Raw genomic sequence first — 72,089 nt, forward strand, 5'->3', positions numbered from 1 at the left:
ATCAGCTCTAAAGGTTGGAGCAAGGCTCTATGTTTATTGTGGAGTATATAGATCAATTTTATGAGTTGGATATGCATGTCGCTTCTATTTTGACTACCGAGTATGAAAGGGTTTAATTCTTTGTTTGGGGATTGAGGCTTCCTCTCTGTATGGATATGTTGAGTTTTGTTGCTACTAGTAGATCTTTTGATAGGGTTTCTAATCATGCTTAGGTTATGAAGGAGATGCCTCATGAAGCCCAAGGGGAAGCGATAAAATGCCATGGTATCGAAGTAATTTTAATTGAAGCCATAGTGTATCATGGTTTAAAGGCAGTGGTTCGCAGGGTAGGTACCCTTTGTATCATCCTTATCAATATCAGGGTTAGTCTAGTAGGCCCATTTATCTAATTCTTTAGATCATCAATAGAGGCCAGTCTAACCTCAGTGGTTATCCTATCCAAGTAGTGGTCAGCTTCCAAGGGGTTTGTCTTTAGGTTATTCTAGCCAGGGTGGTTATTTGGGATCATCCAGATATTCTAGTTTTAGGCAGTGCTTGGGGCATGTTTTGGTTATAGGCCTTTAGCTATTTCTTGAAAGAGTGCCCTATCGTGGATTAGTGGTTCCTTCAGCTTAGAGTGCGCCATCTATTAGGGAAGTTCTGCCCCAACTAGAAGTTGTGTGCATGGTCGTTAGGATGGTCCCACAGTACTCATGGAGGTCCTCAGGCAAGTAGGATAGGAGATCGCCCAAAGCCTAACCTAGTGGCGGGCATTCTTAATATGTCGTTCCTTCTAAACTCGAGGCTAAGTATTCGGATATTATTATCATAAGTATAATTTTAGTGTGTCATCTGTCGGGATATGCTTTATTTAGTCTGGGATCCATATATTCTTATGTATCTGCTTATTATGCCCCACATTTATGGTTGTCTTGAGATTCTTTATCTGTGCCATTATGTGTATCTAGTCTTGTAGGTGATTCTTTAGTAGTGGATAGGGTTTATAGATCATATGTTATGGCTATTCTTAAGTTTGATACTCAAACTGATCTTATTGTGTTAGACATAGTAGATTTTGATGTGACTTTAGGCATGGACAGGTTATCATATTGTCATACGATCTTGGATTATTTTTCCAAGATTGTTACCTAGTCGTGCTCGACTATCCTCGATTATGTGGAAGAGGTCGATTAGACATGAGCCGACAGGGATTATTTATTATGTTCAGGCTAGGAGACTTATTTCAAGGGGTTTCAAGTGTTATCTTACTAATATTTATGATGTCAGCATGAAGAGTCCCTCTCTTTACTATGCTCTTATAGTTTGTGAGTTTCTTGATGTTTTCCCTATTGAACTACTTGGTCTTCCTCCTGAGCGTGATGTTGAGTTTGTTATTGATCTTGATTTAGGAACCTAACCTATTTCCATGGAACTTTACTGTATGGCTTTTTCTGAGATTAAGAAGCTTAATTCTTGGCTTTAGGATCTTTTATGTAAGGGTTTTATTAGACCAGGTATGTCTTCTTGGAGAGCTCCTATCTTGTTCATGTAAAAAGAATAACAGTTCATTGGGTATTTATATTGGCTACAGGCATCTTAATAAGATAAAGGTGAAGAATAGGTAGCCTATGCCTTGTATATGATTTATTTGACAAGCTTTAAGGAGAAATGGTGTTTTCTAAGATTGACTTGAGGTACGATTTACCATCAATTAAAGATTCGAGCAGACTATATACTAAAGACAACTTATTCTTTGGGTTAATGAATGCCCCTACAAAATTCTTGGATTTAATGAACTGTGTGTTCAAGCCTTACTTAGATTTCTTCATAATTTTTTAATCGATAAAATTTTTGTGTATTCGAAAAGTAAGGAGGAACATGTGCATCATTTGAAGATTGTGCTCCAGATTTTGAGAGATCATAGGATTTTTTTCCAAATTCTTTAAGTGTGAGTTTTGGCTTTGAGTCAGTGACATTCCTAGGACATGTGGTACCTTAGGATGGGATTATGGTAGGTCTAGCAAATATTGAGGTTATTCCTTATTATGCCAAGCCTACATCTCCAGCTGAGGTTCATAACTTTATTGGTTTAGCCAATTAATATAGGTGGTTCACTAAGGGTTTGTTTACTATTGCAGTGCCGATGACTAAATACACTAGAAATAATATTCCTTTCAAATGGTTATAGAAGTTTGAGTCAATCTTTGGAACGCTCAAGGGATTCCTCACCTTTGCTCTTATATTAGGGCTTCCTATCTAGGTTAAAGGATTCACTGTGTATTGTGATCCTTTTAGTGTAGTTTTGTATTATGTATTGATGAAGCAGGTTTGAGTTATTTCTTATGTATTGAGGCAGCTAAAGATGCACCGGCATAACTACCCATTTTTAGTTGGTAATGGTAGTTTTTGTGCTTAAGATTTGGAGGTGTTGTCTTTATGGTTGGTATTATGAGATCTTCATGAATTATCATATTCTTTAACATCTTATAACCTAGAGAGAGCTTAACTCTGGGTAGAGTAGATGATTTGAGTTGCTTAAAGATTATAATATCTATATCTTATATCAATCGGGCAAGGCAAATATGGTAGCAGATGCCTTAAGCTAGAAGGCAGTGAGTATTGGTAGTTTGACTTCTATCTCAGTTTCTTAGAGGCTATTGGCATAGGACGTCTATTCCTAAGCTAACTTCTCAGTGCGACTTGATATTTCTGACCCTAGGAGAATTTTTGCTAGTTTTAAGGTAAGATCTACTTTATTTGAGTAGGTTCAGAGTCGTTAGTTTAAGGATATAAGACATTGCATCATCGGTGATCAGGTATGGAGTGGTGAGTCCAAGAGGGCTACCATTGTTTCTAAGAGTATTTTGAGATTGATGGTTGTATTATCATTCTGAGGGTTGGAGTGTTGATTCAAACTATGTTGCTTGAGGTTCATAGCATCAAATATTCTACTTACTCGGGTATAACTAAGATGCATAGAAATTTGAGGCAACATTATTGGTGGAGTAATATGAAGAGGGATGTGGCAGACTTTGTAACCCATTTCCTATGTTGTTAGTAATGAAGGACGAGCATCAGAGACCTGGTGTCTTGATTCAGAGATTGCCCATTCCTAATTAGAAGTGGGAGTGGATTACCATGGATTTTTTTAATTGTTTATGTAACACCCTAGTTTTTGGATCTTAGAAAATTTCCTTGATTTATGGTTCCTAGGAAAGGTACGACTTAGGGGAATGAGTCATACACTTAGGTACAGGTGGTATGGTCCAGTCGTATGCTAGCCAGTGTTGGTTGGTGGGATGGATGTATTTACTAGAATGGGTATGATTTGGGTGGTACAAGTCATATAGTTGGGCACGTATTGTTTGGTTACTTCACTTAACCTTGGGCTTGGTAACTTAATATGGATCTCAGTACGAATGACTCACCATGAGCTGTAAGCCAGTGTACGAGTCGTACCCAGAACTCATTTGCTAGTTAGTGTTTAGACCTCCTGCATTTTATTTTGCCAGGGGTACGGTTTATGGTTACTATTGGTACATTTGAATACGACTTAGGTTTAGGTATGTCATACCTTGGACAGTGTTGGGTCAAGGGGGAAAGCCTAGGGTACGAGAGGTGGGTACCACTCGTATAGGATAGGTACGACTGGTATGTGTTAGTTATTCCCTATGATGGGAATTTAATGCAGTTTAAGTGAGGGAAATATAGATATTTCCTCACTTATCCTAATAAGGTCCCACGACTTATATTGCAATTGGAAGGTTATTTTTCCTATCATTCTATTCTTAAACACTTGGAAAACACTCTTAAATCTTCTCTAGAGTTCTTGGGCAAAGAAAGCTAGGGTTTCATCTTAAGGAGTAAATTGGTGCTTGTCTTAGTGATTTCTCTCTATCATTATCTTGGTTTAAGGTATGTTCTCTTACCTCATTGTTAGTTCTAACTAAAGGATTGGTTTTATACAATGTTTTTATGATTTGAATATTGTATAATTTTTGGTTTTCAAATATGATTTGGGGTTTTTGGATATGAATGCTTGGATATGGTTTTCCCATATTTTTAATTATGCTCTTATATGCATTAATGGTGGTTTTGAATAATTGGTTGAATAGAAATTGTTCTTTGGTAATAGACTTGGTTGTGGAAATACTATTACCCCAAAGTGTTTGATAAAATGCCTATTACAATGTTTTCACTATAATATTGGTTTTTCAATGGAACTTATGCATGGTTTAAACCTGGTAATGGAACCCTAAATGATATGAATGGTTAAAATGGTTTAGAATTGATTGAAAAAGCCTTAGTGGCCATTGTTTTGCTTTAATTGGAAATCATATGGGGTACATGGGAATCCCCTAAGAAGTGGCTAAGGACAATACTTACAAGTTATAGTCTGTATGATGATACCAGTACTAATAGCCTTGGTTAACACTAATGGAATAATGGTTTGGTTGGAAAATTATTTTAATTAGGCTTAAGAGAGAAGTGTGTAGTAATGTCATTGAAGGTGGAGGTCCCAGGGGGATCGAAACTGGGAACTCATAATTGCTGATGTAAGGTTTGGTCCTAGTGACCATGTGCATGATGTCATACTTTATATTTTGGTGGATGTACTAGTAATCCTAGGTTTTATTCCTTGGTCATGCGGTTTCATACACGGGGGCCTTTTCAGTAGGGGTAGCTAAACCCATATAATCGGTGAGTAGTTTAGGACGGTAGTGCTACACAACCTAGGTAAGGGTTTTAATGTCATGCTAAACCTGGTCCCCTTTCCCAGCATGGTTATATATATATATGTATGGTTATGAGCATATGGATGATTTTTACTATGTTTTGTAAATGGCATTGTTTTAACCTTATCGTGAGTTTATGCTAGCGTTCACCCGCTAACCCATCTTTGGGCGCTGTATCCCAATGCGATGCAGGAACCGATTTTCTAATCTTCCTACTTAGCCTTCAAATCTTCAGGGACCGTTATTGGATTTAAGTAGTAAGCTTCCATCTTTTTGGAAGGCTCCATTTTATGTATATTATTTCATACTTTGACTTATTTATGGATATTAGTTTTGGCTATGGTTGGGGGCATGCCCCAATCAAATTTTTGTATTCTTTTGGTTAGAGGCTTTGTAGAACTACTATGGGTTGGAATGGGTGGGACCGATATTGATGTTAGCCTTAGCATTGGTGTTGGTATGGGGGCTGATACTTATTGACAATATTGTTGGTTGTTCCATACTCTATTATTTTGGGATTATATATTTAATTATTAATGGAACTTATTTGGTTATGGTTAGATCTATGGTTTTATTTTACTTGGTATGGTTTCACAGTTGGTAGGGAACGGTCGAACTTGATTTGGTCGGTCTCGGTAATAGACCTATCCCAGAGTCTATAATCTGGATAGTTAAACTATCTTGTAATATGTTTAAAATTTAGCCAACTCAGGGCAGGCGATAGGAGGTTAGGTTGGTAACGGGGCTGGTCTTTGGTCCCGGTCAGACATGGGATGATCATTACGATAAGGCCCCAGGTTGGGTCATATCAAGTTGGTTTTAGAGCTTTAGGCTCATGTCAATGGGGAGTCCACAAATCCATATTGTGTAGAGTCTCTTTAAGGGGTGTATAGCATGCCACACTCATAAGAAAGAGGCTTCAAGGCATTTAGGAATGTTTTACTTTCTTTGTGTTCTATTTTCAAGTTTAGAGTCTAAGTCCTGGAATTCTTCTCTAATCCTTGGTTGTTCACTTTTCAGATCATGCTTTGATGATCTGGAACACAAGGAAACTTTTCAATCCCATCTAGTGATATGAAAGCCAGTCGAGTGATAGGCTTCAGCAAGGTGGTGATAATTTCTAGGCACAGGGTGTACAATCTTAGGTGAGTGAGGGTCAGTTGGCTTCTTCATGCCTTCTTTGCCAGTTCTATGGTCATCTTTATTGGGGTTATTGTGATGAAGGAAGAGATAAGTGTTTTAAATATGGCCAGCCAATTCATATGCTCAATATTTATCTGGTTGGTAAGGGAGCTTCGGGAGCAGTCAAAGCTCTGGTTGCTTTATTTTCTACTCCTGTACCTAATGGTACAGTTTTAGATTTTGCTCCTGCTTCTGGTACTGACATTGGACATAATAGTTTATATACTCTTGTATCTCGGTAGGAATCTGAGGTATCACCTGATGTTGTTATTGGTATATTACAACTCTTTTCTAATGATGTGTATTGTCATTTGGATCTGGGGTCCTTTCTTTTCTATGTTACCCCAAATATAGCTGTATGTATTGGTTTTGATCTCGAGGTTATTTCACATCTTTTTTTTATTTATACCCTAGTAGGTAACTCAGTTATTGCTAAGAGAGCCTATAAGGGGTGTGGTATCTGTAGGTCGTAGGCAGACTTTGATGGATTTGTTTGAACTTGATATGGTGGATTTTAATGGATTGGTTACACTCTTGTTATGTGTTCTTGGGTTGTCAAACCTACAAGGTTTTCTTTAGGTTCACTGGTGAATCGGTTATAGAGTGGGAGGGTGGTTCCCTAGCTCTTAGGGGGAGGTTTATTTCATATCTTAGAGTTGGAAGTTAATCTCTAAAGGTTGTCCTTATCACTTAGTTTGGGTTAAAGATTCTAATTCAGAAGGTCCTTCTTTATAGTAAGTTCTGATGGTAAATAAGTTTCTCGAGGTCTTTTTGGATGATATTCTTGGTGTTTCTTCAGACAAGAAAATAAAGTTTGGTATTTATTTGGTTTCGAACTCTCATCTAATATCTATTCCTCTTTATAGAATGGCTCCAGCTGAGTTGAGGGAACTTAAGGATCTTCTGGATATGGGGTTTATTCATCCTAGTGTATCCCCGTGGAGTGCACCAGTGTTGTTCGTATGCAAGAAGGATGGTTCCCTTCGGATGTGCATTGACTATCGGCAGTTGAATAAGGTGACAATCAAGAACAAGTATCCTCTTCTAAGGATAAATGACTTCTTTGATCATTTGCAAGGTGCTAAGTTCTTTTCTAAGATAGATCTTCATTTTGGGTATTATCAACTTATGATTAGGGAGGAGGATATCCCTAAGATGACTTTTCATTCTTGGTATTGGAACTTCACGTTCTTGGTGATGTTATTTGGTTTGACTAATGCCCCGGCGGTATTTATGGACTTGATGAACAAGGTTTCAAGGTAGTTCTTGGATCTTTTTGTTATTATGTTTATTGATGACATTCTGGTTTATTCCAAAAGATAGATGGATTATGCTAATTACCTCCATATGGTATTGTAGACCTTGAAGGAATAATAGTTGTACGCCAAGTTCTTTATGTGTGAGTTTTAGTTGAATGCTGTGACCTTTCTTGGTCATATTATATCTAGCCAGGGGATTCTGATGGATCCACAAAAGGTGGTTGTGGTTAAAAGGTGGTCTAAACCCACAACTCAAACTGATATTCAGAACTTCTTGGGTTTGGATGGGTATTATCAGCGGTTTGTGGAGAGCTTTTTGATAATAGTTGCTCCTTTGACTAAGTTGACTCAGAAATAGGTGAAGTTTTCTAAGTCGGATGCTCCTGAGGGGAGTTTTGAGAAGTTGAAAAATAAGTTAACTTCGGCTCTGGTCTTGTCATTAGCTAAGGTCAATGAGGGGTTTGTGGTTTATTATGATATATTTAGGGTGGAGCTTGGTTGTGTTTTGATGCAGCATGGGAGGGTGATTGCTTTTGGTTCAAGGCAGTTGAAGGTACTTGAGAGAAATTATTCTACTCATGATTTGGATTTGTTGGCAGTGGTTTTTGCTTTGAAAATCTGGTGGCATTATCTGTATGGAGTGCAATATCTTTTCTGATTATAAGAGTCTACATTATGTGTTTTCTTTGAAGAAGATAAATCTCAGGCAAAGGAAATAGTTGGAGCTTCTCAAAGGCTTTGACATGAGTCTTCACTATCACCCATGAAAGGCTAACATGGTAGTTAATGCTCTTAGCAGGTTGATTATCCATGGGGAGTTTAGCTTATGTGGAGGAAAGAAAGCAGGAATTGGTGAAAGATATTTACCGCTTGGGTAATCTTAGAGTTTATTTTTTGCATTTTGAGGATGGTGGGGTGATAGTACAAAAAGTGGTTCGATCATCTCTTGGTGCAGAGATTAAGGAGAAGTAAGTGCTAGTTCCTATCTTGATGAAAATCAAGAGTACTGTGGGTATGCAGAAGTTAATGGTGTTTGAGATCAGTGGCGATGGTACTTTACGGTACTAAGGAAGGTTGTATATTCCTGATGTTGATGGGTTGCGACAAAGGATCTTGGATGAGGCTTATTAATCATGCTATGTTTTACATCCTAGATCGAAGAAGATGTATCATAATCTCAAGGAGATGTATTAGTGGAATGGTATGAAAAGGGACGTGGCATATTTTGTGGCCAAGTGCTTGGTGTGTCAATAAGTTAAAGTTGAGCACTTGAGACCTGGTGAGTTGTATCTAGAGATTGTTTTGCCTGAATAGAAATGGGAGGTGATCAATATGGATTTATTTAGCGGTATTCCTTGGTCTCAGAATCAATATGATTCTATTTGGGTCCTCATGGATAGAATGACAAAGTCTGCTCACTTCTTGCCAGTGAGGACTACCTTTTTGGCGGAGGATTATACAAAGTTATATCTTCAGAAGATTGTGAAGCCGCATGGGGTACCTATATTGATTATCTCTGATCGTGGTACGCAGTTTACATCTCATTTCTAGTGGTGTTTCAAGAAGTGATTGGGTATTCAGGTAAGTCTGAGTACTGCTTTTCTTCCTCAGATGGATGGGCAAGCAAAAAGGACTATTCAGACCTTGGAGGATATGCTTCGGGCATGTATGGTTGATTATTGTGGTAATTGGGTTGAGAATCTACCTTTGGTAGAGTTTGTTTACAATAAAAACTATCATTCTAGTATTGGTATGACCCCTTTTGAGGCATTGTATGGTAGGAAGTATAGATATCCTATTGGTTGATTCATGCTTGGTGACGCGAATATGTTAGGTTTGGATTTGGTCTATCAGGCTATGGAAAAGGTGAAGGTGATTCGGGATAGGCTTAAGGCTTCCAAAATATGCTAAAAGTCCTATACGGATGTATGGTGTAGAGACTTGTAGTTTGAGGTTGAGGATAAGGTGTTCCTCAAGGTATCTCCCATGAAGGGAGTAATGCGGTTTGGCCAAAAAGAAAAGCTCAGTCCCCCGTATATTGGTCCTTATGTGGTTTTATGGAGGGTTATAAATATTGCTTATGGTCCTTATGTAGTTTTATGGAGGGTTGGAAATGTTGCTTATGAATCGTAGTTGTCTCCTAGTTTGAACTCCATTCATCCAGTATTTCATGTCTCCATGTTGAGGAATTGTCTTGGTGACCCTTCTTTGATTGTTCCTTTGGAGGGGTTGGGTATCATGAACTCTCTGTCTTATGAAGATGTCTTAGTTTAGACCTTGGATAGGAAGGTTTGTCGGTTGCAAACCAAGGATGTGGCTTAAGTTAAGGTTCTATGGAGGAACTATAAGGTGGAAAAAGCTATATGGGAAACTGAGATGGACTTGAAGTCCAAGTATCTGCATCTGTTTTCTTCTCCTGTGATTCGTGCAAAAGGTATGTGTCTTAAAAACATCTTTATTTTCTGAATTTATTAAAGGAAAGATCAATATCTTTGCATCTTTGTTTTCAAACTTTGTTAAGATTGGAAATATATTTGATAATGCAAATAACTCGTGTGTGTGTGATTACCCCTATATTGTCCGTTATTTAGGTTTGAATGTTCTTAGTGGGGGATACTGAAACACCCTGGTTTCTATACCTTAGAAAATTTCCTTGATTTTTTGTTCCTTGTCAAGATACAACGTAGGGGAATGAGTCGTACACAAGGGTACGAGTGGTATGGTCCAGTCGTATGCTGATCAGTATTGGTTGGTTGGTTGGATGTAGTTATATAAATGGATATGATTTGGGTGGTATGAGTCGTATTGTTGGGTATTGGCTTTTTGGTTACTTCACTTAACATTGGACTTGGTAACTTAAGTTGGATTTGAGTACGAGTGACTCACCATGAGCCATAAGCCAGGGTACGAGTCGTACCTGGGACTCGTATGGTGCTCAGTGTTCAAACCTCTTGGATTCTATTCTGCCAGGGGTACAATTTATGGGTACTATTCACACACTTGAATATGACTTGGGTTTAGGTATGTTGTACCTTGAATATTATTGGATCCAAGGGGGAAATCCTAGGATACGAGAGGGGGGTACCACTTGTACAAGATAGGTATGACTCATTAGGATCAGTCGTACCCTATGACGGAAATTTAATGCAGTTTAAGTGATGGCAATCTGGACATCTCCCCACTTTTTCTAATAAGGTCCCACAGCTTATATTGGACTTGGAAGGTTATTTGCCCTATTATTCTATTCTTAAACACTTGGAAAACACTCTTAAAACCTCACTAGAGTTCTTGGGCAAAGGAAGCTAGGGTTTCATCTTAAGGAGTATATTGGGGCTTGTCTTGATGATTTCTCTCTATTATCAACTTGATTTAAGGCATGTTTTCTTCCTTCAATGTTAGTTCCAACTAAAGGCATGATTTTATTAAATGTTTTCATGATTTGAATGTTGTATGATTTTTGGTTTTGAAATATGATTTGGGGGTTTTGGTTATGAATGTTCTGTTATGCTTTTCCCATGTTTTTAATTTTTCTTTCAAATGCATTAATGGTGGTTTTGGATAATTGGCTGTATGGGAATAGTTCTTTGGTAATGGGCCTTGGTTTTAGAAATACTATCCCTCAAAAGTGTTTGATAAAATGCCTATAACAATGTTCTCACTATAATATAGGTTTTTCAATGAAATGTATGCATGGTTTAAACCTAGTAATGGAACCCTAAATGATATGAATGGTTTAAATGGTTTTGAACTGATTGAAAAGGCCTTGGTGTCCATGGTTTTGGTTTAATTGGAAATCATGTGGGGTACATGGGAATCCCCTAAGGATTGGCTAAGGACAATACTTGGAAGTTATAGTCGGTATGATGATACCACTACTAATAGCCTTAGTTAATAATAATGAAATAATGGTTTGGTTGGAAAATGATTTTAATTAGGTTTAAAGGAGGAGGGTGTAACAAAGCCGTGGAAGGTGGAGGTCCCGGGGGGATCAAAACTGGAAACTCATATTTGCCGATATGAGGTTTGGTCCTAATAACCATGTGCATGATGTCATACTCTATATTTTTGGAGATGTACTAGTTATCTTAGGTTTTCTTCCCTGGTGTTTCGGTTTCACGCACTGTGGTTCTTTCAGAAGGGAGCTCTGAACCCATATAGCCTGTGGGTGGTTTAGGATGGTAGAGCTACATAACCCACGTAACGGTTTTAATGGCATGCTAAATTCGGTCCCCTTTCTCGGCATGGTTATATATATGTATTGTTGCGTGCATATGAATGGTTTTTGCTTGGTTTGGTAAATGGAATTATTTTAACCTTATCCTAAGTTCATGCTAGTGATCACCCACTAACCCATCTTTAGGCACTGTATCCCCACACGATGCAGGAACCAACAATTCTACTCCTCTTACTTAGTATTCGAATATTAAGGGACAATTATTGGATTGAATTGGTGAGCTTCTATCTTTTCAAAAAGATCCATTTCATGGATGTTATTTCATACTTTGACTTATTTATGGATACTGGTTTTGGACATGGTTGGGGGCATTTCCTAACTAGATTTTGGTATTTTTTTGGTTAGTGATTTTCTGGAACTGCTATGGGTTAGAATGGGCGAGATCGTTATTGGTGTCAGCCTTAGCATTGGTATTGGTATTGGGGCTGATACCAATTGATGATATTGTTGGTTGTTCCATCCCCTTTTATTTTGGGATTATATATTTAATTATTAATGAAACTTATTTGGATATGATTTGATCTAAGGTTTGGTTTGACTTGGTATGGTTTCACGGTTGGTTGGGGACAGTTGGACTAAGTTGGTTCAGTCTCGATAATAGACCTATCCTAGAGTCTATAATTTGGATTGTTACACTAACTTGATATTTTTTCAAAATTCAGCCAACTCAGGGAAGGCGAATGGAGGTTGGGTTAGGTAGGGTGGTCTCCGATCCTGGTCGGATATGGGATGCCCATTATGACAAGGCCTTCGATCGGGTCGGGTCAGTTTGGATTTTACTTCTTGTGGCTCCGATAATATTTAGGTCGTTTTGGGTCGATTGACCAAATTAAGGCATTTAATTCCTAATCAGATGTCCTTCAGTGCCGAGAGATTAGCCTGTATATATGTTCATGATATAGTCTGTTTGAATGGTGTGCCTATATCTATCACTTTAGATTGGGGTTGGTGTTCACTTCTAGATTTTAAAGAGATTTTTAGGAGGAGATTGGTATACAGGTGGATCGTAGTACAACTTTTCACCCTCAGACTAACAAGCTATCGGAGCAGACTATTCTGGTTCTTGAGGATATGCTCTGAGCCTATGTTATGGATTTTGGAGGCCAGTGAGAGCATCACTTAGCTTTGGTATAGTTTGTATATAATAATAGGTACCATTCGAGTATTGAGATGGAGCCATTTGAGGATCTATATTGTAGATGGTGTCATTTTCAATTAGTTCATTTGAGACATCCGAGGTTACACTCCATGGTACTGACTTGAGTCAAGAGTCATTGGATAGAGTCAAGGTGATTCAGGATTGGTTAAGGGTATCTCATAGTAGGCAAAAGGCTTATGTAGACCGAAGAATTCATTCCTTGTAATTTGAGTTGGTGATCGAGTATTTCTTCATATATCTCGTATGAAGGGTATGATAAGGTTCAGAAGGAAGGGCAAGCTCAGCAATAAATATATTGGACCTTTTGACATCCTTCGTATAGTTGAAGAGGTGGATTATGAGTTAGACTTGCCCCCATATTTTGTTGTTGTTCATCCAATTTTTGATGTTTCTATGTTGTAGCAGTACATTCCAGATGCATCTCATGTGCTCAGATGGGAATCAGTTTAGTTGAATGAGCGGTTGACCTTCATGGAGGAGCCTGTGGTCATATTAGCCAGTGATGTAGGTGATTTTTCTCTAGAGAGGTTCCAATATTTAAGGTTATGTATAGCATTGCCTAGTAGAAGAGGCTAATTAGGAGATCGAGAGTGAGATGCATTCCTAGTTTCCTATCATGTTCGAGGCTTCAGGTACATCCTAACCCCTTACTTTTGCGAGTGAATGTTATTTTATTAGTTGATATTTAAATGACCTTCCAGGTTATTTTCTATGTTTACACTCATTTTCATTATTTAGAGATTTCCTATAGTTTCCCCAAGTAATTTATGATATGCTTGATCTGATAGTTTGGTTATTAGGTAGTTCGTTTGGTTTATAGAGACAATTTCCTATTTTGAAGTCTTTATTGGTTCAAATTGGCTACCTGGCAAAAACTGTCAAATGACCTCATATGCAAATTTTGACTATTCCAATAGCTTTGAATAGGCTAAGTGGACCTTCCTAAGGCTTCTGGTCTCATTTTGAGCTACCAACCAAATGTTAAGGAAAATAGCATGTGGGTATGGGACACACTTTTCAATGAAATAACCTTGGGTGGAAATTTTGACTACGCTATTGAGTCTGAAATGTAGAATTTGATAGGGTAGCATAGTTTATTTACATATACGTGATTCTAGAAGAATCTCTAGGGTTCGGTGAATACTAAAAATAATTCCAAGTCTCCAGATGGTGCACTCGCTTAAGCGTCCTTAGGGTCGCTTAAACAGAAGTTCGCTAAAGTGCCCAGCCGACCGCATAAGTAGTTAGGCTGTCTTATCTTATGTCCACTTAAGCCGAGCCTTTTTTACTAAAATGATGGCCGTTTAAGAAAAAAGGGGATCTCCTAAGCGAAAACATGCAAGCATCAGATGTCACTAAAACGACACTAGGTCGCTTAAGCGATGACCGTTTAAGCTGCCCAGTGTCCTCTAAAGTGACTCCTAGGAATCTTATAAATGCATCACTTATCCTAGTTTCTCCTATTTTCACACATTTCCAAGAGGGTAGAACCCTAAAATGTGTGAAAACTTGGGAAAATCATTGGTGGGTAATCTTGGAGCATTTGTGAAATTACATTATGCGTTTTTTCTCTGTATCCTTGGTAAGCTTTCATCAATTTCATGATTAAATCCTTCATCTTTTTTCAAAATACCTAAAACATTGGTGGGTTTATTGTAGCACCAATGGTGTTCGAAATTTACCTATTTTTTAGAGCAAGTGTTCCTTGAGCATGGAGGGATGCATTGATGGTTTTGAAAGTGTGATTCTGCAAGTGGGCCCCATGGAATTTATATACAATTTTGGACCTAAAGCATAAAAATGCAGTATGGGTATTGTTATTCTCGCTTTGATGAGTAGAATATGATTTTAATAGCATAGCATCTTGCGAAAGCTATTCCAAAAGGAAATTCATCAATCTTACGGATTTCACTAGGCATTCTTTGGCATCGAGGTAGGCTAGGTTTACTTTCCCAGTAAATTGATCTTAAACATAGTATACTTGTGATAATATGTTAGTTATAAGTTGGGAATTTAGTTTTGGAGGCGTAATTTGCATAAATTAGGCCTTTATCCCATTAAGTAACCGTAGATTTTGGCGTAACTGACTTAGTTGATCATGTTTAGGTATAATTCTCTATCTTAAGGCCAATTATAGTTTGTTTAAATATCTAAAAGTGGATTTAGATACCTTAACCTAGTCCAGCGTAAAATTTTCCTTAGAATGGATTTCAAGGAGTAGAAGTGGGCCCTTTCAGCCCACCTTTGGTAGCCTTTATTAGTGAATTATATCCTTTATTGTATATTTGGTAGATTGAAAATGGTAGTTATATGGTTATTATGCTATTTCGGTGATCAAGTGTTGATACGCGTTTTGGCTCAAGACCGACATTTGATTATAGTAGCTCTGGTTCAAGTCCTACAAATAATGATGATGATGTTGATGATATGAGTTCCGATTTGAGTTCGAAGTTGCGAGGTATTTATGGTATGTTATGACATGGATGGCATCATGATTATGGCAAGATATTCGGTAAATTAATGAAATTTTGGTTATTTACTTTTTAAATTGTACCTACTGGGCTTATGGGGCCCATTGGGTTATTTACTTTTTGCAGTTACATGCTTATGAAGGCCAGTTTTGTAGTTATAATTTTGTGATAATTATTCTTCCTATTTTTTTGTTCATTTACAATATTTGGACCGTTATTCCAAATTTTCTCTTTTATCTTGACTTAGTATATTTATCTGGCGTATTTATTGTACGTGTATTAAGATTAAGCTCAGTCGACCGCAAATGCCTATTGAGTACCCATGTTTTTGGTAATCATACTACACTTTTGTACCTTTTTTAGTGCAGATCCAAGTAATAGTAGCCACTTTTGATGACACGATCGTGCTGATTTGAGTCTGGAGATATGCTAAGCTCTCAGACTTGGAGTTTCCATCTTTCCTTCTAGTATTACTATTTAGTCTATTGTTATTCGAGACTGATTTGTATTTGACCATTACAGTACTTATGTTCCTTTTCACGAGTAGCTCATGTACCAACACTACTAGGTCATGGGATGTTATTACTATCTATATTTATCTTTAAGATTATTATTGGTATTTGAATTATTGTTGTAAGTCATTATTAGCAAATTCCCAGCTTTCATGCCTTTTTCCACCAAATTAGCCAATTACTTCTAGCTATGGGCTATGGTTTGGCTTACCTACAGGCGGGAATAAGTAGGTGCCACCATGACTCATAAATTAGGTGGTGAAAGATCATCCCTGAATAATCACTTTAGGAAAAAGTCTAACCTTACTTGGAAACAAATTCTCTCTCGAATAATAATGTAATATAATACTTCCTTGGATCACTAACTTACTAGATTTAAGGCAGATGCTATTACTACTCTACTCCTTTCCACAAATAATTATTCAGCATCATATGGCGTGCAATGCATTTTGAGAAATATTTCTGAAGCACCCAAGGGAATTTGGCCCTTGCCAATATACCTTAGACAAAAGGAATTCAAAATCACAATGGGTGAAAATATTCCTTCCCTAATTGAATGGGATTCCGCTAAAGCAGGAATATTCCCGCTATAGCAGGTTGCAAGTTGCTATAACGGGATGGATTAGTTTTAGAAGTTGAGAAATGGATTTCATGAAAATTTCTCACTTTCAGGCACCCCAAAACAAACCCCCATCTCTAATCGCCTCTCTACCATCACAAAAAATGAGGTAACTGTTGCTATAACCCCATCTCTTTATTTTATTAATTGCATAACTATAAAAATCCGTTTGAAATTTTATCAATGGGGTGGTTTGGGTTGGTTTTTGAAATTAAAAATTGTGGTTTGATTTGATTTAATTGTCGAAGAACAATTTCTTCCTTATGTTTACAACGCTCCTAGGGCGTTCTACGCATTAAAACTACAGGATTCATGGACAAATTAGGCTCAAAATAGTGTGGAATACTAAGGGTTGTTCTTGATTTTGTATTTAATAATTTGGGTATGTTTAGGAGTTTAAATGCCTCAATTTTTCCATATACTAGTCCTAGGGCACTTCCCTTGCACTTAATTGTGATTAAAATTCTAAAAAAGGGAAATTTTAGTAAGGGGCGCCATTAATGGTCCTCTGAAAATTCGGGGATGATGAAGGCCATAATCGTGGCCTCATCCCACTATGGAAAAAATATTCCCACTATATAGTAGGAGGCTGTAGGTAGTAGCCTCCCATCAATTTTTCAAACTTTGCCTTTTTTGAAGTTGAGACTCCATTGACACTCCTGTGGGTTCGAACTCACTTTCTAGTGATTTTTGAAGGATTACTATATCAATGGATGAAAATTAAGAAACTTCTCCCTCCACCTTTAAAAAATTCCTCGATGAGACCTATTGGGAATGATTTTGAGACTACTGGTGATATATCTTTTCTATAGGAGAGGGTTCCTTATGAGGGGTGTGGAAGAGAGTGAATGAAAGTTCTACAACCGACTCTAGGAGTTTGGTTGTATGCCACTTGTGGCTACTCCTTGAGAGGAGGTCAAGGGCTGAGTAAGGTGTTCTATGTCATACTCTAGATTGTGATTTGAGACGACCATATCCCTATTATCTACATTTGGGGAGTGTATGTCCCCATGGATACTTCTATAAACATTGGGGGTGCCGAATATCTCAAATGTCGAGTACATGACCGAGGTTCGAGACATGGATATAAAGTGGCTGATGGATACACTGGTAGCGATGATTAATAGGGACAAGGTCTACCGGCCTAATGTCGAGCGGAAAAGAGAACTTATTTCAAAGTTGATACTCGTAGGTGGCTGAACCTGGTGATACAAAGGATTTTTCCATTGGGTAACACATTTGACGTGACTTACTCTCAATCCTTGGTGGTGGACTGTGATATTTGGAGGATAGATATATGAGGAGGTACATATTTGTATAGAGGGAAAACACTTCTACCAAGTAATAAAAGGCCCTTTACCTTTCCGATTTGGTTAATAAGTTGTGCCGGCATATAGGGGTTCCTAGGGAGCATACTGATAGGAACTTAGATATAGAAATACCTTTCCAATACTTACGAGTAAAAGGTGCCTCATTCTAAAGGAAGAAGAAAAGGAAAGTGGGTGAGGATAAGAGTAGCTGGGCAGTAGAGGAGGAGGGAGAGGAGGATGATACCCCTTCTTCCCATCTCCAATAGTTGCCTAGATGAGGATCTGGATATCGTTAGGAGATTCATAGAGTAGGACCACTTGCCTCCCTAGAGTATAGACTCTTCTAGCTCCATAACCCCACGTCCCACTGCCTATTGTACTATGTCGAGCTTCTAGGTAAGCTCAATGGAGAGGAGATGAGGCGAAACTCCGAGGATTATATGTGTGCTTGAATGTGGAAGATCGTCAAGGTCATGTTAAAGCATGTTGTCCCTGAAAAGGAACTACCTTAGCTTAACTTGGAGATTATATCGGAGTTTTCCTTCCTAAGTAAATTAAGAGAAAATGACCCCAAACCTACAACCTATAATGATGATGGGGCATCCAACTAGGTCCTTAGTTCATCTCAGCTTATCATTCCTTTTTACTTTATTGATACTGGATTTGAGTTACCCCTATTTGGGATATGTAACAGAATATCTTCTTTTCTTTTTCTTTATTTGCATATGGATGCTTATTTTAAAAACTAGTGGTGAATGTGTGCTTCTTTCCTTGTTTTATGCAATTTCTATTGATTACATGGTATCTCATAGCTTAAACTGGCATCTTGTATAGGTTGCGAATGAAATGCAAAATAGGTGAAAGCATGGCAGGGATTCTATCCCAGCCCATACCTCCATATCGGTTGCACGGTGTTTACCACATCCCTATAATAGCTGGAAAGTTCCAGCTATAGCAGGATCATAGTAGTGGTGTAGTGCTCGTTATGGCAGTCCTACAATAGTATCCCAAAAATTTCAATTTTTTCTGCAATTCCCTTGACTCATCTTTCTTTCCAAAATACTAAGATTCAAAATCACACCACGATTTCAATCACAATCTTAAGATCAAACCCGACAAGTCAAAGTAACCAATAATTAAGCATGATGGCACTTTAATTGATGATTACAAACCATAACAAGGATTCCTTGCTTACAGCAATTTCAACTACTATGCAACAATAATCAATTTCCACTATTATTCAATAATCTTCATTTTATAGCCTTACCTACTTCAACCATTTGCAATAAGACTTTCATAATCATTTATCGATTTTATATGTATCAACACCCTTATTAGAACTTCGCATTCAGTTTCTAGTTCAAACCACATAACACATAATACATAATTTTTTAAGCAACCACAAATGACCATTAATACCACCTCACTCATCATGGATTTTGCATCCATTCAGACAGTTACATGTCACACAATTATCAATTCAAAATATTTCTTTCATTAACTAAGTCATTTCTTTACTCCTCTACTCAAGTCATTGACAACCACTAATTTATAATCCAGAAGTAATGCAGAGCCATTACAACTAGATACGAATTGGAACCTTCCCAGTTCTAATTCATTGTCACTGTCATTCCAAAAGGAGTTAGGGACATCTATTTGTCTCTTTGAGATGCCAATTGGAATTAAAAGAAACCAAATGAAATAAACCCATAAAAATAATTATACAAACCTCATGAGAAGAAATAAAGAAGTGAAACAATTTCTTTGAATGCCTCATACATTCCCAAAGATTCAATGTGGACATCAACCTATCAATCACAAGACTCTACCTAAAATTTTCTCCTGTACTGGGAGACCGATAACCTAGGCTCTAATACCAATCATCATGTCCTAACTAACTAGATAATGTGGGCACCTACTCTAATCTGCCTAGATTTAAGAACCTTTACCACCCAATTTTAAAATATGCAAAAGTCATAAAAGAGATCGTTACACTTATGATAATCATAGAATTGGTTACAATTCTTCAAATACAAGGAAATACTCAATCCGATTGATCATGTCTAGAAAGTTGTAAGAGCTACTATAGGAGAATTTAAAACATATATGACTTATCTTCCACCATAAAATACAAGGATAAAAGCGATTGGAGATCTTTACCATACCAGGCAAGAAACATAAATTGATCCTGCAACCAGACTATACCCTAGAAAATAGTATAGCAAGAGTAGATTCATACAACTAACATATACTGGTAAGCATCATCGATTAGCCCAAATCCGAACACATAAACACCACATATATATCCAAACAAAAATATACAACTTAAGAGTTCCTATTAGTCAAACAATATTCTCCCTATTAAATCTTCAACTCCTTTGTTCGGTGCACATATTAGCAAAAACTCCTTTATCCTTACGCCAATTGCACTAAACAATGAGTCAACTTCCATACAACATTCAACCCTAGGTATCATGTCCTAATACTTCCTTTAAATCTAATTAAGCACTAAAAATTAGTGAGCAATTAACCACAACTAAGTAAACAAGTACAATCATGAACACCTTAACAACTACCTTTACCTCAAGTATAAATACCATTTAGCCTTTCTCAAACAACTCTAAGGAATTCAGTTAAGTGTAAGTGAATATGGATAATATACCAATTCAAGACCATGAATACCAACATTACATAAGTCAACAAAGTCGTGACTCAACAACAGTATGTTACACCTTTCCTCAAATACCTAAGTAAGTAGAAATCAATAGAAGTTAAGGGATTTCTTTATACTTTAAGACCCAGACCACACAAGGATCTAATTTAGCAATCACAATAACAATATCAATAAAAATAATCACAAACCCATTCCACTTAAGGAACGATTAAATTAACTAATACCTTGTACACACATCCTAAGGATCTTATGGTCACAGACTAGCCATGACCTGCTGGGGGTGAGTTCTTGACCATGAACCAAACTTCTCAGACACTTGGTGTCTACCAACCTTATATCAATCAATCCCGTGATGATGTCCTTTTTGAATCATCTTACAATAATAAGTAAGTCCTATGAAGATTTCCTTTACCGGCTCATCTCATAATTAAGTAAGTCCCGTGAAGATGTCCTTTCTCATCTCACAATAATAGGTAAATCCTATGAAGATTTCCTTTATCATATCATCTTACAATAATAGGTAAATCTCATGTGGATCTCCTTTACCATCTGATCTCATAAAAATACCAGATACTGCAATAATCACAACCACAATGAGAGTCAAACAATCATACTTGTATAATTAACAAACCTTTAATGTAAGATCATTATAATTTATCAACACTTAGGATATTACTCAACAATTTATTCTCCTTAAACATGTATTGTAACAAGTATGCAAAGAAATTGATAACATGCACACGTAAGCTAAGTTGGGTTTTCAATTACATTTAACCATAACCTACTAAGTCATATACTACACCAATATTGCATATATTAATTGATGGCTTATCTAGGACTTCGAATATCTAAGACACACATCCACACTCTTGGTTCAAACCTTGGTATCTACAATCTTTAATCTTAGCCCTAAGTTATCTCTAAGTTCGCTTCTCCACCTAACATCCTCATTTCACTTACACCAAGTTATAATAATCTATATATCGATCTTCATTAAATTAATAGAACTTTCGAGCATAATACAATTATAATTAGCCCCAAATAATTTAGCATTAACAAAAATACTTATCAATTCATATCGATATCTCAGTTTTATGTACAACATCAAGTCATATTCAAACAAACCAAGAATTACTATTTTTATATATCTAAACACCATTCCTGGAAGACTAAACATGAAATCTCCAGTCAATCTATGTCATGCATATAATTTCTACCTTACTCAATTAAATGTAACCTACTAGGACATCAAGCAAAATCTATAGAGGCATGAACTAAAACTTGAGACTCTATGCTAGTGTTTTTTACCTGAAATTTGTATGAAAATGATGGGTTTTAGCCCATTTAAGTGTATTTCTCCTTCTCAATCGCTCTAAGTTCATGAAGCTAGGGGCTTTTAAAAATAATCTTGTCAAATTTGCAACTGGAGAGAAAAAAGAAATAAAGGAAAATGAGTGACCGATTTTGGTCTCCGACATCATGTTATAGTAGCCGGTAGGCTGCTACCATGGAGCTGCTATAACAGAAAAATTCTTGCTATATCGAGATGACATCAGCCCACCCCTATGTCATTGGACAAGGTGACTTTAGTAACGATGGAACATGTGGTTACACTTTGCCACCTAGAATTCTTACCCATCTTATGCCATGCTAGTAAATCAACCCTAATCAAGGTTCATTATACTTAACAATAATTCATGAGGTATAACCACATCATATCTACCTATTCTTCACTTAGCATGAAAAGATAACACATACCAACTATAATAACAACTCCACTCTATATTCAAGATTACTATTTTTATCCAACGAAATGCCTTACCTGTAGTCCTAAGCATGAAATCGCCCATCAATCTATATTATGCATACATTTTGTAACATAATTTTGAATGACTCAATTAAATCTAGCTTGCATAGGAACCAAGTAGCTACTATGGAGGCGTGAATGCAAACTTTTGATATCACGACCAAATTTCTTAAGTCATGATAACGCGTACTATAACCCACCAGTAGGGAAGCGAAACCTGTAGTTTGAACATCTAGTAACGGACTACCCAAATAACTAAAGGAAAGAATGAAAAAAAGACATATCCAAAAACAAATTACATAATATAGACCCCAAACCTGGTGGTATTAGTGCAAGAGCTTCTAAAGAAAAAGAATCCATAGTGAAGTGCAATGAATATACTGATACAACTTATCTCCAAATACAACATAGAGATTAGTCTAGTACATAAGAGAGAGATAAGTAATACTCTAAACATCAGGAGCGCACTCTAGGTCTCTGAACCATGAATGTTTCACATGATGCGGACTTTAAGGCGATAACCTGTACTATGATCTGCAGGCTGCTGAAGTGTAGTATGAGAACCAAATACCTGGTACTCAGTAGGGAACTGTTGACTGAGCTCCAACTATAAAGCAGATATGCATAGCATATAAATAGAATAAAAAACTACACTCGAATATCCAGCAACCACATAAGAAAACCAATGAGAATATAAGGATAAAATATCCTAATCATGTCCTAAAGACTAACATAATAAGGCTAAAGAAGTAATAATAATGTTCTATCCTATTCCAGCCATACTTAGGAATCTCAACACTATACCGTGTATCACTAGCCAATATACAAAATAAAAGCAAAAGGAAGATATAAATAAGTAAACAAGGACAAGGAATGAATATACTATCCGAGTCAATAAAAGAAAGGGATATAAGATAACACAACAGATACATATAGCTAAGTATGCATCTACATATATATATATATATATATGTATACTTAGCTATATATATCTATTGTGTTATTTTATATACATATACATATATATACATATACATATATATATATATGTATATATACATATATATATATACATATACATATATATATATATGTATATATATATAACGAGGTCTACTTTTAGTACAACCTAAATCATTAGACTAGCTATTTAAGACCTCTTAACTATAGCAGGAACTAGTGCTAGAATACTCAGGGTTCTAGTCCACATATCCAATCATTAGATGATCATGCAAAATAATATAATCGTAAGATAGAAGAGGCTAGAATCATACATTGAATATCGATACCGAATTAATGACCAATCTATCATAAACAAGCCAAAACAATGATCATAACAATGATAATAACAATGATAATGACAATATTGATAACAACGTGAGTAACCCGCTAGTTTGGACAACCAAATACCTAACCGATCCATCATTTAGCCCCGCCGCCCCAGGCTTAGAAGGTTCAAATAATATATAATAGACCACAAGTAATAGTCATCACCCATATCTATGCAACCACCTATATAGGCTGATAGATATAGACGTATACTTATGATAGGAAATGCATATGCAAGAATGAATACAAGGTACATAATCAATATCAAAAAGTCATAATCATATCCATATCCATCATAACCATCATCATCATAATCATCCTCCATCCTAACCAGGTATATAGTTACCATACATAGGGCTAACCAAACTTGAACTGATAGATTTACCCAAAAATTATATCATCACTACAACATCTTCCTCTATCCTATATCAGAGAGATGTATATGTTGAGATAATAGGTGCACAGACTCAATCCGTGGCTAAAAAAAGTGTAAATCCATAAATCCATAGCTCAAAGTGAATTTTGGGACTAAACCATTATAAAAGTGTAGAAAGGGTCGGAATCTCTCACGACCAAAGTAATTAGTAGTATCAAATCATAGTCCAAAATCTGTCTTGGTCAAGTTTTTAAAACATCATAATTAATCTCTTTTATATATAAGTTATTCATTAAGACAAACATTTATTATTATGAAAAAATCCATTTTTAAAGCAGAAAGTGGGTTTTAACCCTTATTTAGTAACAACAGTAATAAGATTATAACCTAACCAAAATTGTATCAATCATCGATGCAACACTCATGAATGTACCGAATCTATACATGCCATCACCAATATTAAAATAATGGAATCATAAGCATTAATATATCAATAAGCTAAAATCACATTCCTTACAAGAATAAACACTTCCCAAATGGTCAAATCATATGATAGCATAGCCTTGGGCACAATAATGTGTCCAAAATAATTACAACATCGTAATCATGGCCTTCAGCCCACCTAAATATCCGAAACCCACATCAATAATCATGTCTATAAGTCATCTCATTTCTATAAGCCATAACATATTCATGAGGCATAACATCTCTATAAGCCATAAAGCATATCTATAATCATCACACATATAAGAGGCATCTCATATCTAGGAGGCATACTATATCAAAAAAGCTTATCACATCTAGGAGGTAGAACACCATTATGGCATCTCACATCTATAAGGCATAGCACATCTATAAGGCATCCTATATCTATCAATCATATATCATGACTATAAGGAGTATTATCTTTGTGGGCCAAATATCATACCTATCAGAAATATTATCTCTATAGGCCAAATATCATATCTATGCCTATGCCTTTATTATCGAGCAAGTTGATGGACAATATCATAAATCAAGTCTGAAATGCTATAGCATAGCTACAAGCCATAAGTCATAATCTGTGGAAAACCATCACAATTTATCAAGTTGCAACGTTACCTTATCCTAAGGGCTCAATAGACTAAACTATGACTAATATCTGCAACTAATTCCACAAAAGATAACAGAAGTCTTGGCCTAAGGTGAGTTGAGGAACCCACTTCTAATCCTCAATTTCCATATTTACGCAATTTATACCCTAACTAGGCTAAGGTATCTAGTTAAATTCCTAGATGTCAAGTAAGCCATAACCAATCGTAAGATAGGAATTCCGCCTAGACATATGGGCATTTAAACCACCTCTACCTAACTTACGATTTCAACAACACTTGAATTGTCCACGTAAAGTTAATCACACTAACCATACTTCTAAAAATAAGACCATATCCCACAACTAGCATCACATCATATCCATTCTATGAATTAGTCCAATCTAGGAAGAAGGTAATAGGATTCTAAAAGTGCAATAAGCATTACACATTATGGGTCAAACAACCTCATCTAATCCCCAACTTCAATAGTCAATAATAGGTCATTCTACCCATATTCAATCTTAACATTCATACTCATAAGCAATACACAACATGCATCATCTTACAAAGAAGATTAGGGGATGCTATGAGAAAGCTCTAACGACCAAAATAAATGACTTGGGAAAGATATGGGAAAGGTATAACATCAAAAATAAGCAAAAATATGAAAATAACTTGGAGAGTCATTACAATATCCTCGACTAAAAGAACTTTCATCCTCGAAAGTCAATGGAGAAAAAGATCTCAAAAGCTCAAAAGAATGAGGTACTATGCACGCATGCTCCAAGTATAACTTCCCAAATAACCTCAATGAAGAGAGAACAATTTAAAGGAATTTTGCCATAGGTATCCCTTTTTACACAGTTCTCTCACTTCACTTCCAGATAGTCAAAACTCAAGTTTAACCACCAACTGGACTCCAACTAAACTGAGAAAGGCTGATTCATGCAAAACTAAACCATAACACACTAATACCATCTTAATACCCACATAATTTGATCCAAGGCTTATCCAAGACCAAAACACATCAAGGCATGAGTCATACAATCGACGCCAAACCCAAATATAACCTTCTTGTACTAATCTATACTTGATATCCACTCCAAACTAGGAGAAAATTCACCTGATCCCTACTCGCGCAATCTCAACACAGAGAACTCGAAGAACTAAAGTTGGTACACTATAGCCTCTTAAAGATATATTATGAACATCTCCGTACCAATCCACAAGACTCTAGTAAACACTTAGCCCTTGTACTACTACACTAATAAAGCCTAGGCACTAATACCAATTTTTCAGAACCTAATTTCATAGGTCATGATGGTTCCTAGTATAACCCACCAGTATGCAAGTCGAACCTATAGTCTGGAATAGCTAGTAGCGGAATGCTAAACCAGATAAAGAAGAGAATGTGGAAAATACATATCAAAAGGCTAATTGCAAAATATCGACCCGAAACCTGGTGGTATTAGTACAAGAGATTCTACATAACAAGAATATAAAGTGAAGTGTATTGACTATACTGATACAACTTATCTCCAAATTAAAAATAAAGATTAGTCTAGTACATAAGAGGGAGGTAAGTAATACTCTGAACAGCAGGAGCTTACTCTAAGTTTCCAAACAATGGCTACTCCACACGACTTGTGCATCAATAATGATAACCCCACTATGATCTGCAGGCTGCAGAAGTGTTATATGAGTACCAAACACGTGGTACTCAGTAGGAAACTACCAATTGAGCTCCAAAGAAAAAGCAAATTTACATTATATATAAGTAAAATGGAAAACTACACTCAAATATCCAACAACCACATAGGACAGACAATGAGATAATAAGGATAAACTAACCTAATCATGTCCAAGAGACTAACATAATAAGGCTAAAGAAGTAAAAAGAATGCACTATCTTATTTTAGCCATACTTAGAAATCTCAACACAACACTGTATATCACTGGCAAATATACAAAGTAAAAGCAGAGGAATATATATATAAGTACAAGGCTAAGGAATAAATACATAATCTGAGTCAATGAAACAAAGGGATATACATAACACATTACCTATGTATAGCTAAGAATTAATATATATATATATATATATATATATAATGAGGTCTGCTTGAAGTATAGCCTAAATCATCAAACTAGCTATTTAAGACCTCTTAACCATAGTACGAGCTAGTGCTAAAATACTCAGGGTTCTAGTACATACATCCAATCATCAAATGATCATGCATAATAATATAATCATAAGATAGAAGAGGCTAGAATCACACCTCATATGTTAATATTAAATCAATGACTAATCTATTATACACTATACATAACAATAATCATAACCATGATATTACCAATGATAATAACAATATTTATAACAACACGAGTAACCGGCTATTTAGGATAACCAAATACCTAGACGATATTATCACGTACCCCCACCACCCTAGGATCAGATGGTTCAAATAACATATAATATACTATAAATTATAGTCATTACCCATATCTATGTGACACGACCCAAACTAAGGCCTAGTCATGTTTGTTATCTCAAGTCTAACTAAGACTAGAGACCATCCCCAGTACTTAACCTTAACCACCCTACTCCCTCTATAGGAAGAATTTTGAGTATATAACAAGGTAAAACAATAATATGATAAAGTTAATAAAGTAAGCTTAAACCCAACATTAAAAATCAAAACCAATCAACCATCCATTTCCAATCCCAATGCCAATACCAATACGAAGACTAACACTAATACCGACGCTGCCCATGACCATAATAGTCTGACAAAGCCTCTAACTAAAATCAAAGAACATTCAGTCGGGACATGTCCTCGACCATAGCAAAAACCATAACCAAAGAAATAACAATAATGAAAAAAATCCGTACCATGAAATGGAGCCTCTCTAGAGCATAGAAGCTTACCACTTAACTCTGACTCTAAGCTATCCCTGAATCCAAATCACCAAGCAAGAAGAATGGTAGTATGGCCGATTCCTACATCGCTTGGGGAAACAACACTTGAAGATGGTTAGGAGAGTGAACGCTATCATATAACTTAATGGTTGAAGAAAAATTAATGCCATCATTAAAAACCAACTCAAATAACCTTATGTAATCATGTGTAATACATATATATATATATATATATATATATATATATATACCATGTCAGGATAGGGAACAAGGTTTTGAAATGCATTTAAATCCTTAACCTGGGTTGGGTAGCTTGGCCATCCTCAAACCACCCATGAGCTATATGGGTTTAGGTTCCCTCTATTGAAAGGACCCCAATGCGTGTTAGCTTCACAATCAAAGAAATGAAACAGAGATGAATAGTACATCTCCCAAAATATAAAGTGTGACATCATGCACATGGTCACCAAGACCACTTCTCATATCGGCAACTATGATTTTTCAGTGTTGGATTCCTCTGGGACTCCCACCTTCCACGACTTTCATATTTAAACCTTCTTAAGCCCATATTATATTATTTACATATTCCCAACCATATACCAAGGAATATTTTTACTATGCATCAACCATTGGTATCATCATACCAAAATTAGATCCTGCAAGTCTATTACCTTATGCCATATAAACTATTAAACCAAATTAGACTACATTGTTTCCAATTAACTAAAACCATTTATAATCAAACAATGGCCACCAAGGACTTTCCAAAACTATATGAAACCAACCAAAACCAAATCATATTGCTTTAACCATTTATGCAATGCTATGATTCCAAGGATAATCAAACTATGTGACAAAATCATTCTTATTGACAACTTCACAAACAGGTTGAGGGCATGTCATTATCAAAGCCAAAATTATCAAATTTGGGCCGCAACTAGGACCCCTCAAATAAATCACCATTCCCATGCACCCACATGTGGAAAACCATAATTAAAGTATAAAAACAATAATTAAGTCATGAGGAATATTAATCAACCCTGAGCATCCAAAACCCCCAAGCTTTATTTTAAAACCTTAGCATTACCATGAAAACCATACACTGAAAAATATGCCTTTAGTAAAATAAAAATAAGGAAAGAGTCACATGCCTTAGACACCAAGAAAGACAGAGAGAAACCACCCTTGAAAGCTTTAATTGATTATCTTGATGAAACCCTAGACTTTTTCTTAAAAGAGCATTTGAGAGAGATTTTAAGAGTGTTTGATTGGGAATAATAGATTAATGAAGTCCCAAAAGGTGTTTTAAGTCATGGTGTCAAAGAAAGTTAAAAGGGGAAATGTCCAGAATGCCTCCATCTTAAAACTATAAAAAACTCACAGGTAGTTACGAGTTGACCCGTTAACTAATGACCACAACATACAACTCGTACCATTGAGTCATCACCAAGATAGTGAGTTGGACACCCATACACTGTCCACCAAAGGACTCCATGAACCCACTTGTTACCAGACCATACGAATCGTATTGTCTAGTCGTATCCAAGACAGAACTAAGAGATTTGGACATTGCACAATATATGACTCAAGCTTACCACTCACAACCTATCCTCATGACTCTTGGTGAGCCACTCGTACTCAAAACCAAGTCAAGTCACTAAGTTTCTGATTTGGTTAAGGATCGCCCTAATGACTAATCACCACCCCTAATGACCTGTACCACCATGTCATAACCATAGTAGAACACTAACCACCATTAACTAGACACCTAATAACTAGGGTCTGTAATGGAAAAATCTTTAGAGAAGCTACGTCCTTGGTCTGCAACTAACAAACTTGTCGATCCAAGATTTCAACATGGACCTCGCCATAAGATCGAGAATTAGAAATACCGATATCCTTGATAGGCTTAATTTGCGATGGATCTCCTACTAACTTCATCAATATTAAAACATTCAACACTGGGTAAAAGGAGCTCAAACTAGAAGGAAACTCCAACTTATATACAATACTTCTAACCCTTCTCAAAACCATGTACGGACCAACATACTGGGGACTAAGCTTTCCTTTCATCCCAAACCACATCACTCTCGTCATGGGAGACACCTTCAAGAACACCCTATCCCCAACCTTAAACTCTAGCTTTCTATGTCTGACATATGCATAGGACTTCTGGCAACTTTTTAGTGGCTTTAAGCTTATCCTAAATCACATTCACCTTTTCCATGGCTTGGTGGACCAAATCTAGGCCAAATATTTCCACCTCACTAACCTCGAATCACCTCCTACCATAAAAGGCATCAAATAGAGCCATTCTAATTCTAGAGTGGTAGATGTTATTATACACAAATGCTATAAGGGGAAAATGCTCAACCCAACTACCACTTTAGTCAATCACGCAAGCTCTAAGCATATCTTCCAATGTTAGAATAGTTCTTTCTTCTTTCCCATACAACTGCGGATGAAAAATTATACTAAGACTCATCTTGGTCCCCAAACCTTTCTAAAATGACCACCAAAAGTGAGATGAAAAATGTGTACCACGATCCGAGATGATAGAAATAGGCTCCCTATGAAACTTTATAATCTCATGGAGGTACAACCTGGCATAATCCTCCATAAAAAGTTTGTCCTTGCCGACAAGAAATGATTAGACTTCATCAACCTATCCATAATGAACCAAACTAAATCAAACTAATTCTGAGATCAAGGAAGTCTGATATAAAAATCCATGTTGATCGTTTCCTACTTCTATACATTCAACTCAATTTCTTGATACAACCCTCTAGGCCTCATGTGCTCAACTTTAACTTGTTTGCACATCATAAATAGCCATATCCTGCTTTATATTGTTCCACCAATACACCTCCTTAAGGTCATGATATATTTTCATCAAACTAGGATGAATAGCATAGCACGGCTTATGCGCCTCAACCAAGATCCTCTCCAGTAATCCATTTATTTTGAGAGCACATAATTTGTCTTGGTGCCACAAGGTACCATCGCTACTAACCTCAAAAGCCATTACTTTCTGCCTACCTATATCACCTTTGATCCTTATTAGGATAGGATCTAACACTTGTTTCTAACCCCCAGGGACATCTGCGCCACTTTCTGCACAAACACACTACCATCCTCTGAGTCTAAGAGGCAAACTCTAAGGTTAGCCAGATGGTGAACTTCTTTCACCAACTCCCACTTTCCTTCATCCATATGAGCTAGACTCTCCATAGATAACCTCCTAAGAGCATCAGCCATCATATTAGCTTTACGTGGATGGTAGCTTAAGCCATCTCCTATACCTGAGGCTCAGCTTTTTTTTGATTAAACACATACTATAGGATCTTATGATTACAAATATATCACACTCCATACAGATAGTGATGCCATATTTTCAACGCAAACACCACAGCCTACAGCTACAAGTTATGAGTTGAATAATTCTTCTCATGCTCCTTCAACTGCTTAGAGGCATAAGTTATCAATTTGCTATACTGCAACAACAGGTAACCAAGCCCCATACGAGATGTATCAGCATACAACACAAACTGATTTATGCTGTTGGTAAAGCCAAGACTGGTGTAGAAGTCAGCTTCTCAAAGATACCCTCAGACCCATCAGACTATGAGAACTTTACCTTTTTTTGAGTTAACTTAGTCAATGGAGAAGCCATAGAAGAGAAATGTAATGCCGGAAAAATGGGTCCCGAGATATCACACAATGCTTAAGACTACAAGTAGCCTCAAGCTAACCTTGTAAGCCTTCTACTAAATTTGAAACTCATAATAGAGAAATGTAAACATAAAATCAATGCAGAAGTATGTATGATCTAAACAAAAATTATCTGAACATAATATTTGAAAATATTAGACTAAAAAGTTTGGACAATCAACACTGGAAATCTGAATTATAACTAGCAGTCTGACAAGCCTCTACTACTAACAACTAGAGAGCCACTGAGACAAACCTCCAACTAAGTCGAACTGATAGAAAATACTGAATAACTAGGTCTTTGAACTATGAGGACTCACTAACTATCAGAATATAGATGGAGATGCTTGACATCACTCACTCTACTAAAACTGAGCAGCTAAACCTACATTATTAAACAATGTAACACATAGACATATATATGACTCAGTACTTCTAGAATGTACTAAGCATGTAGGGGTGAATTTATAAGTAAAACCAATACCTCAACGGTAATATAAACATGTAAAGAATGCATGCTAAATGTAGATGACTCGCAGTAGCTTGAATAACTGAAAACTGAAAATCATAATCATGAGCAGTAAGGGATGCTGTATAAATCTTGTGAGTCATAACATTTAGTTTTTAAAAGTTGTATTTGAATTCTATCTTTATATCATGCTACCTAAGTGTAGAGAGGGCTCACTTTTATATTTGTAATCTGAAAGTTATAATCTCATGACCAACATCTTATGTGAAATAATATCTGAAATGAATTGTGAACATTACATTTAGTTTGTAAAAGCATTTATATTAGGATTACTCTTTTCTGTAGGGAGGTTCTTCTAACAGACATACAATATGTGAGCTATCATAGTGTCCAATGTCTAGTTCCCTTATGGGAAAATCTCACATTAGGGAGAGGTGTCATACTCTTGCCACGAAGTATAACCTAAGTTAAGTGATCACATCTATATTTGTTATCCATATAAATAGGAATAATTTGAGTAATTTGTACCTACGTTGGCTTGTAGTTTTGGGGCATGTGAACATACCCAACTCGGTGCTAAATACCATTTCCTTTAATCTGTATGCGCATTCTATAGGAAATTCACTTTAAAACTAACACAAGGGTTTGTAGGGAAAGCCAGTAATGCATTTATCTATTTAAATCTGAAATCAAACTAATCTATAACCCAAAGTTGTATTCAATACAGTAAAGTGGATTTCATAACTTAGATGAGGATCAAAGATCAAATATTGGGTCTAAAAGTTGATTATAAACAAAACATAGGATGCTTAAAAGCAATATCATTCTTGGAATATTAATATTCAAACTAGGTCTAAACAACCCATGCTTTAAAATTCATGTCAACTTATCACAAATCATGCTTAATAGTCAACCTCATGAAGTTCTTGCACAATTCTAGTTAAAATAGTAAAATTAAACCTTCATTGTATATAAAACTACTTCATAAACATAAATGTGCAGCAATAGGCATGCAAATCATTATCTAAAAAACTTTTACTATCAAAATCTTCAATTAACAATATTTGGGTATGAACCCTAATTTGAAGTTCATGGAAATTCACATGAAATTAACTTTAAAAACTAATTTTGGTTATAAAGATGAAAGAAGTATCCTTGTTCATAATCCCACATACCTTAATTGATGAATAGATGAAGAAGCTTGAATTTTAAGTTCCTATTTGTGCTCTTGAAGATTGTTTTTTGAAGATCTTGATTTAGGAATCTTGAATTTTTGGTTATCTTGGAAAAAGAATAGTGAAATTTGGATTTCTTGAGGTTTGAAATTTGAAGTTCTAGGGTTTCATGGAGAGCAAATTGATGAATAATGAGTGTATTAGCTTAGAATAGGTTTAATATTTTGTTTTTCACGAATTGGGGGCTTGGGAAAAACTAGATTGCCCTTTGGAAAATTATGTTCGAAACTAAAGTCCTAATTTTGAGCCTCAGCGGGATGCGGCGCAATCGTGGTGGCTCACTGGAAAAGGGACGAGTGCTATTTTGCAATATGGCATGATACGGTGCTATCGCGTTGCATCACTAGAAAAAGGATGAGTGCTAATTTGCACTCCACCGTGATGTAGCGCTATCGCGATGCTTCACTGGAAAAAGGATGAGTGCAAAATTGCACTCTTACGCGATACAACGTCTGCTCCACTGCAATTTCTAGAGCGACTCTGGACAATTATGGTGAGATGCTAGAAAGGTATGAACGGGATTTTAGGGTTCACCGCGATGTATGGTAATCACGGTGCTTTACTGGAAAGAGGACGATTGCGAATTTTTTCTCCATCGCGATGCGGTGCTTCGCGTTAGCCTAGTGCCATACACAAAAAATGTCATAACTTCTCAACCGGGTATTAGATTTTGACAAAATTGATATCGTTGGAAAGCTAACTCAATCATCTACACTTTGGTGGGTCTAAAGCTAGAAAATTTCACACGTATGAAGAGTTATTCACTTTTAAAGTTGACCCTCAACACACTAGGAGATAAAAGGAACTAAGAAAACTATGGGGTATAACAATATCTCCCCCTTAGTAACCTTCGTCCTCTAATGAGACTAGTTAAACTGAAGATATTGTGGAAATAAGACTATATGCTGGTATGCACAATTGAAACAAAACTGCATGGTTGGATCTAAATCATACTCAGCAAATGAACTAATCTGCGAATGCATGAATTGACATGAAGATAATCACATGGCTGAAATTGTGACAAGAAAAGAACTAAATTAATGAAGAGTGTTACCTTAGGCTGAATATGAGTTTTTGGAGAAGAGGTGAGGATACTTGGTTCGCATATTTGCTTTTGCTTCCCAAGTAGCACCCTCAATAGACTGATTTTGCCATAGAACTTTGACCAAGGGAACTTCTTTGTTCCTTAGTCTGCGTATCTGGTGAGTCTGCGTATCTGGTGATCAAGAATCTTTACTGGAAGTTCTTCTTATGAAAGACTTCAAAATATTTATGCTTTCTAGATGGACTACAACAATTGAATTGTCCATGCACTTCTTGAATAAAGATACTTGGAACACCGGGTGAACTGATGACAAGTCTGCAGGAAGCTCAAGTTCATACGCTACCTTCCCCACATGACACAAAATCCTATAGGGACCCACATATCGGGGACTAAGCTTCCCTTTTTTTTCCAAATATCTTCACCCCCTTCATGGGTGAAACCTTTAAATAAACAAGATCATCGACTTCAAACTCAGGATCTCTCTTTATTACGTCTATGTAAGATTTTTGATGACTCTGAGCTGCCTTTAATCTCTCTCGGATCAACTTAAATTTCTCCATAGCTTCAAACAACATATCTAGGCCAATCAAAGAGGCCTTACCTACTTTGAACTAACTGACTGGTGACCTACATCTCCACCCATAAATATCCTCAAATGGGGCCATCTCAAATACTATAATGGTAACTGTTACTTTAGGTTAACTTGATCAACGAAGAGTGGTCATCCCAACTGCCTTAGAAGTTAAGAACACATGCCCTCAACATATCCTCTAGGGTCTGAATGGTCCTCTTTGCCTAACCATCTATCTGCGGGTAAAAAGCTAAACTAAGATGAACTTGGGTACCAAGACCCTCCTGAAGGGCTTTCTAAAACTGAGAGGTAAACTAAGTACCCCTATCTGTAAAAATGGACAAGGGAACTCTGTGTAATATAACCAACTCTCTGATATACAACTTAGCATAATCTTCAGTTGTGTAGGACATGTGAACTGGCAAGAAGTGGGCTAATTTGGTCAATATGTCTATAATAACCCAAATCGAATTATGTTGTCTACGCAAATGAGGTAATCCTATCACAAAGTCCATATTCACTTCTTCCCACTTCCAAGTAGGAAAACTAAATTCCTGTAATGTGCTATCAGGTCCTTGGGCTCTACCTTAACCTATTGAAAAATTGCACACTTGTCCATAAATTTGGCTATATCTCTCTTCATACTACTCCAATAATAGACTTCTCATAAGTCCGGATACATCTTGGTAGCTCTTAGATGAATGGAGTAACTCACACCATGCACTTCTACCATAATTTTCCACCTTAAATCGTCAACATATGACACACACAATCTAGTATGGTATCTCAACACACCATCTCCCCCTTGGGAGAAAACCTCAACCCTTTGGTCTTTAACTGACCCCTTCAATTTGACCAAACTAGAGTCCTTATCCTGCTTCTCTATCACTTCAGAAACTAGAGAAGATTCTTAACTACTTTGAACCCAAACATTCCCTTCAGCTGAGTCAACCAACCTCACACCCAATCTAGCTAACCGGTTAATTTCTTGAACTAATTATCTCTTATTATTCTCTACATAAGCAATACTGCCCATAGACAGTCTACTAAGGGTGTTTGCCACCACATTGGCCTTGCCCAGATGATATAACACACTCATGTCATAATTTTTTAATAATTCTAACCACCTTCTCTAATAAAGATTTAACTCCCTTTGAGTAAACACATATTTCAAGCTTTTAATGTAAATACAATAGCAGCTAGATCAAGGTCATGGGTTGGGTAGTTATTTTTGTGAGGCTTAAGCTGTCTAGAGACATAGGCTATAACCTTAACTCTCTACATCAAAACACAACCTAGACCGATTGCAGAAGCATCACAATAGACAATGAATCCATTTGTACCACCAGGTAGCGTAAATGGGACTGAAGTAAACTGAGCCTTCAACTCCTAAAAACTCTTCTCACAGGAATTTGACTACTGAAACTTAACTTTCCTTTTTGCCAATATAGACATGGAGGATGCAATAGATAAGAAACCTTAAACAAAATATTTGTAATAACAAGATAAACCCAATAAACTTCTGATGTCTGATGGAGAGATAGGACTACACCAGTTTCTTACTGGTTTTGCCTTTTAAGGATCAACTCTAATCCATCACTGGAAAAAATATAACCGAGTAAATCTACTGACCATAGCCAAAATTCATAGTTGCTGAATTTGGCGAATAACTGTTGATCCTTGAGAGTTTGTAACACAATTCTAAGATGGTCTGCATGGTCATCCTCACTATAAGAATAGACAAGAATATAATCAATAAATACTATGAAAAACATGTCCAAATACTGTTTGAACACTCTGTTCATTAAGTCCATAAAGGCTGCTGGGGTATTTGTCAGCCCAAAGGACATGCCTAGAAACTGGAATAGCGGGTTTTGAAAGCTATCTTTGGGAAATCATATTCCCTTACTCTAAGCTAATGATAGTCGGATCTAAGGTATACCTTGGAGAAATAACTGGCACCTTTTAGTTGATCGAATAAGTCATCAATCCTAGGAAGAGGATATTTGTTTTTGATTGTGGCTTTATTTTGTTGACGATATTCAATGTACATCAGCAAAGAGCCATCTTTATTTTGCACGAATAGAATGGGAGCGCCTCATAGAGAGACACTGGGCCTTATGAAACCTTTATCTAGAGTTATTTAAGTTGCACTTTTAACTCGATTAGCTCAGTTAGAGCCATATGATATAGTGGAATAGAGATGGGTTGAGTATCTAAAAGAAGGTCAATACCGAATTCTATTTCCCTATCGGGAGGTAGCCCTAGAAAATCTTGGGGAAAAACTTTAGGAAAATCATTGACTACGCGGACTGACTGAACTATTGAAACCTCAGACTTAGTATTTTTGACTCGAACTAGATGATAGATGCACCATTTTGATATCAACTTTCTGTCTTTAAGATAGGATATAAAAAAATCTTGGGAGACACGAAATTAGTTTCCCACTCAAAGACTGGATCATATGGAAACTGAAACTTCACTTATCGAGTGCGACAATCTCTAGATGCATAACAGGAATAGAGCCAATCCATACTAAGAATAATTTTAAAATTGACCATGTCTAACTCTATTAATTCTTCTAAGATGGTATTATGAAGGTCAGTGATAGGAAACTTTCTATAGATTCGTTTGGTAATAACTGACTCACCCACCAGGGTGAAAACTAAGAAGGGATTAGGAAGCTTTTTAAGACCTATTTAAAAATTTACTGCAACTAGTGGGGTCACATAAGATAGATTCGACCTGGGGTCTAACAACACATAAATATCAAGATAAAAGACATGAAGAATCCCATTAAAAATATTTGGTGAACTCTCCTACTCTTGATGGGATGGTAAAGAATAAAATTGGTTTTGGCGCTAACCGCCACCATGCTGGATGATGCGCCTTGAGCAGGGACTGGGCAACCTAGAGAGGTTGGTGCACTAGTATCCTGAGTTTGGGGATGAAAATCTTTCTTTCCCTGCTTATCAATAGACACACTTTGATTCCATGATCCAACTTACCACAACCATAACAACCTTTTTATCCCAACAAGCACTCACCAAGATGATTCTTACAAAACTTAGCACATAAAGGATAATTGGGTTTTCCACTCATACTATTCTGAGATCTAGATATTAAAGCTTTACCCCACTGCTCCTGCCTAGCTCTGGGGGCAGGAGCACTGGATGAAGATGGCACTGGTGCAGACTAATGACCCTTAAAACTGTAATAATTCCCCCTCTAAACCTTGTCGGACCATATTCTAACTTCCCGATCTTATCCTTCTTATTCCCCTCTCTATCCCCTTCAACTTTTATTACTCAATTTGTTGAGGAAGAATCATCAACCTAGCAAGATCCATATCCCCAATCAGCATGGAGTCCTACACTCCTTGACTACCAAACTAGATACTCTGGTAACAAACTTACTTATACTTGACCTAGGGTCAGCCATCGTGTTAGGGGCATACTTAAACAACTAGTTGAACTTATAAAAGTACTCTTTCACTATCATCGACCTTTGCCTCAGGTTCACAAACTCCTATACCTTAGCTTCTATTATTTCACATGGAAAAAACCTATCTAGAAATGCATCCTGAAATACCTGCCAACTCATAAGAGCTGCATTCTCACCTTTACTATTCTTTCATATAACCACCCAATCACACGCGACATCCTTCAGCCTATAATATGCCAACTCTACTCTTTTCTCCACATTAACATACATAAAATGGGTGATCTTACTCACCTCATCCAAGTAAAGTTGTGGGTTTACACCTTCTTTTGAACCAAAGAACTCAGGCGAATTCATTCTTATGAAATCATGAATTTTGGCTTTTGCTAAATCACCATTCTGCTGAATTGGACTGCCTCCTGATTGTTGCCCTGAACATTGGTAGTCACAGCTTGGGCAAACATCTGATAGGCAGCTTGAAATTTAGAATGGGATACATTCTCATTTAGAGGGTCAACTGGCTGGGGTAGCTGTTATTATTTCTGCGTGCATTAGCTCAGCGAGGATGCATATTTAACTGCCATATAAGAGCACAAATTAAAAGAAGATAGAGACATTTTAAGCACAATAGATCTTGAAAGAAATGGAAGATTTCCTAAAATGTCCTGTAGCCTCTTTCTTATAAATGTCGCGTGCTTCAGACCCATTAAAAGGACTCTACGTAACGCACCTTGTCTAATTCTTTAGGACTCTTATAACCTTAGGCTCTAATACCAAGTTTGTATTTCCCCAAAAATAGATCTTGACATGTCACCTGGGGTTGAAGACTATGACTAGCCTCAAGCTAACCCTGTAAGCCTTCTACTAAATCTAAAACTCATAATAGAGAAATGTAAACATAATATCAATGCGAAAGTCTACAAAATCTAATATGAAATTATCTGAACATAATATCTAAAAATATTATACTTCAAAGTCTGGACAATCAACACTGGAAATCTGAATTATAACTAGCAGTTTGACAAGCTTCTACTACTAGCAACTAGAGAGCCACTGGGACAACCCCCAGTTGACTCGAACTGACTGAAAATACTAAATCAACTACTTTAATAAGCTAGAAAAATGAATAACTGGGTCCATGAACTATGAGTACTCACCAACTTTGGGATGTAGATGGAGATGCTCGAGATTACTCACGCTACAGAAACTGAGCACGTGAACCTACATTATTAAACAATGTAGCACATAGACATATATGTGGATCAGTACTTCTGGAATGTATTGAGCATGTGGGGGTGAATGCATAAGTAAAACAAATACCTCAACTATAATATAAACTTGTAAAGAATACATGATAAATGTAGATGACTCACAGTAGCTTGAATAACTGAAAACTGAGAATCATAATCATGAGTAGTAAGGCATGTTGTCTAAATCTTGTGAGTCATAACATTTAGTTTCTAAAAGCTTTATTTGAATTCTATCTTTAAATCAAGCTAACTAAGTGTACAGAGGGCTTACTTTTATATCTATAAACTGAAAGTTGAAATCTCATGACCAATATCTTATGTGAAATAATATCTGAAATTAATTGTGAGCCTTACACTTAGTTTCTAAAAGCTTTTCTGTTAGGATGACTCTTTTCTGTAGGGAGGTTCTTCTAACTGACATACAATATGTAAGATATCAAATGTCCAATATCTAGTTCCCTTATGGGAAAACCTCACGTTGGGGAGAGGTGTCATACTCTTGCCATGGAGTATAACTTGAGCTAAGTGATCACATCTATATCTTTCATCCATATAAATGAGAATAATCTGAGTAATATATACCTATGTTAGCTCGTAGTTCTGGGGCATGTGAACATACCCAAATCGGTGCTAAATGCTACACTCTTTAATTTGTATGCTAATTCTATAGGAAATCCACTTTCAAACTAACACAAGGGTTTGTAGTGAAAGCTGGTGATGTATTTATCTGTTTAAATCTGAAATCAAACTAATCTATAATCCAAAGTTGTATTCAATACATTAAAGTGGATTCCATAACTTAGCTGAGGATCAAAGATCAAATCTTGGTTCAAAAGGCTGATTATAAACAAATCATAGGATTCTTAAGAGAAACATCATTCTTGGAATGTCAATATTCAAACTAGTGATTAATAACCCATGCTTCAAAATTCATGTCAAATTGTCACAAATCATGGTCAATAGTCAACCTCAGGAAGTTCTTGCATAATTTTAGTTAAAATAGTGAAATTCAACCTTCATTGTATATAAACTACTTCACAAACATAAATGTAGAGCAATAGGCACGCAAATAATTATCTAGAATACTTGTAATATGAAAATCTTCAAATAACAATATTTGGGTATGAACCCTAATTTGAAGTTCATGTAAATTCACGTAAAATTAACTTTAAAAACAAATTTTGGGCACAAGGATTAAAAGAGTATCGTTGTTCATAACCCTACATACCTTAATTGATGACTTGATGAAGAAACTTGAAATTTGAGTTCCTATTTGTGATCATGAAGATTGTTTCTTAAAGATCTTGAATTGGGAATCTTGAATTTTGGGTTATCTTGGAAAAAGAATGGTGAAATTTGGATTTCTTGAGGTTTGAAATTCGAAGTTCTAGGGATCCTTGGAGAGCAAATTGATGAATAATGAGCGTATTAGGCTTAGAATAGGTTTAATCTTTTGTTTTACACGAATTAGGGGCTTGGGAAAATACTATATTTCCCTTTTAAAAATAAAGTTCAAAACTAGAGTCCATATTTTAAGCCTCAGTACAATGCGTCACAATCGTGGTGGTTCACTGGAAAAGGTACGAGCACCATTTTGCCCTATAGAGCGATGCGGTGCTATAATATTGTGTCACTGGAAAAAGGATGAGTGCGAATTTGCACTCCACCGAGATACGAAATTATTTCAATGCCTTACTGGAAAAGGATGAGTGCGAAATTTCACTCCTACACAATGTAGCATCTGCTCTACCGTAATTTTTGTCCCGACACTAGCCAATTGCGGTGAACTACTGAAAAGGTATGAACGGGATTTTGGGCTTCACCGCGCTGTGACGTAATCACGGTGCTTCACTGGAAAGAGAATGATTGTGAATCTGTGCTCCACTACGACGTGGTGCTATCGCATTGGCCTCCTGCCACATATAAAAAATTACATAACTTGTCAACCGGGTATCGAATTTAGGCGGAATTGGTATCGTTGGAAAGCTAACTCAATTATCTATACTTTGGTGGGTCTAAAGATGGAAAATTTAACACGTATCAAGAATTATTCACTTTTAAAGTTGACCTTCGACACACTATGAGGTACACGGAACTAAGAAAAGTATGGGCTATTACAAGAAACTTTCAACAAACCTCCTGTAGTAACCCGCTAAACCAAAGAAGCTCCGAATATTGGTTGGAGTCGTGGGTCCTGGCCACTTCTTAACCACTGTAAACTTATGCGGATCTACCATGATCCCTCCACTAGAAATGACTGAACCAAAAAAGTAACAGTGTTCAACCTGAATTCACATTTCAAACTACTACTCCTACAGGGTTTGCAATATAATGTAGAGATGATTGGAATAATCCTCCTCGATCTTAGAGTACACCAGAATGTCCATGAACACAATGACGAATAAATCCAAAAACTGATGAAAGATTCTATTCATCAAATTCATGTATTTCATCCGGGTTTCGGTCAACCTAGAGGACATTTCCATAAACTCAAAATGCCCATACCAGGTATGGAGACAGTCATGGAAATATCCACCTATCTTAGCCTTCTTAGAAAATCTAAACTACTTGCTCTACCTTTACCCTATCTTAGCATGCTTCTTCTTCTCTTCCTAAACCTGCTGCATGTACACCACCAACCTAGAGATGTCCATGTATTTTTCAACAAGGAAGCCTCCAAAATCAAATCTTGGGACAACCCAAAAGAAAACTTTCTCATTCTATCCCTCGAACTAGAAACCAACTCCGGAGCATACTGAGACAACTAGTAAAACTTCATGGCATACTCTTTGACTAACATCTTGCCCTGCTTCAGGTTAATAAACTCTTCTACTTTCGCCTCCCTCAACTCCTAAGGAAATAAGCGGTCCAGAAAAGCACTAGAAAAATCATCCCATAGGGCTAACTCAGCATCGTCACCCCTCGACTGTTCCCATTCCTCATACCATTAATATGTTATATCCTTCAGTCGGTAGACAGCAAATTCCACACTTTCAATATTAGTAGCACACATAATGCATAATATCTTTTCTATATCATCAATAAAATATTAAGTATCCTTCTTAAACTTAACACCAGTGAACGCACGAGGGCTCAACCTCATAAACTAGATAACCCTTGTGGCCTCAAAAGATGGAGTAGAGGAAGCGCTACGCTTGGCTTGGAAGCTACCAACTGAGCCAATATATGAATAGACTGATGAAACTCAGATTTTTTCACTTCAGCCTAAGGAACTCGAGAAGGACTGGAAGGGATCGGTGGAATTCCAGGAGCGCAATTAGAAACTGGACCCTTCGACTGAGTCTGGACCCCATAAGTAGGACGGATCTCATTAACATTATCCGTGGGTGGGATAGTGGAGTTTTTGTAAGATTCAGATCATCTGTGAGGCATAATATTTAAAGCGACCAAATGGGTATTAGAGTAGATTTAAGGACCATGGACTCTATAACTCAAAAACAGAACACAAGAAAGAGAAACATTACTAAATGCCTTGTAGCCTCTCCCTTATAAATGTGTCACTCTATAGACCCTTAAAGAGACTCTACTCTTCATGGCTTGGTCGGACACCCAGTTGACCATGAACCTAAGGCTCTGATACTAATTTGACACAACCTAAACTAGGGCCTAGTTGTGTCAAGTATCTTAACTCCAAAAAGAATCGAAAACCAACCCAATACAAAATAGTAATGCCTTACAACCTCTGTCGGAAGAATTTTGTGCATATAAAAGGATAAAACAATAATACTCTAAAGTCAATAAAGTAAGATTAAAACAAAAGTCAAAAACCATAATCAATCAACCATCTATTTCCAATTTCAATGCCAATACCAATACCAAGGCTAACACTAATACCGACCCACCCATGCCTATAGTAATCTGACAAAGCCTCTAACTATAATCAAAGAACATCCAATTAATACATTCTTTCGACCTTAGAAAAGACCATAATAGAAGAAATAACAATAATACAAAGAAGTACATTGCATGAAATGGAGTCTTACAAAGTAATGGAGCTCACCACTTCAATCCGACTCTAAGTTTTCTATGAATCCAAGTCACTAAGTAGGAGGAATGGTAGTATGGTCGGTTCCTGTATTGCACGGGGATACAATACTTGAAAATGGTTAGCAGAGAGAATGTTAGCATATAAATCAGGGATAAAAATAAAATAATGCCATTATTCAAAAACAACTCAAATAACTATATGCAATCATATGTAATATATATATATATATATATATTCTGTGTTTGGATAGGGAACAAGGTTTGACATGCATTTAAATCCTTAACTTGAGTTATGTAGCTTGGTCATCCTAAAACCACCCACGATCTATATGGGTTCAACTCCCCCTGTTGGAAGGGCCCAGTACATGTTAGCTGCGCGATAGAAGAAAAGAAACTGAGATGACTAATACATCTCCTAAAATATAAAGTGTGACATCATACACATAGTCACCTTGACCACCCAATATGAGTTTTCAATGTCATTCACCCCCGGGACTCCCACCTTCTACAACTTTCCTACTTAACCTTCTTTAAGCCCATATTAAATTATTTATACATTCCTAACCATATATGTAGGAGTGTTTCTATTAGGTATTAACCTTTGGTATCTTCATACCAAAATTTAAGCTTGCAAGTCTATTACCTTATGCCACATAAACCATTCAACCAAATTAGACTCCATTATTTCAAATTAACCAAAACCATTTATAATCGAACCATGGACACCAAAGCCTTTAAACAACCATATGAAACTAACCAAAACCAATTCATGTTTCTCTAACCATTTATGAAATGCTAAGATTCCATAGATAATCAAACTATTTGAAAGAGTCATTCTTATTGTCAATTTTACAAATAGGTTGAGGGAATACCATTATCAAAGACAAAATTATCAAATTTGAGGCTCAATGTAACATCTTGGGGGTACACCCTGGATGCCACATAGTGCTTACAGTCACAAGTGACCACAAGATAGCCCATTAACTGGTACCTATTGTGAGCACTAAATAAAACTAATAACAAAGATACACATATACAAAATAAATTGAATACGCCATAAGGTTTAAAAATACTAAAACATCACTGAATTATAAATCTAAAAATAGCTATCTAAAAACTGATAAATGAATAAATAATGACAAACTGGTAGACTATCTAAAGTATCTGAAAGCCTCTAAAACTAATTGAATAAGAGTTGATGGGATAGGCCCCAACTAACTCCAACAGACTACTGAACTGAAATACTAAAATAAACATAATCGATCCTCAAAATATGAGGACTCACCACTGTTACAGCTATTGATGCGCTGGAATATCTAAGTGCGGTCAGGAACCTGAGCATCCAAACCCATGATATGATACATCATAGCATAAGAAATAAGTATACGATTAGTATTTTGAATTTACTGCTGTGCTAGATGAGGTTAGATTGATATGAATGGGATCATGTGCATGAAAAATAACTTACTGACTGAATAGTATGAGATAACTGATGCATAGTATGCATGAAAACTATAAAATCTGAGAATGCATGACAAAGCATACAACATGATACTGAAATAGTCTGTAAACAAGAATACTATAATCTGAATATCGATTTAACTGATAGGATGAAAGCTATGGTCAAGTAAACCTGATCTGACTTTTGAACTGATACTAGACTGAGACTGTGGGAGCAATTATCTAACCTACATGCCCCAATATAAGCTAATTATGGTCCAAATTATGACCCAATTAGAAAGGTGTCAGTACCGTGCCACGAGTACTAACACATAGCTGTATGGATCCACTAAAGTTTAGTCCCGAAGGACTAAAGAGTTACTCTCTACTAGAAGGTGCCCTAGTGAGGTATGTGTTAACCCTCAATTGGCTGGTTAACATCTCAACCTACGCTGGCTATAGAGTTCTAAAATGAAGGGACTGCTACTAAATGTTACACCCTCAACTGGTAGGTAATTCCCCATCCATGGGTTCGCTCGATGATAAATCCTACTCCCAATTGAACTGACTAGTATTACTGGACTAGCTAAACTTAACTGAACCCACAACTAGCCGTATTATCTAACTGAATGGTAATTCTCATGGTATGACTAAAATTATTTTGTAGGTACTAAAAACTAGGTAAAAAACTACACTTTGGGTATTCATAACCCCAAGACTCCATATCAATGACATTAGGACATACTAAATCTTTTGGGACATAATAAGTAATCAATATTCAAAATTCAATCATTAAGGCATTTCATCAAATACTTGAGGGTCATGTGTTAAAGCGTAGGAATGGTTTAACATGTAAGACTAACATAATTGCAATACTAAAACCATGGGTTAAGGATTTGACATGAAAAAATTACCATTCAAACGTTTCATAAACAATTCCAATGAAAACAATTTGTAAACATGATATAAACTTATATATAATCGAAATTTATAAAGTATCATGGATATAATTCATAATAACATAAAAAGATAAAATTTTTAAACTTGAAAATGAATTCTTGGACTCTATGGGTGAAAAGGACCCACGGATGAACATCTAACATACCTTAATTGAAGAACTATTGAATGTTCTTGGTGATTTCTTAAATCTTGAGCTTTAATAAAGACACTAGGGTTTGTTATTGAGGGAAGATTAATTCTTTTTGAGAGAATTTGTGAAAGAATGATTGGTTTTTGCCTTTTGGGACCCTAAATCTCATGTTATGGATGGGATAGGGTGAGAGAAATGACTCAATTACCCCCTGAGGAACCGAACTCATTAAACAAAAATGGACTACCTGATATGAAATACGATGTGCTGCCTTACTCTATCAACGCGATAGATGATGCACTATGTTGCTCCCCACCGATGCGATACTTGATGCATCACAGCCATATAATGGAGCATCACTTTTTTGATCATCCAAACAAGTCTCAAACGTCATCTGAAAAATCCATAACTCACTCAAGATGAACTATCGACAACCCTAATTAAGAAACAACTTAGGAATTAACATCCGAAGATTGGTAAAGTCGAAAATAGAATCATCGAAATGTTAGGGTATTTGGAAGTGACTAAGTCTTAACATTTAGAGAAATTCTCTAAGTCTTGGACCTCTTTTTAACATGCACTAGTAAGCTGAAATGAGCTAGGATCTTACAGGTTCTTACAATATCTCCCTTTTGGGAACATTCATCCTCGAATGAGACTGATTAAGCTGAGAAATATTGAGGTACTAAGATTAAAGGTTGAATATACATAACTGAAAACATGATTACCTGACTGAGTCTGAAACATGTTGATTGATTGAACTGATTCATGAATACATGAATGATATGACGATAATTATATGGCTGGAACAAAGACTGGAAAAGAGATAATCTAATGAAAACCATTACCTCAAACTGAGTATGAGCTTTTGAAGAAAAGATGAGATTACTTGGTTCACATATCTGCTTGTGCCTCCCAAGTAGCTCCCTCAATGGACTGATTCCATCGAAAAACTTTGACCAAGGAAACTCCTTTGTTCTGTAGTCTGTGAATCTGGTGATTTAAGACCTTAACTATGACTTCTTCATAAGAAAAGCTATCCTAAACATCTAAGATTTCTAAAGGAACAATGACAGCTGGATCACTAATACACTTCTTTAACAAAGAGTCATGGAACACTGAGTGCACTAACGCCAAATCTGCAGGCAACTCAAGCTCATAAGCTACCTTCCCGTAGGGACTTAAGACTCTATAAGGGCCAACATATCAGGGACTAAGCTTACCCTTCTTTCCAAATCTTTTTACTCCCTTTATGGGAGATATTTTCAAATAAACCAAGTCTCTAATTGTGAACTCGCGATCTCTCTTGCGCATATTTGCATAGGACTTTTGACTGATCTGGGCTATGTTAAGACTCTCTCTGATTAGCTAAACTTTCTCCAATGCATCAAATACTAAATCTTGCCCTATCTACGTGGTCTCAACTACCTCAAACCAACCAATAGGATATCTACATCTTGTCCTATAAAGAGCCTCAAATGGAGCCATCTGAATACTTGAATAATAACTGTTATTGTAGGCAAACCCAATCAATGACAAGTGATCATTCCAACTGCCCTTAATGTAGGTAACACAAGCTCTTAATATGTCCCCTAGGGTTTGAATGGTCCTCTTTTCCTGATCATCTGTCTTAGGGTGAAAGGTTGTACTAAGATAAACTTGGGTACTAAGACCCTTCTGAAAAACTTTCCAAAAGTGAGAAGTAAATTAAGTACCTCTATCTGAAATGATGGACAACGGGACTCTATACAACCTAACCAACTCTCCAATATAGAGCTTGGCATAATCCTCAGTTGAATAAGAAGTATGGACTGGAAACAAATGTGCTTTTTTCACCATTCTGCCTTTACTAACCCAAATTGAATTATGCTCGGGAAGTAAACCAGGCAACCCTGTCAAAAAATCTATGTTCACCTCTTTCCACTTCCAAGTGGGTATGCTGAACTCTTGTATAGTGCCATAAGGCCTTTGGTTCTCAACCTTAACCTGCTGATAATTAGAACAGTTGGCCACAAACTCTGCGATATATTTCTTTATGCCACTCCATAAATAGATTTCCTACAAATCACGATACATCTTAGTGGCTCCTGGGTGAATAGAGTAATGCACACTATGTATTTCTGCAAGAATTTGCTATCTCAAGACATCAACATAGGACACACATAGTTTACCATGGCAATGCAACACATTATCTCTCCCTTGGGAGAAAACCTCTACTTTTTGATCTCTGACTGACTCCTTCAATTTAACTAGACTGGGATCCCTATCTTTCTTTTCTTTCACTTTGAAAACCAAAGAGGATTCCAAACTATTCTGAACCCATGCACTACCCTCAGCTGAATTAACCAAATGAATGCCTAATTTAGACAACTAATGAATCTCCTAAACCAACTTTTTCTTATCATTCTCAACATGAGCAACACTACCCATAGACAATCTACTAAGGGCATCTACCACTACATTGGCCTTGCCTGGATGATAGAAAATACTCATATCATAGTCCTTCAACAATTCTAACCATTTTATTTGACAAAGATTTAGATCTTTCTACGAAAACACATACTGCAAGCTTTTGTGGTCTGTGAACATATCAGTATGCACCCTACATAGATAATGCCTCGAAATTTTCAAGGAAAAAACAACCGTTTCTAACTCAATATCATGGGTAGGATAATTCTTTTCATAGGGCTTAAGTTCTCTAGAGGCATAGGCTATGACCTTACCTCTCTGCATGAAAACATAACCCAAACCAACTCTGGAAGCATTACAGTAAACAACAAACCCATCTGAACCATCTGACAATGTCAAAACTAGAGCTGAGTTGAGTCGAGACTTCAATTCCTAAAAACTCTTCTCATAAGAATATGGCTAGTGAAACTTGACTTTCTTCTGAGTATATTTAGGCATGGGTGATGTAATAGACAAAAGCCCTTCAAGAAACCATTGGTAATATCTAGCTAAACCTAAGAAACTCCTGATATCTGATGGAGAGATGTATGTGGGCCAGTTTCTCACCACTTTGGTCTTTTGAGGTCAACTCTAATGCCATCACCGAAAATAATATAGTTAAGGAAAGCTACATATCTTAGCCAAAATTCACACTTACTAAACTTTGAGAACAACTGATGGGATCTAAGATTCTGCAATACTATTCTTAGGTGGTCTGCAGGATCATTTTCATTACGAGAAGAGACAAGAATATCATTGATGAAGACTATGACAAACATGTTTGAGTACTACTTGAACACTCTATTCATCAAGTCCATAAAAGTTGTTTGGGAATTTGTTAGACCAAAGGACATGCCTAGAAATTTGAAGTGACCACATTGAGTTTTGAAAGCTATTTTCAGAATGTCACTTTCTATCACTCTCAGCTGATGATAGCTGGTTCTGAGGTCTATCTTAGAGAAATAACGGTCACCCTAAAGTTGATCGAACAAGTCATCAATTCTAGGGAATGGATACTTATTCTTGATTGTGACTTTGTTCAACTGACGGTAGTCGATGCACATACTAAGAGAATTATCTTTCTTACACACGAAAAAGACTGGAGTGCCCCATGGGGAAATACTGGGCCTAATGAAACCTTTGGATAAGAGATCTTTCAACTATTTCTTTAATTCCCTAAGCTCAGCTGGAGCCATTCGATATGGCAGAATAGAGATAGGTTAGTATCTCGAAGAAGGTCTATTCCGAAGTCAATCTCCCTTTTAAGAGGAACTCCAGGAACATCTTCACAGAACACATCAGGAAATTCCCTTACTACCAAGACTGAATCAAGACTGGAAGTTATTAAACTAGAGTCTTTGACTCGAACAAGATGGTTAACACACCCCTTGGATTTTATTTTTCTCGCTCTAAGGTACGAAACAAGATGACCCCTAAATGCTGAAGTACTACCCCTCCTTTCAAGGACTGGTTAATTCAGAAACTAAAAATGAACAACTTTGTTTCTTCAATCAATTGAAGCATAAAATGAGTGGATCCAATCAATGCCGAGAATGACATCAAAATCAGTCATCTCTAACTCCATAAGATTAGTTGAAGTAACTTTCTAGGATATTGTGACCGGACAGTTCCTGTATACCTGCCTTGCTACAATAGAGACATCTACAGGGGTAGACAATAAGAAGGGTTCTGCTAAAGCCTCAGGACTAATACCAAAATTCACAGCTATATAGGGGTTACAAAAGAAAGAGAAGCTCTGGGATCTAACGAAGCATAAACGTGTAAATGACAGACCTGTAATATACTAGTAACCACATCAGGACAACTTTTCTAATATTATTGGGATTGAAGTGCATACAATTTGTTTGGGCATTGACTGCTGGTTGAACTAGAAGCGGCACCCTGCTGAGTCGGATGATTGGATAAAACTGAGGGATGACTGGACTGACCTTGCTAACCATTCTTTGGGCTATCCTTGACCCAGTGTCCTGGATTGCCACATCTAAAGTATACATCACTGCTAGATCTACACATACCCTAATGGTTTCTATCATATTTATGGAAAAGAAGATTTGTGCGACCACTATTTATACTGCCCTGGGGCTTAGGGCCTGGCGCCCTATCCCAATTATCATTTTTGAACTTCGGTGCTGGTGCACCAGCCGAAAGTGGAGCTGAGACTAAAGTTTTTGATAGAATTAAGGACGGTTACCACCGTCTAACCCCGGATGAGCAAAACTAAAGCTACCTATTCTGGCTCTATTACTCTCTCTCTCTCTCTCTCTCTCTTTCCTTAAATTTTTATTTCTCAATCTCTTGAGCTAGACCATCAACCTAGACAAGTCCATCTCCTGAATCAATATCGCAGTCCTACACTCCTTGACCATGCTATTAGCTACACCAGAGACAAACTTGCTCATCCTTGACATGTTATCAGATACCATATTAGGGGCATACCTGGCTAGCTGAGTAAACTTAAGTGAATAATCTTTAATAATCATGTTCCCCTGCTTTAAATTGATAAACTATAGAACCTATATAAAAAGGTTGTAGCTAAATCTTCCCATTAAATAGGCCTTGCATCTGCGCATCTATCTCCCTTCTACTTCTTATACCAGGTGTGAGCTACATCCTTCAACTGGTAAGCACCTAACTATACACTTTTACTATAAGTCACACCCATAATGTCAGTTACCTTCTGAACCATGTCAAGGAACTTTTGCGAATCATTATTAGACTTGGATCCCAAAAATAAAAAAGGGTTCATTCGGGTGAAGTCCTGAATCCTAGCTGCGACATTATTAGCCACTTGAACGGCATGGACAGCAGCGTGCTAATTATTTTGAGATTATACTGAGTGAGATAAAGTAGTGAATGTATCTCTAAATTTGGCATGAGAGACATGCTCATTCAGATGATCTTCCTGAGCATGCAGAGGCACGGGTTAATTTCTATTTGTCCTTCCTTTATTCTTTCTGGGAGGCATGTTCTATAAATGGAAGAAAGATTAAATTAAAAAGGGAGCTTAAATTAATCCATGCTCAATCACATGACAAGAAAGAAGGGAAAATTTTTCTAAAATGTCTTGTAGCCTCTCGTCCATAAGGGTGGCGCGCTTCACATCCATGCATAGGACTCTACTCAACGTAACCTTTAGACTCCCTAGGACACTGTAAAACCTTAGGCTCAAATACCAAGGTTGTAATGCTCAAGGGGTACACCCTGGATGCTATATGGTGCTTATGGTCTCAAGTGACAACAATCTAACCTATGATCTGGTACCTGTTGTGAGCACTGAATAAAATTGATAACAAAGATACACATATGCGGAAGTAACTAAATGTGCCATAAGGTTTAAAAATAATAAAATATCACTGAATTATAAATATGAAAATAACTATTTGAAAACTGATAAATGAATAAATAATGACAAACTAACTGACTATCTAAAGTGTCTGAAAGCCTCTAAAACTAATTGAATAAGAGTTGATGGGACAGGCCCCAACTAACTCCAACAGACTACTAAACTGAAATACTAAAATAAATATAATCGGTCCTTGAAATATGAGGACTCACCACTGCTGTTGCTTATGTACTGGGATGTCTAAGTACGGCTAAGAACCTGAGCATCCGAACCTATGATATGATACATCATAGTGCAAGAAATGAGTATGCGGTCAGTACTTTGAATGTATTGGTATGCTAGATAGGGTTAGGCTGATATGCATGGGCTCATGAGCATGAATAATAACTGACTGAATAAATGGCATAAGATAACTGATGCATAGTATGCGTTAAAGCTATAAAATCAAAGCATGCATGACCAAGCGCACAACATGATACTGAAATAGTCTGTAAACTTGAATACTGAATCTGAGTACTGATTTAACTAATAAGTTAAATGCTATGGTCAACCAAACCTGGTCTGACTCTCAAACTGAGATTGGACTGAGACTATGGGAGATATCATCTAATCGACATGCCCCAATATAAGATAATTAGGGTCCAACCTGTGACCCTAAATAGAAGGGTGTCAGTACCGTGCCACGAGTACTAATACATGGTTGCGTGGATCCCCTAAAGTAAAGTCCCAAAAGACTAAAGAGTCTCCCTCTACTGGCAGGTTTCTTGGTGAGATATGTGTTAACCCTCAACTGGTAGGTTAAAGTCTTAACCTACGTTGGCTACGTAGTTATAGAATGCAGGGACTGCTACTAAAGGTCATACCCTCAACTGGCAGGTTAGCCTACATCCCCGGGTTTTCTCGGTGCTAAATCCTACTCCCGACTAAACTGACCTAGATTATTGAACTAAGCTAAACTTAACTGAACCCACAACTGACTGTATTATATGGCTGAGTGGTAAAGCTCATGGTATGACTAAAATCATTCTGCAGGTACAGAAAACTAGGTAAATAACTAAAATCCGGGTATTCTAACCCCTAAGACTCGATAACATTGACATTAGGACATATTAAAGCTTTGGGGACATAATGTGTAATCAATATTCAAAATCTAATCATTAAGTCATTTATTCATACACTTGAGGGTCATCAGTTAAAGCATGGGAATGGTTTAAACATTAATACTAACATAATTGCAATCCTAAAGCCATGGGTTGGGGATTTGACATGCAAAAATTACCATTAAAATATTTCATGAACAATTCCAATGAAAACAATTTGTAAACATGATATATACATATATATAATCGAAATTTATGAAGTATCATGGATATAATTCATAATAACGTATAAATATCATATTTTTAAACTTGAAAATGGATTCTTGGGCTCCATGGGTGAAAAGGACCCATGGATGAACGTCTAACATACCTTAACTGAAGAATTTGTGCAAGTTCTTGGTGATTTCTTAAAGCTTTTGAGCTTGAATTTTGAAGAGGCTAAAGTTTGTTCTTGAGGGAGGATTACTTCTTTTTGAGAGAATTTGTGAAAGAATAATCAATTTTTGCCTTTTGGGACCCTAAATCCTGTGTTATGGATGGGATAGGGTGAGGGAAATGACTCAATTACCCCCTGAGGACCCAAACTCATTAAACTGAATCGGACTGTCTGACGTAAAATGTGTCGCACCATATTTCTCTGTCAATGCAATAGGCAACGCGTCACGTTGCTCTCCACCGATGCGATACCTGATGCGCCGCAGTCATATTGCAGAGCCTCAATGTTTTGATCATCCAAACAAGTTCAAACATCATCTGAAAAATCCAAAACTCACATGGGATGAACTATCGACAACCCCAATCTTGAAACAACTTAAGAATTAACGTCCTGAGGTCGGAAAGGTCGAAATAGAATCATCAAAGTATAAGGGGCTTTGGCAGTGACTAAGTCTTAACACTTAGTAAAATTCTCTAAGTCTTGGACCACTTTTTAACCTGCAATAGTAATCTAAAATGAGCTAGGATCTTACGGGATCTTAGACTCAACCATGACCCCTCACTTAAATCACCATTCCCATGCACCCACATATGGAAAACCATAACTAAAAAAATGAAAAAACATAATTAAGTCATGAGAAAGTTAATCAACCATGAACGTAAAAAAACCTCAACCTTTATTTCAAAACCATAACAATACCATGAGAACTATACACCAAACCATATGCCTTTAGAAAAATAACAATGAGGGAATAGTCACATTCCTTAGACACCAAGGGAAATGGAGAGAAACTACCCTTAAAAGCCTTAATACATTATCTTGATGAAACCCCAGCCTTTTGCTTGAAAGAGAGTTTGAGAGAGATTTTATAAGTGTTTTATTTGTAATAATAGGTTAATGAAGTCCCAAAAGGTGTTTTAAGTCATGGTGTCAAAGGAAGTTTAAAGGGGAAATGTCCAGAATACCTCCAATTTAAAAGTATAAAAAAAACCACAGGTGATTACGAGTCGACCCTTAAACTCGTGACCACAACATACGACTCGTACTATTAAGTCGTCACCAAGACAGTGAGTTGGATTCCTATACACTGTCCACCATACGAATTTATGAACCCACTCCTCACCAGACCATACGACTTATGTTGTCTAGTCGTATCAAAGACAGAAACCAGGGGATTTAGACATTGGACAACATATGACTCAACTTTACCATTTGTAATCTATCCTCAGTACTCTTAGTAAGTCACTCGTACTCAGATCCAAGTCAAGTCACTAAGTTTCTAATTTGGTTAAAGATCATCCTAATTACCCGTTACCACCTTGACGACCCATAACACTAAGTCTTATCCATAATAGAACCATAACCACCATCCTTTGGACACCTAACAACAAGGGTCACCTAACCCATACCCACACCATACGACTCGTATGGTGAGTCATTACTAGGACATTGAGCTCAAAGTTCAGGAAATTTCCAAGTGCCAAATACAAGGGTGTTTCAATTCTCTTATACCTTTAAGACTAAAAACAAAGATATTAAGATCAACACATACCTTAAACATAATTTTTCATGATGAGAAATAGGAATGGATACTTGGACTTCATGTCCTATTCATCTTCCCGTGTAGCCTCTTCCACTTTATGGTTCCTCCATATAACCTTTACTGAAGCTCCATCATTGGTCTGCAAATGACGAACTTGTTGATCCAACATTTCAACAGGTACCTCATCATAAGATAGGGAATATGAAATACTGATATCCTTGATAGGGATAATTTACGACGGATCACCCACACACTTCCTTAATATTGAAACATGGAATACCGGGTGAATGGAGTTCAAACTAGAATACAACTCCAATTCATACACAATACTACTAACTATTCTCAGAACCAAGTACGAACCAACATATCGAGGACTAAGCTTCCCCTTCTTCCCAAATCGCATCAGTCCCTTCATGGGAGATACATTCAAGAATACCCTATCCCCAAGCTCAAACACTAGCTTTCTATGTCTCACATATCATAGGATTTTTGGCGACTTTGGGCAGCTTTAAGCCTATCCCAAATCACCTTCACTTTCTCTATGGCTTGGTAAACAAAATCCAAGCTAAATATTTCTGCCTCACCAACCTCGAACCACCCAATAGGCGACCTACACCTCCTACCATACAAGGCCTTAAACAATGCCATTCCGATGTAGAGTAGTAATTATTGCTATACACAAACTCTATTAGGGGCAAATGCTCAACCCAACTACCACCATAGTCAATCACGCAAGGTTTAAGAATATCTTCCAATGGTTAAATAGTTCATTTCTCATGCCCATCCTAATGCGGGTGAAAAGCCATTCTAAGTCTCACCTTGGTCCCCAAACAATTCTGAAGCTACCACTAAAAGTGAGATAAAAAATATGTACCATAATTCGAGATGAAAAAAAAGGCACCCCATGCAACTTTACAATATCATAGAGGTACAACCTTGCATAATCCCCTGCCAAAAAGTTTGTCCTTACTGGCAAGAAATGAGCATATTTCGTCATTCTATCCATGATGACCTAAACCAAATCAAACTGATTCTGAGACCAAGGAAGTCTGGTAATGAAAACCATGTTGATCACTTCACACTTCCATATCCGCAACTCAATTTCTTGATACAACCCTCTGGGCCGTATGTGCTCAACTTTCACTTGTTGGCACACCATTGACCTAGCCAAAAATCTAGCCACATTCTGCTTCATATTGTTCCACCAATACATATCCTTAAGGTCATGATACATTTTTGTCAAACCAGGATAAATAGCATAGCGCAACTTATGAGTCTTAGCCAAGATCCTCTCTCGAAATCTATCTATGTCGGGAACACACAATCTCTCTTGGTACCGAAAGCTGTAATCGCCAATAACCTCAATAGCCATTACTTTTTTCCTACCTACATCACCTTTGATCCTCATCAGATAGGATCTAACACTTGTGAATCCTTTAACTCAGCACCTAGGGACAACTACGCCACCTTCTACATAACCACACCACCAACCTCAGAGCCTAAGAGGTGAACTCCAAGGTTAGCGAAACAGTGAAAATCTTTCACCAACTCTCGCTTCCCTTTATAAACATGAGCTAGACTCCCTATGGATAACCTGCTAAGAGTATCAGCAACCATGTTAGCTTTGCCTGGATGGTAGTAAAGACTCATGTCATAATCCTTGAGCAGCTCAAGCTATCTTCTTTGTCTGAGGTTCAGCTCTTTCTGAGTAAATATATATTGTTGGCTTTTATGATTTGAAAATATATCCACAGGCACTCTATACAAATAGTGACACAAGATTTTCAATGTAAACACCATAACCAACAACTGCAAGTGTTAAGTCGGATAATTCTTCCCATGCACCTTCAACTGCCTAGAGAAATAAACTATCACTTTGCCATGCTGTATCAACATGCAACCAAGCCCCGCATGGGAGCATCACAATAGACCACAAACAAATCTATGCCTTCAGGCAAAGTCAAGACTAGTTCCAGAGTCAGCTTATCCTTCAGCTTATCAAAGCTTCCCTCACAAGCATCAGACCATGAGAACTTTACCCTTTTCTAAGTCAACTTAGTCAACAGGGCAATTATAGAAGAGAAACTTTCTACAAACCTCTTATTGCAACCACTAAACCAAAGAATATCTGAATATCGATTGAAGTCATAGGTCTAGGCCACTTCTTAACCATAGCAACATTTTGTGGATCCACCATGATCCCTTCACAACAAATGGTATGACCCAGAAAAGTGACAATATTCAACCAGAAATTCATATTTTGAAAATTTGTCATACAACTACTTCTCCTTCAGGGTCTGTAATTTATATGGAGGTGATTGGCATGATCCGCCTCACTCTTAGAGTACACCAAAATATCATCAATGAACACAATAATGAATAAATCTAGAAACTGAAGAAAGACACTGTTCATCAAATCCATAAATGCCACTGGGGCATTGGTCAACCCGAAGGACATAACTAAAACTTCAAAATGCCCATACTGGGTACAGAAGGCAGTCTTAGAAATATCCACCTCCCTAATCTTTAGCTAATGATACCCAAACTAAAGATCAATCTTAGAGGAAAACATAGCACCATAAAGCTGGTTAAACAAATCATCTATACTTGGAAGAGAGTACTTATTCTTTACCATTATCATATTCAATTTTTGGTAATCAATACACATCCAAAAGGAACCATCCTTCTTATGCATGAATAAAACTGGTACACCCTACAGAGACACATTAAGACGGATAAAACCCTTGTCTAAAAGATCCTATAGCTACTTCTTAAGCTCCTACAACTCGGCTGGAGCAATTCTATATGGGGGGAAAAAAATAGAACGAGTGTTTGACATAAGATCTATCCCAAAATCAATCTCTTTATCAAAAGAAACATCAGGAAGATCAACAGGGAAGACCTCAGGAAATTCATTCATCACAAGGTAGAAATTTAAAGAAGGACCCTCTGAGTTAGAATCTTTAACCCAAACCTAATGATAGAGACACCGCTTAGATATTAATACCCAAGATCGAATATATGATATGAACCTTCCCTTAGGATCAAGGGAACCACTCTCCCACTTAATAACCATCTCATTCAGGAATTTAAAGATGACCTTATGGGTTTGATAGTCTATAGAAGCATAGTACGAGTACAACTAATCCATCCTTATTATTACATCAAAATCAACCATGTCTAATTTAACAGATCCACTAAAGTCTCCCAACCACCCACAATTACCACACAACTCCTATTTACTCTTCTAGCAACCATAGTGTCACCCACCAGGGTAGAAACAAAAATAAGGTCTGAAATACACTCAACACCAAAACAAAAGTACATCGCCACAAATTAGGTCACAGAAGAAAGATTGGACCCCAAATCAAGTAAATAGTACACATCACGGGAAAAGAGTTTTAACATATCAGTAACGATATACAGAATGCCTTAAACTACTGAGGGGTAGTGAGAGCATAGAGTCGGTTCCGACTAATGCTAGAGCTAAATGGTGCACCCTTTGGTGTTAGATCTGATAAAGAGGCAATCAAAACCTTTCTAGCCCTAAAAATAACCTTGGCCACTGGACAGTTTCTATTCACATGCCCTGGCTGACCACAGTTGAAGCACTTATCCATTCATTCATCATAGTAACCTTGATGCAATTGAGCTTAATATCGGCAAAGAGGATAGGATAAAGCTGATTGGGCCCCACTTGCCTGATATTGGGCATCCTATGCCCTAAAATTATCACTACCATAAAAAAGCCTGTCACTTGATAGCTTTGGGTCGGGAGCACTAGTCGTCGAATAAGACCCAAAACTGCTTCACTTCTTTTTGGACCATTTTCCACCATCCCTTCCACTCTGATGTTGGCCACCACTCTGCTTAGAAAATCTAAACTACTTGCTCTGCCTTTCCCTTATCTTAAGATACTTCTTCTTCTCTTTCTCAGCCTACTATAGGTACACTATCAACCTAGAGATGTCTATGTCATTCTTCAATATGGCAACCTTATTATATAAAATTAAATTTGGGACAACTCATAAGCAACCTTCCTCATTTTAGCCCTCATGCTAGAAACCAAATTCGAAGCATACTGAGACAACTGGTGAAACATCAAGGCATACTTCATGATTGACATCTTGCCTTGCTTCATGTTAACAAACTCTTTCACTTTTACCTCCCTCAACTCCTGAGGAAAAAAGTGATCCAGAAAAGCACTAGAAAAATCATCCCATAGGGCAGACTCAGCATCATCACCCATCAACTTTTCCATTCTTATACCTTTGGTATGCTAAATCCTTAATTGGTAGGCATCAAATTTAACACCCTTCATATTAGTAGTATGCATAACAAAATATCTTTTCCATCTCATTAATAAAACCTTGAGAATCCTCCTTAACCCTAACACTAGTGAACACAGAAGGGCTCAATCTCATAAATAGGATAACCCTTGTGTCCTCAAAAGATAGAGTAGTATTTTGAGTAGCAAAAATACCACACTCAGCCAGAGAAGCTTCCAGCTGAGCCAACATCTGAGTAGATTGATGAAACTCAGCGTTCATCACATCATTTAAAAGAGCTCGATAAAGACTAGTAGGGATCGGTGGAACTCTAAGGGGGCAATCAGGAACTAAACCCCTCGGCCGAGTTTGGACCCCATTAGTAGGATGGGTCCCATCAATATTGTATTCAGGTGGGATAGAAGAGTTTCTGTGAGCTTCAGATCATCTGGGAGGCATGATCTGAAAGTCAAACAAATGGGTATTAGAGAAGATTTTAGGACCTTAGACTATACAACTCAAAAATAGAACACAAGAAAGAGATACATTCCTAAATGCCTTGTAGCCTCTCCCTTAGAAGTGTGGTGCACTACACATCCTTAAAATAGACTCTACTCGACACATCTTTGTCAGACACCCAGTTGACCATGAACCTAGAGCTCTGATACCAATCTGACATGACCCGAACTAGTGCCTAATCATGTTAGGTATCTCAAGACCAACTAGGACCAGAGACTACCCCAATACCCAATAATAACCACCATATTCCCTCTGTCAGAAGAATTCTTAGCATATAACAAGATAAAAAAAAAAATTTCAAGCCAATAAAGTAAGCTTAAAACCAAAGTTAAAAACCACAACCAATCAACCATCGATTTCCCATCCCAATGCCAATCCTAATACTAAGGCTAACACTAATAACAACACCGTCCATGCCCATACTAGTCTAATAAAGCCTCTAACCGAAATTAAAGAACATTTGGTCAGACATTCCCCTGACCATAGCCCAAACCATAACTAACGAAATAACAATAATAAAAAGAAGTCCATAACATGAAATGTATCCTTCCAAAGTATGGAAGCTCGCCACTTCAATCTGACTTAAAGTTTTCCCGAATCAAAGTCACTAAGTAGGAGAAATGGTAGTATGGCTGGTTCTTGCATTGAATGGGGATACATTGCTCGAAGATGGTTAACGGAGTGAACACTAGTATGTAACTCAGGGATAAAGATAAAATAATGTTATCATTCAAAACCAACTCAATTAACCATATGCAATCATGTGTAATACATATATATACATACCGTTATGGGATCATGAACAAGGTTTATCATGAATTTAAATCCTTAACCTGGGTTATGATCTTGGCAGTACAAAAACCACCCACGGGTAATATGGGTTCAGCTCCCCCTACTTAAAGGGCCCCAGTATGTGTTAGCCGCATGACTGGAGAAACGAGCCTGAGATCACTAGTACATCTCCAAAATTATAAAGTGTGACATCATGAACACAGTTATCAAGACCACCCTCACATAAAAAAAATGAGTTTCCAGTGTCGGTCGCCCTAAGACCCCCACCTTCTACGACTTTGCTATTCAACCATCTTTAAGCACATATTAAATCATTTACATATTCCCAACCTTATACCAAGGAGTCTTTTTATTAATTATTAACCATTGGTATTGTCATACAAAAATTAGAGCTTGCAAGTCGATTACCTTATGCCACATAAAACCCTTACACCAAATTAGGATCCATTATTTCCAATTAACAAAAACCATTTATAATCTAACCATGGCCACCAAGTCCTTTCAAAGACCATATGAAACCAACTGAAACCAATTCATACTTTTTAACCAATTATGCAATGCTAAGATTCTAAGGATAATCAACCTATTTGACAAAATCATTCTCATTGACAATTTCACAACCCCTCAAGTAAATCACCATTCCTATGTATGCACATGTGGAAAAACATAAATAAAACATGAAACCTATAATTAAGTAATAAGGAACATTAATCAACCATGAACATCCAAAACCCCAACCTTTAATTTGAAACCATAGCAATACCATGAAAATAGTACATAAAATTATATGCCTTTAGTAAAATAACAACGAGGGAAGAGTCACATGCGTTTGACACTAAGGAAGATAGAGAGAAGCCACCTTTGAAAGTGGGAATAATAGGTTAATGAAGTCCCAAAAGGTGTTTTAAGTCATGGTGTCAAAGAAAGTTAAAATGGGAAATATCCAGCATACCCCAACTTAAAACTGTAAAAAGAACCGCATGTGGTTATGAGTCGATCACTTGACTCGTGACCACAACATACGGCTCATACTATTAAGTCGTCACCAAAATAGCGTGTTGGAAACCCATACACTTTCCACCATATGACTCTATGAACCCTCTTATTACCAGACCATATGACTCATATGGTCTAGTCATATCTAAGACAGAACCCAAGGGATTTGGACACTAGACAATTTATGACTCAACCTTACCACTCATAACCTATCCTCGCAACTCTTAGAGAACCACTCATACTCAGAGTCAAGTTAAGTCACTAAGTTTTTGATTTGGTTAAGGATCATCCTAATGACCCGTCACCACCCCTAACGACCCATACCACTAAGTCATAACCATAACAGACCCCCAACCACCATTCATTGAACACTTAATGGCTAGGATCACCTAACCCGTACCCACACCATATGACTCATATGGTTAGTTGTTACTAGGACGGTGAGCTTAAATCTTAGGAAATTTCCAAGGGCCAAAACCTAGGGTGTTTCACTATACACCCCCCTCCATATAGGCTGATAGATATAGACGCATACTGGTGATAGGTAATACACATGCAAGAAAGAATGCAAGGTATATAATAAATATAGGAAAGTCATCATCATAATCATATTTATCATAACCAGCATCATTATAATCATCATCCGACCTTGTTGTGTATATAGTTGCCATACATAGGGCTAGCCGGACTCAAATCGATAGATGTACATATAGGCACGTCAAAATAATCATCCTCCAACCTTTCCATCTATCGATATGATCATCACAATATCCTCTATCTTTGTCGGGTATCAATATATCATCATAATGTCTTTCAGCCTTGCTAGGTATCAATATATCATCACAATATCCTCCAGCCTTGTCAGGTATCAATATATTATAATAATAATCAACATATATAAATATATATATATATATATATTTATATTTCAATACCAAAATTTGTCATTGAGTTTTTCCCAAGATTTATATCATCAAAACAGCATCTTCCTTAGTCCCATACTGGAGATATATATATGTAGAGATAATAGGTGCATAAACTCAATTCGTGGCTAAAAAGAGTGTAATACGTAAATCCATAGCTCAAAGTGAACTTCAAGACTAAATAATTATAAAAGTTTAGAAAGGGTTGGAATCTCTCATGACCAGAGTAATTAGTAGTATCACATCATAGTCCAAAATATATCTCGGTCAAATCTTTAAAACATCTTAATTAATATTTTTACATATAAGTTATTCATTGAGACATACATTTATTATTATGAATAAATCCATTTTTAAAGAAAAAAGTAGGTTTTAACCCTTATTTAGTATCAACAGTAATAAGATTATAATTCAATAAAAATTGTATCAATGATCAATACAACAAATGTGTATGTACTGAATCTATGCATGTCATCACTAATATTCAAATAGTGGAACCATAAGCATTAACATATCAATAAACTACAATCTCATTCTTTAAAAGGATAAACATTTCTCGAATGGTCAACTCATATGATAAATGACCTAGGGCCTAATAAAGTGTCCAGAATGATTATAATATCATAATCGCGACCTTCGTCCCACCTACATATTTGGAACCCTCATCAATAATCATATCTAAAGATTATCTAATATCTATAAGCCATAGTGTATTCACGAGGCATAACATCTCTATAAGCCATAAAATATATCTATAATCATCTCACATATAGGAGGCATCTTACATCTAGGAGGCATAATATATCAACAAGCGTCTCACATATAGGAGGTATAACATCAATAACTCATCTCACATCTATGTGGCATATCATATCTATAAGGCATACCATATCTATAAATCATATAACATGACTATGAGAAGATTATCTCTATAGGCCAAATATCTCATCTATGAGGGATATCATCTCTATAGGCCAAATATCATATCTATGTCTATGCCTCTATTATCAAGAATGTTGATGGACCAATCATAAATCAAGTCTAAAATGCTATAGCATAGCTACAAGCCATAAGTCATATTCAAGTAAAGACAACATAATTTATCAAGTTGCAACATAACCTTATTCTAAGGGATCAATAGACCCAACTATGCCTAACATTTGAAACTAAGTCCACAAGGGCTAACACAAGTCTTAGCCTAAGGTGGGTTGAGGAACCCACTTCTAATCCTTAATTTCCATCTTTATGCAATTTATGCCCCATCTAGGCTATGGTATTAGTTAAATTTCTAGATGTCAAGTAAGCCATAACCAATCCTAAGATAGGAATTCTAGCTAGACACATGGGAATTTAAGACAACTCTACCTAACTTATGATTTAAATAGAAATAGAATGGTCCATATAAGGTTATTCACACTAATCATACTTCCAACAATAAGACCATATCCTACAACTAGCATTATATTATTTCCATTCTATGAATTAGTCCAATCTAGGAAGAAGGCAATAGGATTCTAAAAGTACAATAATCATTTCACTTTATGGGTCAAAAACCATCATCTAATCCCCAAATTTAATAGTCTATAATAGGTAATTCAACCCATAATCTATCTTATTATTTATATTCACAAACAATATAAACATGCCTCATCTTACAAAGAAGAGTAGACAAAACCCTACCTCAAAGACAAACTGTAAATCCTTAAATTTTTCACCAAATTTTCGACTTTATTTAATAATCCCAAATTTTCATCATGCTATGAAAATCTTAATTTACTCATAAAAATGAGAATGACGACACCCATATTGCACCATTGTGCTTCGGTTCTAGAAATAACACCCAAAACCCTATGTGGGTCCCACTTATGGAAATCACATTTTCAAGGTCAAACCAACTCTCACACATAATCAAGGAATCATAACCCTAAAAATGGGGGGAAACAAAGCTAATTTGGTGCTAAAATCAAGCCCTCAAGCTATTTGAGGTTTTAGGTCAAGAACCAAGAAATTCATCAAGAAAGGTATGAAATCTTACCTTAAATCCAAAGACATTCACAATAATAGATATTAATCAAACTCCCAAATCACCCCCAAGACTCAATTTATGATTAGCATACTATTTTAGGATTTTTGGCTCTCAAGAATGAGCAAGAAATGGCCAAAACGCGGTCTAAGGGGTCTTTTTATTGCTTATAGATGTTTAGGTATTGCAATAGCACAAACAAGTGTGCAATTGCACTACTTGGATACAGGAGCAGGTATGGTGATCACCATACTCCTTGGTGCGATCGCACTACTTCTTGCCAGCACAGCAGATAACTGAAACTTGAAAAAATTCCAAGTATCCGCCAATGCTTGGGGATTCATTTGGAATCCAATATATGCAAATGAACTATATAACCACACCAAATTCAATATTACAGATGCAATAGAAAAGTTGAATTTTCTATCCGAGGTTGTTTTAGCCAAATATGGGTCCCACACCTATATTTCCAATTTTTCAACTTTCCAACCAATAGGTCAAAATTAGCTTGGGTTCATTGGAGTTCGAACAAAAGGTCTACCCAACCTAAAATTGATATTTGAGAGCTGCTGGTGCAGTCAGAATTTGCATCTGAGATCGTCGTACTAAAGTTTTTTCTTGGTGGTCGTTTGAAACCAGCGAAGACTTCTAAATTGGGAATTGGCTCTAAAATCCAAACAAATTGCCCGATATCCAAACTATCAGTCCCAACAATTTATAAATGACTTAGGGTGGCTTTGGAAAATCTCTAATTGTAAAAATAAGTGGAAATATGAAAAATGTCCTGGAGGGTCATTACATCTAACATTATTTTAATGTTTTTAGCATAAAATCTATAAGAAAATAGTGTGTTTTACCCTATTCAAGCATACCTCTTCCTTTTCATTGCTTTATAGATCTAATGCATCCATAGGGGGGTATTAGAATCAAGCCTCATCCTATTTAAAACTGAAGAGAGAAGAAAATAAATAAATTTTTGGGGGAAATTTCTATTATTTGCTTCCCGCTTCCACTGTGTCGCTATAGTGTGATGACATCAAATTGCCAGAAATTTTAAATTTTGCATTTATTCAATCAAATATTTCACTTAAATATTTTAAGGATATTTATAAAATTCTTATATCATATTCCCTTTGAACGAGGTGATTTTAGTAGCGAAGAAATGGGTCTTTACAAAAGATACCAATTCACCCATTGTTCATCTCCGAATGATCATAATACGGACGGAATGAAGTGAATGTACTCAATCTATAATACTCACTTGCTCATTAAGAAAAATATAATACCCCCTTTGCTTACCTAAATTTACAAAAAAGCTCACTCAAATTTTATACTACATTTTATTAACTACTCATCTCTCTTCCTTACATAAAATTTTCACAATCAAAATTCACACGAGGCTATTTTTGACAAAATTTTTATGAATACCTAAGATGAATAGGGCCTCGCCAATACATGTTGAGTTCAAAACTAATTAAAAATAAATGAACAAAAATTTCCTGCCACTAAATAAATTAGGTCTCGCAATAGTGGAAATATTCCCAGTATTTGAGAAATAGGTTTTTATCCTGTTTCTCCAAAATTTCAAACATAAACACCCATTTCCTCTTCGATCACTTTGTTCTCAACGCTGGAAATAAGGTAAATAACATCTTATAATTTTGTCTTCTTACTTTATTACTTACAATATTATAAGAAATTTCTTAAAACATAGAACTAGGGTGAGTTTTGGGTTTGATTTTTGAAATCGAATTTGTTTTGGATTTTGGATGAAATTTCAAAGCATGGTTGTTTCTCTAACATTTACAGCACTCCTATGGCATTCTATGAATAAGATTAATAGAGTTCATGACCAAATTGGGGTTTAAAAAAGAGTAGCATGAGAAATGTTGTTTTGAAACTTTTCTTGATAATTGGGGCTTGTTTAGGGGTTAGTAAACCTTGTATATTTGTATATAATAGCCCCATGATATATCCCCTACCCTAATTTGTGCTTAAAAAGCCAAAAATGGATAATTTTTGCGAAAGGCATCATTGATGCATTGATTGAGTTTTGGTGAAGGTAAAGTTCACTATAGTAGCATTATCCCACAATAACCCCGTGCTATAGTGGGAATCTTCCCAATACAGAGGTCCTGTGGTAGCGGGATGTATCCTGCTATAGAGGGAGGCAGACAGTAGCCTCCCAGATTTTTCTAGACTTAGCTTATTCTAAAATGTGAAATTCTTTTGAAACATTTATGTATTCTATCTCACTTTTTGCATGATTTTTGCATGATTACTATCTCTATGGCTGAAAACCAAGATAATGCACCTCTTTCATCTAAATATTCCCTAACTAGAACTATTAGGATAGGTTTTGGGACTATCCTGGAATGGAATTCTGCTATGAGAGGGGGGGTCCTGATGAAAGGTTTGGCGGTGGAAGTGCTAGAGTTCTACAACCAGCTCAAGAAATTTAATTAGATATCATTGGTGGAGGCTCCTTACGATAGGGCCTTAGAATGCGTCAAGGATTTTTATGCTATTCTCCGTACCTTTCTTTGGGACAACCCTTACTCCATTATTTGTATTTGAGGAGTAAATGCCCTTATTGATGTTTCTATTATCAATAATGTGCTAGGGGTGCCAAATGTCTTTGATGCTAAGTACCTAGCCAATGCTCGAGACTTGGACATGCACTAGCTGAGAGATACATTGGTTTTTAAGGCCGATTGGACAAAGTCAACTAAACTAGTCCAAAGGGTATTAGGAGCACACACTTTACTACAGTTTATCTGAGGTGACTTGGTGATATGAAGGATCCACCATCTAGGCAAAACATCTGATGTGATTTATCCTTGGGCTCTGGTGATGGCATGCTCCATGAGGGAGATATAGCTGAACATGGGGTCACATATTGTGCTATAGTGGAAGTACTTCTACCAAGGAAATAAAAAGACTCCCTACCTTTCTAGTCTAAAATCTGAATTGTGTGGGTGTGTGGAGGTATCTCGAGTGAATGTTGACAAAGAATTGGAGGGCAACCTTCCCTTTCATTCCCTTAAGGTAAAGGGTTCCTCATCCAAGATCAAGAATAAAAAAATATGGGCGAGGGGAATTTAATAGAGCTATGGAGGATGATGATGAGGATGATGATGATGCCCTTCCATCCCAGCCCTAAATTTGTTGTAAGCGCCTAAAGCAAGACCTGACTCTTATAAGGAGTTTTCAAGAGAATACGCATATGCCTTCCCAGGGTTCATCCCTTTCTATATCCACACCCCGTCTCCCACTGCTCGAGATTATATTGATCTTTAGAGAGAGTTGGGTGAAGAGAAGAAGAATAAGAAGAGGTTCTCCAAGGATCACATGGTTGCTCGGGAGTAGAAGACCTTCCAGGTCAAGTTTAAGTGCACCGCCACTGACAAACCACTTTCCCAGTTGGATCAAGATGATGTACACGCGTTCACCTTCCTAAGTGACTTGGTGTCACTACCCAAACCATGGCCTGTCCTTGACTAGTATCTTAAGTCCACCAAGGACAAAAGACCACCTCTGTTGCCTACCCAAATAGAACATAACATACCTAGCAGCATCTAAATTTCAATCATATAACAAGATAGAAAAGTAAAAAAGTCAAAAATACTTAAGAGTGTCAACATCAATACCCAATCCACACCAATATCCATAAAGCCTCTACTAATATGAAAATAACTAACGTTAGGACATGCTTATGACTCTAACAATGACAATGATAACGATAATGATAATGTTTATGTGAAGTATTTAATTCTAAGTTATAGAAGAAAATCAATGAAATTATTGAATCTTTCGGAGAATGAAAGCTCACGACTTCACCACAAACGACCGATAAACTGAGCCAATCCACCTAACACTAAGCAGGAAAAGTATAATTGCCTTTGAACCCTACATTGCATTGGGATACAGCGTCCAAAAATAGTTAGTGGGTTGAGCACAAATGTGTAACTCAGGGATAAAGTATAAAATAATGCTAAGTCAAATCAAATTCAAAATCATGCGCACATCATCATATATATGCATAAGTATATACCGGGGTAGGGTACAAGGATTAGCATAAAGTAAAAGTTTATTCTGGACTATGTATCTAAATCATCATAAACAGGCCCTTACGGGCCATATGGGTTCAACTCCCCTTGCTGAAATGGCCCTAGTGTGTGTTAGCTGCACAAACTAGTAGTAGAAAGGAAGACCAGGAAATTCCCCGATCCCATGTCAATCCAAGATACAAATATATATATCAATAATGTGAACCATGCACATGGTCATCAAGACCAAATCTCACGTCGGATTACAGTATAAATCATCCACGACCAACACCTTCATGGCTTAGCTGTATAAACCCTATTAGGACCAATTTAAAACATGTTTCACATAACCCATTCATTAATCAAAGGATTAAACAGTATGGCACACCATGGGTATAGTCATACCCTTACACTTGCAAGCTTATATTTATGCCAAAACAGTCACATTAAGTTAGGGAGAATGCCTCAACCCATTTATTCATTAAATCAAATTGGAGGAATACCTCGACATCCTTTAGTTTTATAAGACCAAAACATAGCCATTAATGCCTCAAAATCGATATTTATTATTTAGATAATTATGCAATGCAATAGTATAAGAGAGTAAGTCAAACCCTGACAAATCATATTTCAAAACCAATTTCACAAGTGGGTTGAGGGAACAAGACCAATTTCAAGTCCAAAAACATCAATTTGGGGGATTACCTTGACTTACGCTCCAATTTCCACACCCATGCACCCCATTAGCCCAAAATATTAATTTTAAAGCATGAATAACTCATAAAACTCACGGGAAAACAATTCAAGGATCATCCATTCCAAAACCCTCAACCATATCAAAAACCATATTCTATTCCATACAATTAAACTATTTAAACACATTCTTTTCAAAAAATAAGATTTGGGGAAAAGTAACATGGCTAAAAGTATTACAACTGCGGAGTAAAATCACCCTTGAGAGCCCTAACTGATTAATTTTTTTGAAACCTTGGGTGTTCTTGACCTGGGGGTGTTAAGAGAGATTGAGAAGTTATTTTAATTTGTTTCGGAGTTATAATAATACCCTAACAAGGTTTTAAGTTGTGGGTCACTATAGGGAAGAGGAGAAATATCCAAAATGCCCTTAATAAAAATATTAAAAAATAATCGCCAGTGACTACGGGTCACTGTACGACTCGTAAGGAGACATTATGAATTATCACTACGAGTCGTAGTCAAGAAAATAATTGAAGGACCCTTATTTGGTGACCCTATATTCAGATCGTACGCCTCTTCACGTGACCCTACAACTCATACGGTCCAAATCGTAGTCAAGATAAAATATTTTGGGAATCACACTGGTTTGGCTATGATAGGACCATTTGACTCATTTTAGTCTTTACGACTCGTAACCCCTAGTCTTAATCATAATAAAAACCTCAGGCTAGCACTCTGATCTTGCTGTGAGTGGGTACTTAAGACCCATAATGACACCCTACGACTCATAAGGAGAGTCGTAATCTGGGCAGTGAGTTTAAAAACTCAGAATTTTTAGGGACAAAAAATCTAAGGTGTTACATTCTTCCCCACTTAGGATTATTCGTCCCCGAATAATGAGACAAGGCTTGCAATAGCATTAGCTAATGCAGATCACACCCACACTTACCATTAACAAAGACAGAAAATTCTGATATCAAGGAAATCACAATTTTCTTTAACAAAGTCAGAAAATAAAGATATTAAGGAATACACATGCCACAAGCACGATTATTCGAAGTAGGAAACAAGAATGGATATTTGGATTTCATGTCCTCTTCGGCTTCCTAAGTATCTTCTTCACATTTTTGGTTCCTCCATCGAACCTTTATCGAAGCTACATCCTTCACTCATAAATGGCGAGCTTACCGATTTAACATCTCAATCGGGCCCTCCTCATATGATAAGAAATCTGAGACACTGACATTCTCCAAAGGAACAACCAAGGAAGGATCCCTACGCACTTTTTCAACATAGAGACATGAAAGATCGGATGAATGGAGCCCATGCTTGAAGTCAAATCCAGCTCATAAGCAATACTGCCCATTCACCTCAAAATACGATATGGACCAACATAACTGGGATTGAGCTTCCCCTTCGTTTCAAACTGTATCACTCCTTTCATGGTAGATACCTTTAAGAACACCAAATCCTTCGTATTTAACTTCAAATCCCTATGTCTCACATTCGTAAAGGACTTTTGGCGACTTTGGGAGGCTTTAAGACTATCCCAAATTACCTTCACCTTTTCCCTAGCTTGGTGAACTAATTTTGGACCATACAACCTAATTTCTACAACCTCAAACCACCCAATAGGAGACCTATACCTCTTACCATACAAGGCCTCAAATGGAGCCATTTGAATGCTAGAATGATAACTATTGTTATATGAAAACTTTATGAGAGAAAAATGGTTGACCCAACTACCACCAAAATCAATCAAAAAAGACATAGCATATCCTCCAAAGTATGTATTGTCCTTTTCACTTAACCTTCCATTTGAGGATAAAAAGTGGTGATAAGGTTCTCCTTAGTCCCCAATCCTCTTTGCAAAGAACACCAAAAATGAGATTAAAATTGCTTACCTCGATCAGATATTATGGAAATGGAGCACCATGCAACTTCATAATTTCCTGAAGGAAAAGCTTGGCATAATCTTCTGCCGAATAACTAGTCTTCATTGGTAGAAAATGAGTGGAATTGGTTATCCCATCCATGATGATCTAAATCGAATTAAATTGATGGAGAGATCGCATAAGATCAGAAATGAAATCCATATTAATCACTTCCTACTTCCACATAGGAAACTCAATCTATTGAGACAAACTACTAGTCCTCAAGTGCTCTATATCCACTTGCTGACAAACCATACACTTGGCCACAAAATCAGCTACATCCCTTTTTATGTTATTCCACCAATATAACTATTTCAATACATGATACATCTTTTTAGAACTAGGATGAACAGTGTACCTCAATTCATGAGCCTTAGTTAAGATCCTCTCTCACAACCCATTAATATTTAGAGCACACAATCTTCCTTTGGTACCTCAAGATACTATCACCACAATATCAAAAGCCATCACCCTATTAGGACCCATATCGCCATTGATTTTCATCAAGATAGGATCCAATATCTGCTTCTCCTTCACCTATGCATTTAGATATGACTTTACCACCTCCTGCACAATCACACTACCATCCTCAAAGTCAAAGAGACGAACTCTAACATTAGACAAATGTTCAATATCCTTTACTAACCCTCGTTTGTCCTCACAAACATGAGACAATATTCCCATGGAATACCTACTAAGAGCATCAGCAACCATGTTAGCTTTACCTGGATGATAATGAAGAAACATGTCATAGTACTTGAGTAACTCATGCCATTTTTTTTGACTGAGATTTACCTCCTTTTGGGTAAACAGATATTAAAAATCTTATGGTCCGAGAAGATGTAAACATGAACCCTATATAAATAATTACACTATATCTTTACAGCAAAGACCATGGCAAAAAACTCCAAGTCATGAGTCGGAAAATTCTTCTTATACACCTTCAATTACCTAGAGGCATATGCAACCACCTTGCCATGTTTCCTCAAAACATAACCCAGTCCCAAAAAGGATATGTCATAATAAACAACAAAGCCATTGGTCCCCTCTGGTACAATTAAAATTAGAGTCGAAGTCAACTTATCCTCCAAAGTCTCA

The sequence above is a fragment of the Capsicum annuum genome, chromosome 7 (assembly GCF_002878395.1).
Source record: "Capsicum annuum cultivar UCD-10X-F1 chromosome 7, UCD10Xv1.1, whole genome shotgun sequence".
Taxonomy (NCBI): domain Eukaryota; kingdom Viridiplantae; phylum Streptophyta; class Magnoliopsida; order Solanales; family Solanaceae; genus Capsicum; species Capsicum annuum.